This window comes from Anomaloglossus baeobatrachus, chromosome 11, assembly GCF_048569485.1.
Source record: "Anomaloglossus baeobatrachus isolate aAnoBae1 chromosome 11, aAnoBae1.hap1, whole genome shotgun sequence".
Taxonomy (NCBI): Eukaryota; Metazoa; Chordata; class Amphibia; order Anura; family Aromobatidae; genus Anomaloglossus; species Anomaloglossus baeobatrachus.
Genome location: NC_134363.1, coordinates 42,259,040 through 42,331,128, shown reverse-complemented (window position 1 = coordinate 42,331,128; position 72,089 = coordinate 42,259,040). Strand labels below are relative to the sequence as shown.

Sequence of the window (72,089 nt, the reverse complement as noted above, 5' to 3'; positions counted from 1 at the left end):
GAAAAGATGGGTGGAGAGAGGGGAAAGGAAGCTAGGAAAAGATGGGTGGAGAGAGGGGAAAGAAAGCTAGGAAAAGATGGGTGGAAAGAGGGGAAAGGGAGCTACGAAAAGATGGGTGGAGAGAGGGAAAGGGAGCTAGGAAAATATGGGTGGAGAGATGGGAAAGGGAGCTAGGAAAAGATGGGTGGAGAGATGGGAAAGGGAGCTAGGAAAAGATGGGTGGAGAGAGGGAAAGGGAGCTAGGAAAAGATGGGTGGAGAGAGGGAAAGGGAGATAGGAAAAGATGGGTGGAGAGATGGGAAAGGGAGCTAGGAAAAGATGGGTGGAGAGAGGGGAAAGGAAGCTAGGAAAAGATGGGTGTAGAGAGGGGAAAGGAAGCTAGGAAAAGATGGGTGGAGAGAGGGGAAAGGAAGCTAGGAAAAGATGGGTGGAGAGAGGGGAAAGAAAGCTAGGAAAAGATGGGTGGAAAGAGGGGAAAGGGAGCTACGAAAAGATGGGTGGAGAGAGGGAAAGGGAGCTAGGAAAATATGGGTGGAGAGATGGGAAAGGGAGCTAGGAAAAGATGGGTGGAGAGATGGGAAAGGGAGCTAGGAAAAGATGGGTGGAGAGAGGGAAAGGGAGCTAGGAAAAGATGGGTGGAGAGATGGGAAAGGGAGCTAGGAAAAGATGGGTGGAGAGAGGGGAAAGGAAGCTAGGAAAAGATTGGTGTAGAGAGGGGAAAGGAAGCTAGGAAAAGATGGGTGGAGAGAGGGGAAAGGAAGCTAGGAAAAGATGGGTGGAGAGAGGGGAAAGAAAGCTAGGAAAAGATGGGTGGAAAGAGGGGAAAGGGAGCTACGAAAAGATGGGTGGAGAGAGGGAAAGGGAGCTAGGAAAATATGGGTGGAGAGATGGGAAAGGGAGCTAGGAAAAGATGGGTGGAGAGAGGGAAAGGGAGCTAGGAAAATATGGGTGGAGAGATGGGAAAGGGAGCTAGGAAAAGATGGGTGGAGAGAGGGAAAGGGAGCTAGGAAAATATGGGTGGAGAGATGGGAAAGGGAGCTAGGAAAAGATGGGTGGAGAGAGGGAAAGGGAGCTAGGAAAATATGGGTGGAGAGATGGGAAAGGGAGCTAGGAAAAGATGGGTGGAGAGAGGGAAAGGGAGCTAGGAAAAGATGGGTGGAGAGAGGGAAAGGGAGCTAGGAAAATATGGGTGGAGAGATGGGAAAGGGAGCTAGAAAAAGATGGGTGGAGAGAGGGAAAGGGAGCTAGGAAAAGATGGGTGGAGAGAGGGAAAGGGAGCAAGGAAAAGATGGGTGGAGAGAGGGAAAGGGAGCTAGGAAAAGATGGGTGGAGAGAGGGAAAGGGAGCTAGGAAAAGATGGGTGGAGAGAGGAAAAAAGAGCCAAGGAAACTTGGATAAAGAGAAAAAATGGAGAGAGGGAAATAAAAAGCTAGGGACAGATGAGTGGAGAGGGGAAAAGGAGGTAGGGAAAGATGGATAGAGAGAGGGAAAGGGGGAACTAGGGACTGATGGGTGGAGAGGGAAAAGGGAGTCAGGGAAAGTTGGGTGGCAAGAGGGAAAAAGGAGCTAATGACAGATGGGTAAGAAGAGTGTATGCTAGAATTATAAAAGAAAGAACCAAAGGGAATGAACATGAAACATGCAAGGAGAGGGAGCCAAGACAAGATTGGTAGAAGGAAAAAGGAGAAGGAAAGAGGTGATTAAGGGGAGATAAGAAAAAAAGTATAATTATGTAAATTTAAAATTAAGTGCAAATACACAAAAGGCTGAGCCTAAGACCTGAAAAAAAAAACAAATACCAGCATATTATACACAGTAGTGCACAACATATTGCACAGAAATCACAGAATGAGCCAATAGAATTTTCGTTGTGGGTTCATTAATAAGACCGTATGTTTGGCCCGAATGCGATCATCAAAAAATCGGATCGTACTCGGACCATTGTTATTCAGTGTGGCGGTGCATGTCTGATTTTTTTCTTGGGATTCGAGTAAATAATGGTCTACAGTTTGCCTCCTAAAATGGGATGGCACTTGGCCATTCGCATCCATGGCTCCATGAAAAAAATCGGACTGCACTTGGATGACATCTGAGTGCAGTCCATTTTTCAAAAACTAACTGGATGGAGGAGATGGAGAAACTTTTTGCTTCTCGATGTCCGAGAACAAGGAATCCTACTGTGATGAAAGTCTAATTAGCACACAGTTCAAGAATGTTGAGATGTTGAAGGTGTTACCTGTAGTAGTGGGAGAGAAAGATGATGTCCTCTGATACAGAACCCAAACATCAAGAATGATCACATTTCAAAGCGCCTGCATATGGCAGAGACCAGTCTGGCGGTGTGGCGTTGGCTTGGCGTATCTCGCAGAGTGGTGTAGCGCATAATTGTTACACATGGGCTTTTGAGTAACTTATTCCTTGGGTAAGGATCATTCAGTAGGACCTGTTAAAGAGGACCAGCCACCAGGATTTTCCTATATAAACTAAAGCCAGTGCTATTCTGGGGCCATCATGCTGTTTCTATACATGCCTTTAGTTGTGAGATCGGATGTATACTTTCTGAAATACAGGTAAGGAAATAAACTGTTATTTGATTGATACAGTGCCTTGCGAAAGTATTCAGCCCCCTTGAATTTTTCAACCTTTTCCCACATTTCAGGCTTCAAACATAAAGATAAAAAATGTTAATGTTCTGGTGAAGAATCAACAACAAATTTGACACAATTGTGAAGGTGAACGATATTTATTGCTTATTTTAAACTTTTTTAAAAAATAACTGAAAATTGGGGCGTGCAATATTATTCATCCCCTTTACTTTCAGTGCAGCAAACTCACTCCGGAAGTTGATTGAGGATCTCTGAATGATCCAATGTTGTCCTAAATGACTGATGATGATAAATATAATCCCCCTGTGTGTAATCAAGTCTCCGTATAAATGCACCTGCTCTGTGATATCTCAGTATTCTGTATAAAGCACAGAGAGCATCATGAAGACTAAGGAACACAACAGGCAGGTCCGTGATACTGTTGTGGAGAAGTTTAAAGCCAGATTTGATTAGAAAAAGGTTTCCAAAACTTGAAACATCCCAAGAAGCACTGTGCAAGCGATCATATTGAAATGGAAGGAGTATCATACCCCTGCAAATCTACCAAGACCCGGCCGTCCATCCAAACAAGGAGAAGACTGATCAGAGATGCAGCCAAGAGGCCCATGATCACTCTGGATGAACTGCAGAGATCTGCAGCTGAGGTGGGAGAGTCTGTCCATAGGACAACAATCAGTCGTACACGGCACAAATCTGGCCTTTATGGAAGAGTGGCAAGAAGAAAGCCATTTCTCAAAGATATCCATAAAAAGTGTTGTTTACAGTTTGCCACAAGCCCCTGGAGACACCAAACGTGGAAGAAGGTGCTCTGGTCACATGAAACCAAAATCACACTATTTGGGCACAATGCCAAACGATATGTTTGGGGTAAAAGCAACACAGCTCATCACCCTGAACACACCATCCCCACTGTCAAACATGGTGGTGGCAGCATCATGGTTTGGGCCTGCTTCTCTTAAGCAGGGACAGGGAAGATGGTTAAAATTGATGGGAAGATGGATGGAGACAAATACAGGACCATTCTTGAAGAAAACCTGTTGTAGTCTGCAAAAGACCTGAGACTGGGACGGAGATTTGTCTTCCAACAAAACAATGATCCCAAACATAAAGCAAAATCTACAATGGAATGGTTCACAAATAAACGTATCCAGGTGTTAGAATGGCCAAGTCACAGTCCAGACCTGAATCCAATCGAGAATCTGTGGAAAGAGCTGAAAACTGCTGTTCACAAACGCCTCCATCCAACCTCACTCAGCTCCAGCTGTTTGCAAAGGAAGAATGGGCGAGAATTTCAGCCTCTCCATGTGCAAAACTGATAGACACATACCCCAAGCGTCTGCAGCTGTAATCACAGCAAAAGGGGGCGCTACAAAGAATTAACTTAAAGGGGATGAATAATATTGCACGCCACAATTTTCAGTTATTTATTTTTTACAAAAGTTTAAAATAAGCAATAAATTTCGTTCACCTTCACAATTGTGTCCACTTGTTGTTGAATCTTCACCAGAACATTAACATTTTTATCTTTATGTTTGACGCCTGAAATGTGGGAAAAAGTTGAAAAATTCAAGGGGCCAAATACTTTCGCAAGGCAATATCTAATTTGTGGGTCAGATTTTGCTAGTTATTCCCGCCCCTGTTTGCTGCCTGTCCTTACTCCCCCCTGTCCTTCCTCTTCCTGTAGTAAGGCCCCTTTCACACGTCAGTGATTCTGGTACATTTGTGCTTTTTATTTAAACGTACCAGAATCACTGACATACGCAGAGCATTATAATGAATGGGTCTGCTCACACATCAGTGATTTGTCACTGCACGTGTCTCCGTGCGGCGTACCCGCGTGTGCGTGATTGCCGCATGGAGACATGTCCATTTTTTTCTGGCATCACTGATGTTCCACAGACCACGCAGTGGTGTGGTCCGTGAAACACGTGCCAGAAAAAAACGTGCTTTTAAAATAAAAATCATTTTTACTCACCCGGCTCCAGCGACGCTCTCTGCAGCCTGTTCTCCCTGCTGCTTCTGAGCCGGCTCATTATTGTCGCGCATATTCATGATGCACGACAGAGCCGACCCGGAAGCAGCTGCTGCGGGAGTCAGCGCCGGCCGGATGCTGCACCGCGGGAGCGATCAGCACCATGGACAGCGGGAGCGCGCACAGGTGAGTTGTTTTCTAAGTGCAATCACGGGCCACGGAGAACGGAGCCCGGATTGCACTTAGACAACCCACGTGTGCCATGATTCACGACACACGCAGGGACATGTGCGTGTTTTACACGCCAGTGAAAAACATCAGTGTTTTTCACTGATGTGTGAAACGGGCCGACAGGGGGGAGGAAGGACAGGCAGCAAACAGGGGCGGGAATAACTAGCAAAATCTGACCCACAAATTAGATATTCTGTTGCACCTATCAATCAAATATCAGTGCACTCCCTCCCCTGTTTGCTGCCTGTCCGGGCTTTCCCCCCTTGCCACGGTCTGTCCCCCTGCCCGCAACATAACAGCAGTGCCGGAGACAGGTAAGTGTATGCTGTCCGTGTGCTATCCGGATGTGACATACACACACGGACACATATAGGCACCTTCACTATGGACCATGAATGTCGTCCGTGTGCTGTGCAATGTTGATGTTTTCGGGACACATGGTCCGCATAAGAAAGCAAAACAAGGACGTGCGTATCCAGGTCTCTGGTGTGTGGTGTAATGATTCAGCTTCTTCGTGCACTTACCATGACACAATATGATCATCGCTGGCACAATGAAGGTGTGTCTGCACAGGCAGCATGGCTGCTCAGTAAACACGGCCCTTCCTTGTTGATTTTGGATGTCACATCTTCGTGAGGTTTTTTAGCTGAGGCGGAGGCGTGTGCATGACAAATACACAACAAACACATAAAAAACAAAAAAGTGGTTTACCAAGAAAGAGGGAAACAAATGACCTGCAAATTGTATTACATATTACAAAACTATGACTAGATTCAGTTATTATCTTGTATTGACTCCTGCATCCGTGTCCAGCGCATGATCACAGCAGGTTGCGGCTTCTTTGTGGTGTTTTTGGTGCTTTTTTTAGGACCTTTCCCCCCAACACAGCATGATTTATGAGTATTGATAAGCGAACATTACCATATGATTAGCGCTCATCCCAACTGTTCATTACCTAGGGCCCAGTTCAGGATCAGCCAGGGCCAGGGATCCTGCGCATAGGAGCGGAACCGATCTAGAGACATCAGGTGTGCCAGGGGAAGGATTTATCAGGACTCAGCACTTCCTCCTCCCCTAGACACAGGGTTTCCCTCTTCCCTCCCCTCCATTTTCAATGTTTGGTATTTCCCCATACCTAGTGTGACAGTACCTCATTCACTACCATTATACTCAGGTGCTTGAGTCACGCCCATCCGAGCATCCAGCTGCTAGTTACCAGTACAGAGCACCTGAGCATGGTAGTGCCCGCTCATCACTAGCTACGAGTACTGAACACCTGAGCATGGTAGTGCCCGCTCATCACTAGCTACGAGTACTGAACACCTGAGCATGGTAGTGCCCGCTCATCACTAGTTACGAGTACAGAGCACCCGAGCATGGTAGTGCCCGCTCATCACTAGTTACGAGTACTGAGCACATACCTCCCAACTTTTAAAGAAGGAAAAGAGGGACAAAGTTTGTGGCGCGCATAGCGTGCCGCGGCAAATTTTTAGGCCACGCCCCCTAACCACACCCATTTCACAGTCACGCCCATATCCACTCCCCATCCACACCCATTCAGCATGGACACGCAGGCAGCCGGCGGGCCTCCAGCATGGACACGCAGGCAGCCGGCGGGCCTCCAGCATGGACACGCAGGCAGCCGGCGGGCCTCCAGCATGGACACGCAGGCAGCCGGCGGGCCTCCAGCATGGACACGCAGGCAGCCGGCGGGCCTCCAGCATGGACACGCAGGCAGCCGGCGGGCCTCCAGCATGGACACGCAGGCAGCCGGCGGGCCTCCAGCATGGACACGCAGGCAGCCGGCGGGCCTCCAGCATGGACACGCAGGCAGCCGGCGGGCCTCCAGCATGGACACGCAGGCAGCCGGCGGGCCTCCAGCATGGACACGTAGGCAGCCGGCGGGCCTCCAGCATGGACACGCAGGCAGCCGGCGGGCCTCCAGCATGGACACGCAGGCAGCCGGCGGGCCTCCAGCACGGAGAGGCAGGCAGCCGGCAGGCCCCAAGCACGGAGATGCAGGCAGCCGGCGGGCTTCCAGCACGGAGACGCAGGCAGCCGGCGGGCCTCCAGCACGGAGACGCAGGCAGCCACAGTGAGGCGGCCGGTCGCCCGCACAGTGAGGCGGCCGGTCGCCTTCACAGACAGGCAGCCGGCCGCCCGCCTTCACAGACAGGCGGCGGGCCGCCGCACAGAGAGGCGGCCGTCCGCCCGCAGAGACAGGCGGCCGTCCGCCCGCAGAGACAGGTGGCCGTCCGCCCGCAGAGAGAGGCGGCCGGCCGACCGCACAGAGAGGCTCCGGCCGGGGGGGGGGGGGGGAGGGAGGGGAATCAGCGCTGGGGAGATTATGTTTACATACCTTAGCAGCAGCACAGAGCAGACAGAGACTAGTTTCGGGCAGCGCGCTCCTCTGTGTTATGCCACGTCACGTGTTAGGATGGTAGGAGGGAAAAGCAGGGAGGCGGGGAGAGAGTGGGTGGGCGGAGCCCGGAAGACGGCCGTCCCGCCCGTGGCAACGGGACAAACAATGCAAAGCGTGATAGTCCCGCTGTATCCGGGACGGTTGGGAGGTATGCCTGAGCATGGTAGTGCCCGCTCATCACTAGTTACGAGTACTGAGCATCCGAGCATAGTAGTGCCCGCTCATCACTAGTTACGAGTACTGAGCATCCGAGCGTGGTAGTGCCCGCTCATCACTAGTTACGAGTACCGAGCACCTGAGCATGGTAGTGCCCGCTCATCACTAGTTACGAGTACCGAGCACCCGAGTATGGTAGTGCTCACTCATCACTAGTTACCAGTACTGAGCACCCGAGCATGGTAGTGCTCATGTGCCGCCCCCGTGCCAGCAGCCGACGCTGCTCGGGTCCGGGCCTTCAGGGGTGGTGGCTCGAGAGTCTCCGGACCCGGGGGTCTCGCGGACACGCCAAATAAATGGGGGGGGACATAGATGTACAGACTGGGTCGTAACGAGTTTGTGACGCCACCCACAGTGTGTGGTGAAGTGGGACACCACCGCTGCTGTTATGGGGCACCCGGAGGAGATGTTGTGCAGCAAGTTGTTAACCCCTCCGTGGGCAGGGATGGTGGCCCTGGGACCCAGTGGTTCGGTGCAGGGGGATGGCGATCACAGGGGTGCTGGAGTACTCACGATTAGGAACACACACGTCTCTGGTAAACCAAGATGGTGGTGGCCGGTGCTGCGTCCGGTTGCGTTCGGGATCCCTCACCCGACTGGTGGTCTCTATCCTATTCCTGCACCTTTTTGTGTTCAGTGGACTTCCCCGGTATGAAACTCGGGAGTCCGCTCCCGCCTGGATGTGGCCTAAGGAGCCGTGCCCGCAGACGCTGGCCCGTGGGATCTCTGGGCCTTGGCGGTGACCGCTTATCCCTATTCGGTGGGCTGTTGTCTTCTATGAGGGACTTTGGGTGGGACAGGACCTCTAGTCCTGGCCTCAATTGGTTAATTAACCAGTTCCAGTAGGTTCTGGTCCTGGCTTCAGGGTCCGAGTACCCCCCTTTGTGCACGGTTTCCGGTCAGGTCCCCGGTGTAGGTACCAGCGGGCTACAACCCTGTCCCGGTCCACCGCGGTTCTGCCGAGTCGTCTTCCCGTCTTCTGTTGATGAAGACCACCGTCTGCCTCCTAGCCAGTGGCACCAGGGCTCCAACCCTGGCACTGTTCAACTTGAACTTGACTGCTGGTGTGGTGCCCTGGACAAGCCAGGTCGTCACAGGTACTACACCAACACACCCTACACCCCGGCTAGGCACACCGAAGTCAAACACAAATCCTTGTTGCCTTCCTCCAGGGGCTGATGTCCACACCAGGGGGTGGGCCAGGCGGTTGGTCCCGCCCACCGAGGAGTTCACAGTCCTGGAGGCGGGAAAAGGAGTGAGTTTAGAGTTCAGTTTTGGAGAGGGAAGTGGTAGTAGAGGAGACTGACCGTGTCCGGGTGTGTGGCCCGGGCACACAGCAAGGTTGGCAGACGGTGGTGACCGTCTGCAGGAGAGGCTGATTGGAGTGAACCGTAAGGACCGGGGACGGGCGGTGGCCCGCCGGTACCGGATCGGGGAGTGAAGAGAAGCCAGCACCATCCGGCAGGGCCTACGGACCCCGACCAGGCTAGGAGTCGCCGTAAAACTGGTCAAATCCGTTAGCGAAGGGAACCTCCGGGGTTTCCCAGCAGCCAAGACCCGATTGAAGGCAACAGCTCACACCGTAGAGGGAAACACAGTCACCGCCAAGGCTACAGTTCCCAGGGCCAGAGCCTGTGGGCAAAAGGGGCTCCATCAGCATCCATTCAAGCTGGGGAGCGGGTTACCGGTGGGAAGCCATTGGAACCGTACACACAACACAGGTGCAGGGAAAGGCAGTAACCATCAACCTACCGGGAGGAGAACAACCGCAGCCGTCTGTGGGACCCGTCCATCCAGCCGTTTGTTTGACCAGAGACTCTGTGTGAATTACTGGCTGAGTGAGTACCACCGTGCCGTACGGCACAGCGCTGCCCCTGCGACCCTGCACCTCACCAGGCCCCGTAACCCGCCTGCCATCCCTAAAACCCTCACCGGGGCCCCGGGACAACCGACCCTCTACCCACGGAGGGGAGAACCAACATCCAAGCTGCTCCCTGTCATCGCTCCCGGGATCCCCGTCCAGAGCAGCGGTGGTGTCACAACTTCACCACAACCGTGGGTGGCGTCACGGACAACATCCCCCAAACCACACACCAACCCCCCCTTTCACTCACGGGCGAGGAACGCCGCTCGAGACTCCGGGATCCGGCCCACCGCTCGAGCCACCACCGAGCAGCAGCAGCCGGACCCGAGCAGTGGGTGAGCGCAGCATCCCCTCCTCCGCCCGCGACACTGGAGCTACACTTAGCTCCAACCCACACTCCTCTCCAAACTGAACTACAAACTAGACTGCTTGTTTTCCTGCCCCGGGCTGTCTAGACCCTGGGTGGGCGTGTTCCAACCGCCTGGTCACGCCCACTGGTGTGTCTATCTGTCCCTGGGGGTGACTAGGGTTTCTGGTCGGCTGTGTGTTTCCTAGTGAGGGAAGGTGTTATGCAGGGGCCTAACTGTGACTACCTGGCCCTGCCAGGGCGTCACACTCACTCATCACTAGTTACAAGTACAGAGCACCCGAGCATGGTAGTGCCCGCTCATCACTAGTTACCAGTACAGAGCACCCGAGCATGGTAGTGTCCGCTCATCACTAGTTACCAGTACAGAGCACCTGAGCATGGTAGTGCCCGCTCATCACTAGTTACCAGTACAGAGCACCCGAGCATGGTAGTGTCCGCTCATCACTAGTTACCAGTACTGAGCACCCGAGCATGGTAGTGTCCGCTCATCACTAGTTACCAGTACAGAGCACCCGAGCATGGTAGTGCCCACTCATCACTAGTTACCAGTACAGAGCACCCGAGCATGGTAGTGTCCGCTCATCACTAGTTACGAGTACTGAGCACCCGAGCATGGTAGTGTCCGCTCATCACTAGCTACGAGTACTGAGCACCCGAGCATGGTAGTGCCCGCTCATCACTAGTTACGAGTACTGAGCACCCGAGCATGGTAGTGCCCGCTCATCACTAGTTACGAGTACTGAGCACCCGAGCATGGTAGTGCCCGCTCATCACTAGTTACGAGTACTGAGCACCTGAGCATGGTAGTGCTGGCTCATTACTAGTTACGAGTACTGAGCACTCGAGCATGGTAGTGCCCGCTCATCACTAGTTACGAGTACTGAGCACCCGAGCATGGTAGTGTCCACTCATCACTAGTTACGAGTACTGAGCACCTGAGCATGGTAGTGCCCGCTCATCACTAGTTACGAGTACTGAGCACCCGAGCATGGTAGTGCCTGCTCATCACTAGTTACGAGTACTGAGCACCTGAGCATGGTAGTGCCCGCTCATCACTAGTTACGAGTACTGAGCACCCGAGCATGGTAGTGCCCGCTCATCACTAGTTACGAGTACTGAGCACCCGAGCATGGTAGTGTCCACTCATCACTAGTTACGAGTACTGAGCACCCGAGCATGGTAGTGCCCGCTGATCACTAGCTACAAGTACTGATCACCCGAGCATGGTAGTGCCCGCTCATCACTAGTTACAAGTACTGAGCACCCAAGCATGGTAGTGCCCGCTCATCACTAGTTACGAGTACTGAGTACCCGAGCATGGTAGTGCCCGCTCATCACTAGTTACGAGTACCGAGCACCCGAGCATGGTAGTGCCCGCTCATCACTAGTTACCAGTACTGAGCACCTGAGCATGGGAGTTCCCGCTCATCACTAGTTACGAGTACTGAGCACCCGAGCATGGTAGTGCCCGCTCATCACTAGTTACCAGTACTGAGCACCCGAGCATGGTAGTGCCCGCTCATCACTAGTTACCAGTACTGAGCACCCAAGCATGGTAGTGCCCGCTCATCACTAGTTACAAGTACTGAGCACCCGAGCATGGTAGTGCCCGCTCATCACTAGTTACAAGTGATGATTTTTCATGTGCTTTCCCATAGACTTTTCTATTCGGGAAAACAGCATGTGTTTGAGAAAAAAAACAACACATTTTTACAGGGTTAGGTCTGCAGCAGATCCACAAAAATAATCTGTACAATTTGGTGTTTTTGATAAATCCTCTGTGCACATCTGCTGCTTCCAGAGACTGATTCTAATTTTCTCAAAAGTTGACAAAAAAAGGTTTTGTGCACATAACTTATGGAAAATAATCAGAATAGAAAAAAACGACTCTGTCTACACAAGTGCTACAAAACTATAACTTCCCGCGTGCCCTGACAGCCGGCGCTTGGAGGCCACGGCCTCCGTGGATAGTCACAGTATCATGTGACGCAGTGGGGCTAATTTCCTTAATCGGCCCTTCTCACCACACCTTTCCCACAATTACAGCCCAAGAACGGTCTAAATGCAGTAAATCAGCATATTGTAAACGGATTATAGGATAATTGCGTCTGGGATACGAGGTTGTGATCTGTTAACTGCTCATTACGGGATCCCTTGTACGGGCACGGGATATAATAAGTGGAGTTGGGATGATTATGTGCATTAGATCTCTTTCTTTCTTTATCAATCTTCCCAGATAAGAAAATGGGGTTAAAGAGTTGTTTAAATGGTTAGGCTGAACTTAGAGGTTCATCTTTTATAGTCCCTGTACAGACTACAAGGCCCAGACTGACTGTGGGTGTCCCAACTGTAAGTAAATGCATTGTCACAAGTGTGGCACAGAGGACATACAGTCCTGTGGTATCCGGCTATAGAAGGTCGCAGTGTTTGGCTGCACAACCTGCTCCCTGATCTTCTATTATTCCTACTTGCTGTATATGGTATCTTATGTATCTCCTCTGCTTGAAGTTCATCCCTTTCCCTTTAGGACCCTGCAGAGTTCCTCACCCCTTCAGCTATTTTCATCAGCACTTCCCTTTGTGTCCTTAAATTCCCTCATTCACTTCTGCTCTGTGCTGATGATAGCTCTAACTCCCTACGGATCCTGAGTGCGAGCAGTCAGCTTGCATTCATCTAGAGTAACTTTGTTGTGTGTTGCAGTCCCTTTCCTTGAATGTTCTTGGAGATAATTTGTTCATTATCTTCCCTTGTTTGTTATCCCTGTGTGTCCTTTAGCTCCTAGTGGGGTTGATGAAGAGCTCATCCGATGTTCTTCCTAACTAGAACCCAGATCAGGGTCAGCCTAAGGCCAGGTATCCTGCTCGGCCCATAGGCACCTGACTTATCTAGGGCGGTGATGGAAGTCAGGGCTCAGTGGTAGGCTTGATCAGGGGTCACCAGCTCCTCCTTCCCTAGACACATGGTCTCCCTTCCCTTTCACCATTCACTGGGCACTTCCCTGTACCTAGCATGACATGTATATATCAAGCAGTTTGTGTGACAAGGCCCACTTTGGTATTGGCATTGCAGTTCATAAATACCTTAATTCAGCCTGTAATTATATTCAGATTTCTACTGAAATTTCTTGTCCCAGAAGAAGCTGAAATTATGGGCGAAACCCTATTTCACGTTTATTGATCAGTGTTACGAAAAGATGACTCCATATGGAGTTTGGGAGGACTCCCCTTTTTTGTGGTCTCATACTGACAGGTATCTGCCAGTAATTGGTCTCATCACTTTGTCTACACCTTTACCTGGAATGGAAGCCATTGACGTGGAGTGTTTTTTCAATGTTTTTGCTTGCCAGTTGTTTGGGGGTTTTTGAGGGTTTATTTTCTTTAACTCCATTCAACAATGAAGAAAGTAAAAACACTGAGAAAACACTTTTTATTTTGTTCCCAGTAGTGTGCAGGCATTTTCTCCATGGGCAGCTGTGGGCTGCTATTTTTTAGGCTGGGAGCGGCCAAACAACCTTGGGCCTTCCCAGCCTGATTATACCAGCCCCCAGCTGTCATTATTTTTTTATTTTTTTCCCAGTAGCGTGCAGGCATCTTACCCAGTCCAAAAATCTTGTTGCACTGCAACCTTTCGACAAACTTTATTCAGCATCTGATGTCCGGACTTGACCACAGACTTCCATAGATGACATCCCCGTGCTGTCCGTATTTATTGTTTAATAGGTAGGAGTAATTAGGATTTTATTTTCTTTCTTATACGTGAAAAACAGAAGCAACAAGGATTGGAAAAATGGACCAAAAATAGGTGCAGCACAGATTATTTTTTACATATGTGGAAAAAAAAGGAAGTGTTAAACCGGCCTTAGATAGAAATGTGCTCACCGGGTGTTTAATATATTTGCTGTAGTCCGGAGCAATTAATATCCCATTTTTTCAGTGCAGGACTGGTAGCACACAGCCATTCCGCGCTGCACTTGTCACCCAGAACAAAGAGGTGTCCAGGAAGCCGTCTGTTTCTGCAGTTACCAGCGAGAATCCCATTCATTCCAATGCGGTGCAGCCCAATGAATAGCACGGAGGATGAGGCCGCTGGAACTTATTAGATTAGCTCCACTTTTGTACTACTGTTTGCCAGTGATATTATGTGTCTTTACCAAAGGAAAACTGACATTTAATGATCTGATTAGCCAATTACCCACCAGTGTGGTCCCATATATCTCCGGACCCATTATTTCAAGGGGGATTTCACCGGGCAGGAAAAGTTTGAAGTTTTCCAAACATTATTTTGTTCAAGAGCATTTCCCTTGAAATACAAAAAATACATTAGTTGTCCTCTTCTATTGTTTTTGAAAAAATTGGTTCGCCACCAAAATGCATATGCAGAAATCCGGGGACCCCAAGGAGAAGGACAGTATTCATCACGGGGTCCAAATAGAGGTCACAGAGGCCCCCTTCCCATCTTATCACTTAGATGCCATCTAAGGGGATAAGCTGCTGCGATCAGAACTACCATAGCCACAATTGCAGCAGTTATTGGCGGGCGTCTGCTGGGTAAAACAGCCTGCACCTGCCAGGATTGGGAAAAGCTAAGTAAGAATCCACTGCACAGGTGTAACTATCGCTGTCACGACTGCAACCAGGCACAGGGGTGCACCGCCGCTGACCCCAAGGCCTTCTTCAGCTAGATGTGAGTCAGAGGGCGCACATCCAGCTGAAATGCATTGCAGTGCAGAGACCCATTGGGCTCCTGTGTTGCAAAACAAGCTACTGGCTGGATGCAGAGTGAAGGTGTCACGGGCGGCGGGGCGCTGCGCTCACCACACTCGGGTCCGACGCTGCTGCTGCTGCTGCTCGGTGGCTCGAGCGGTGGGCCGGATCCGGGGACTCGAGTGGCGCTCCTCGCCCGTGAGTGAAAGGGGGGGGGGTAGTTCGGTTTGGGGATTTGGTCCGTGACGCCACCCACGGGTTGTGGTGAGGTTGGGCACCACCGCTTCTATTGATGGGGATCCCGAGAGCGATGGCAGGGAGCAGCTGGGATGTTTCTCTCCCCTCCGTGGGTAGGGGTTGGTGGTCCCGGGGCCCGGTGAGGTGACGGGGAGGCAGGGTTGGCAAGGTGCAGGGTCGCGGGGACTGTGCAGCGCGGTGCCGGATGGCACGGTGGTACTCACTCAGCCACAAATGGATGCAAAGTCTCTGGTAAAACAAACGGCTGGATGGACGGGTCCCGCAGCCGGCTGCTGTGGTTTCTCCCAGACGGGTGGTGGTGGCTGCCTTTCCCTGCACCTTTTGTGTATGTTCGGTCCCGATGGCTTCCCACTTGTAACCCGCTCCCCAGCCGGAGGAGCCCTTTTGCCCGCAGGCTCTGGCCCTGGGAACCCTAGCTGTGGCGGTAGCTGTATTTCCCTTTTGCTGGTTGGACGGTTGCCTTCAATCGGGTCTGGGCTGTTAGGAAACCCCTGGGGTTCCGGTCACTAACGGATTTGACCTGTTTAACGGCGACTCCAAGCCTGGTCGGGGTCCGCAGGCCCTGCCGGTTTGTGCTGGCTTTACTTCGCTCCCCGGTTCGGTACCGGCGGGCCACCACCCGTTCCCGGTCCTACGGTTCCGCGTTGATCTGCCTCTCCTGCAGACGGCCACCACCGTCTGCCAACCTTGCTCTTGGTGCCCGGGCCACGTACCCGGACACAGTCAGTTTGCTCCTCCACTACCACTTCCCTAACTGCACTCGAGCTCTGCCCGAGCTGAACTCATGTCGCGGGCGGGGAGGAGGGTGTCAGCACACCGCGCTCACCCCTTCTGCTCGGGTCCGGCCGCTCAGTGGTGGCTCGAGCCGTAGGCCGGATCCCGGGGGTTTCTCGAGCGGCGCTCCTCGCCCGTGAGTGAAAGGGGGGTTGTTTGGGGTGTTGGGATAATGTCCGTGACGCCACCCACGGTTGTGGTGATTGGTAGCACCACCGCTGCTTAATACGGGGATCCCGGGGATGGTGATGTGGAGCAGCCAGGTGTTGTGTTGCCCCTCCGTGGGTAGGGGTTGGTGATCCCGGGGCCCGGTGATGGTTGGTGAGGTGCAGGGCCTGGTGGGCGCAGGGACGCGGGGGCAGCGCTGTGCCTTGCGGCACGGTGGTACTCACTCAGCCTGAGACACGGACACAGTTTGTACGGTAAACCAACGGCTGGTAGGACGGTCCCACAGACGGCTGCTTTGCTTTCCCGGTAGGTGACGGTGATGTCCCTCTTCCTTGCACCTGTTTGTTCGGTTGGTTGCGATGGGTCCCCACCGGTAACCCGCTCCCCGGCTTCAAGCTGGGCCAGAGGAGCACTACACTTTGCCCGCAGGCGCTGGCCCTCAGAGACTGGTGCCCTGGCGGTGGCGGTGCCTCTGTTGTACGGGTTGGGCTGTTGCCTTCAATCGGGACTTGGTTGTTGGGGGAATCTACGTCCCCGTCACTGACGGATTTGGCAAATTTGGCGACTCCTAGCCTTGCCGGGGTCCGAGAGGCCCCTGCCCTGGTGCTGACTGTCCTTCGGAACACTGCTCCAGACCGCCGGGCACACAGCCAACGGGGTCCTTCCAGGAACTTCCGAACTGTCCCACTCCGGACAGTCACCGCCGTCGCTGGCCTTGCTGTTCTGGCCCTACACAAAGCTGGGCTCACAGGCTTGCACACTCTCTGCTCTGTCACCACCTCTTGCTTTCCTCCTTTTCCACTTTTCTGTTGTTTACTCTAGCCCTTCACTGGACTTCACTCTTCCCCTGCCCGGGGCTATCTGCCTGGTTTTCCCGCCTCCAGAGTTGCGAGCTCCTCGGTGGGCGGAGCCAACCGCCTGGCCCACCCCCTGGTGTGCATCATCAGACTCCTGGAGGACGGCAACAAGGATTTCTGGTTCAGCTTAGGTGTGCCTACCTGGGATGTGGGGTGTGGTGGTGTGTGACCTGTGTCCCCTGGCTTGCCCAGGGCGACACATTCCCCCTTAGCAAAATGCAGACCGTCCGCGGGCTGCCGTCCTACACCGGTTTTATTTTTCTGTAAAAAGGGGATAACAGGTTAAACATATATACATTTTCAATACTCTTCCCAAGATGGGAGGCACATTACACTTCAACGTTACAACGGTTTACGGTTACGGTTTCCGCTCTCTCCCACCCAAGTAACCTGGCCCTGATGCTGCCCCTAAAGCCCAGGCAGCACCCCTTGACCCACAGTCCAGCACACGGTACCCGAGCGGGATCTGTCCTTGTCCTCCAGAGGGTAGCCACCGGTTCCTTTGGTGGCTGGGCCCTAGCCTGCTCTGCTCAGGGCCCTCCCTCCAACCTGCCTCTCCGGAGGCGGCCTGCGGAAACGGTAACGGTACCCAACATATTTACAAGCCACTAACGTCTGTGGTTGCCCTGCAAGTTCACGGGCTTGTCCATGGATAGTCCTCCATGCAAAACTTTAAACGGTCCCCACGGGGACAACGGTGCCGGCTCCAGCCGGTTGCAAATCACAAAGCAATCAGATGAGGTACTCGGTAATCATCATTTTCATTTTCAACTTTTAAACTTTTTCAACACAAACAAGCAGGTGGTCCCAACGGGGACGGTGCTACGGGCATTCATTGCCCTACTCCGGTTCTTCAAGCGCTGGGGCTGCTGGCAAGGGGTAGAGGTCTGCGCTCGCTCGGGCCTCCGGGCCCCTCCTGAGGTTAACGTCCAGCGCAAACCACCCTCGCTCCCCAAAGTGCCGGGTATACTGCACAATGTCTCCCGGCATCAGGTTACGGCCGGGATGTTCTTCGGGCAGGTGAGCATGTACATCCCGCCGGGCTACAAACACTTCGGCCTCCAGGCCCGTCTCGTAGATGAACCCGTAGCCCCGGCGGACATCAAACCGCCTCACCTGTCCCTCGTACAGCGGTCCCCGGTCACGGAACATCGCTTGCCGGAGATTCTCTTTCTCCCGGATCGCTCTGGCCACCATCTCAGCCTTCTTCCTCTCCCTCTCGGCGATCTCCAGGCCCAGCGGTACCGGCTCCCTATCCCAGTACGGCGCTGCCGCCAGCGCCGGCGCACGGGTCGGGCCCCGCGGGACATCCTGGACATTGCCCACTGTCACGAATCTGGGTGGCATGTCCCGCGGTGTCTTGGCCTTGGGCGCTGCTTTACAACAACAACCCGGCGCAACCTCAGCCGAGGTGTGGGGGATGGGCCTAGGGGCTTTCCGCTGCTGGGCCTTCGGCCTGGAGCGGGTCATCGGCTCCGGCTCGGGGAGTTTCTCAGGGGATGCCTCCGGTTCGGTCTTCGGAGTCTTCCACGGCAACACCGCTGACTTGCTGCAGGCTCCGGCTACAGGTTGGCCCGCTTGGGCGGGGACGCTGGGTACTGCTACCGGTTGCGGTGGTAGCAGGCCTAGTGGCGGGGTCACGGCCTCCGGGACGGGTGGCGAGGGAGGCAGCGAAGGGAGAGGGCTTGGACCGGGCCCCGCAGCCGCAATGACCGGCCCTTCCTGGGCATCGGGACGTGGGTCACTCACCCTCCCTTTCTCCGCTTCCTCCTCGCGTCTCCGCACGGTGGCTACAACGTCCGCCATGTCGGCCTCCCACTCCTCCATGAGGAGCTGCATCTTTACCTGCAGCCGTTGGTAGAGCTGCGCGGTCCGGATCTCTACCCACGCCGCGGTTCCAGGCGCGGGGGGTACGGTGTCACGGGACGGCATCCACATGATGGCTGGTTCGTTTGTTTCCAGGAACGGTATCTTCGCAGAGTCCTGGCGTCCCTGCTTTTATAGCCGCAGCTACATGCGGCCAGCCGCCATCGCGTCCCCCTTAGCTCTTCCCGGCCCCTCCTCTCTCGGGGCGGGGTTTTGGCCTTCGCGCCTCTACTGCTCGAGAAGACGCTCGAGCGGGAACTTTTCGCGCCAAAGATGGCGGCTTCTGAAATTTTTCTGCCGGATACCTCCGGCGGTAACAAGGCGCACCTCTACCAGACGGCAGAGCGGTAAGATCCTGTTCGTGACGCCAAGTTGTCGCGGGCGGGGAGGAGGGTGTCAGCACACCGCGCTCACCCCTTCTGCTCGGGTCCGGCCGCTCAGTGGTGGCTCGAGCCGTAGGCCGGATCCCGGGGGTTTCTCGAGCGGCGCTCCTCGCCCGTGAATGAAAGGGGGGTTGTTTGGGGTGTTGGGATAATGTCCGTGACGCCACCCACGGTTGTGGTGATTGGTAGCACCACCGCTGCTTAATACGGGGATCCCGGGGATGGTGATGTGGAGCAGCCAGGTGTTGTGTTGCCCCTCCGTGGGTAGGGGTTGGTGATCCCGGGGCCCGGTGATGGTTGGTGAGGTGCAGGGCCTGGTGGGCGCAGGGACGCGGGGGCAGCGCTGTGCCTTGCGGCACGGTGGTACTCACTCAGCCTGAGACACGGACACAGTTTGTACGGTAAACCAACGGCTGGTAGGACGGTCCCACAGACGGCTGCTTTGCTTTCCCGGTAGGTGACGGTGATGTCCCTCTTCCTTGCACCTGTTTGTTCGGTTGGTTGCGATGGGTCCCCACCGGTAACCCGCTCCCCGGCTTCAAGCTGGGCCAGAGGAGCACTACACTTTGCCCGCAGGCGCTGGCCCTCAGAGACTGGTGCCCTGGCGGTGGCGGTGCCTCTGTTGTACGGGTTGGGCTGTTGCCTTCAATCGGGACTTGGTTGTTGGGGGAATCTACGTCCCCGTCACTGACGGATTTGGCAAATTTGGCGACTCCTAGCCTTGCCGGGATCCGAGAGGCCCCTGCCCTGGTGCTGACTGTCCTTCGGAACACTGCTCCAGACCGCCGGGCACACAGCCAACGGGGTCCTTCCAGGAACTTCCGAACTGTCCCACTCCGGACAGTCACCGCCGTCGCTGACCTTGCTGTTCTGGCCCTACACAAAGCTGGGCTCACAGGCTTGCACACTCTCTGCTCTGTCACCACCTCTTGCTTTCCTCCTTTTCCACTTTTCTGTTGTTTACTCTAGCCCTTCACTGGACTTCACTCTTCCCCTGCCCGGGGCTATCTGCCTGGTTTTCCCGCCTCCAGAGTTGCGAGCTCCTCGGTGGGCGGAGCCAACCGCCTGGCCCACCCCCTGGTGTGCATCATCAGACTCCTGGAGGACGGCAACAAGGATTTCTGGTTCAGCTTAGGTGTGCCTACCTGGGATGTGGGGTGTGGTGGTGTGTGACCTGTGTCCCCTGGCTTGCCCAGGGCGACACACTCACTTCCTTTCCCGCCTTCAGGACTGTGAACTCCTCAGTGGGTGGGGTCAACCGCCTGGCTCCACCCCACCTGGTGTGGACATCAGCCCCTGGAGGGGGGCAACAAGGATTTGTGTCTGACTGATGTGCCTATCTCGGGGTGGGGGTGTCGTGTTGTAGTCCCTGTGACGACCTGGCTAGTCCAGGGTGCCACAAAGGCAAACCAGCCAACAAGTGCTCAATCAGCACCTCTTGAGCCTTCTTCAAGACTATTGGAAACCATCCCAGGTGATGAAATGATGAAGCTGCTTTCTGAGAATGCAAAGGGGGAGTAAGAAGGGGGTACATTGAGGAATCTAAGATGCAACACATATTCTGGTTTGTTTCTTACATTGTTTTTCTTTTTAGGCTTTGCTCATTCATGGTTTTGCTGGTTTCAGTCTGAATCTATAATGTGCACGTTCCAACAAGAACAAGGAAACGTTCTGCATGAACAGAGGTGTCAAAACTTTAGGCTTATACTGTAGTCTCTCCAAAAATGGGAAATGGCTAAAAGGAATTTTGGCAACTATGACAAGCCCATATGTGATGCCCAGGCCAGGGTTATGGGGTACTCAGTCCCGGGCAGTATATATATTGGGAATGTCACTTTGGTGGCCATTGCCCGGTTCCGTGCCCTGGGCCCTTTTTGAAAAGGGGATATATTTACAGGGGATTAGTTTAGTGTTCACACGTGACGCCACTTGCGGTGTTGTGGCTATGTGGATGGAGCCTCTGCTGCACAATGTCTGCTGCTGGGGCTGGTGTTAATGGCAGCCTGGATGTTAGACCCTCCGCAAGCAGGGCCGGGCCCCAGAGGATAGGTGTAATGACGGGTGACAGACGAAGGTAGTTCACACCAGGGGTTTCAGTGCAACTGGTTCTTTACTCACTTTCTGGTGGTAACTGGTCACCCGAGGCCGGCTGGTTTCACCTTCAGTTCCCCTTTGTCCCAGTGCCAGTTTAGTAATCTAGTATCTTCTTCCCCTGCACCTGTCTCTGGTTGGTGGATCCCCGTGGCCTGGAACAACTGGGGGTCTCCGTCCGGTGGTTTTCCACTGCTGTCGGTATGATGGTAGCGTGAACCCTGTGGGGTTGGAGTCTCTGGTCCTGTCCCCGGCTCTTTCTTTGCTATGGAGTCTCGGATTTTTAGGGTCAGTGAGGTCCTTAATGGTCCCCTCGCTGTGCAGGTGTTATCAGGCCTGCCTGGAGCTTTATGCCTGACCTAGGGTCCTGTACCCTGTTGGTGCGTAGTTCCGGGAGTACTCCACCGTACTCCACCGGCAACTACACTCCTGGGCACCAGGTTACTGTCAACTCCTAGTCAGTGCGTCTCCTCACGTCCACCTTCACTGCTCTCCTCCGACTCACTACTCTACTGACTGTCCGCAGTCCCACCTGGTCAACTAGTGGACTGGACTGGCTCCACCTCTAGGCGGCCATCCATTGGTCCGACCCTAGCCCTGTACCATTCTATGGGGGATTGTTGGGGAAAAACTGTGATTTGGTGAAGTGTTTGTGTGTGACCAGCACTGGTCTTCCGGGGCCCTAGGGGGATGCAGAATCTTGTAGCTCCCTGATGGCTTCATGGGCGCTACACGTACTTTTCCTTACTAGAGATCCCCCCAAAAAATTACACTCCGAAAAGTCCTAAAAGCCACTTTGAGCCGGTGATCAACTAAGTAGGATTTATACAAATTTCCAAACCGGTCTAACTTGTCCGTCCACTATTGCCCAATATCATTTCTCCTTTTTTGCTCAGCCTCGGACTAGTTTTTTTTTTACATGATAGCTTAGCAAAAAAAAATATGCAAAGTGGGGGCACGGAGGCCCCTCCATTGTGCTTGTATTTGCATGCTACAGTTGCACATTATCCATCGGTTCCTTTATGTAGAAATGATGAAGTGTTCATGTGAATTCAAGCTTTACATCGGCCACAATGCAGCCAGGACGGGTTCTGCTCCGACCAATATGGTCCCTACAGTCTGCTCCGTCCGGAACAGAAGGGTAGGGTGGGACCGTGTGCATCCGATCAGCTCTGTTTTCTTCCTCGAGAGGAGAAGGGCTCACATTTATAATGATAAATGAACCGTGCTTGGAAAAATAGCTGCACACATTGGAAGGCACCATGTATCAGTCTGGTGCTGGCACTCCGAACAAAGCCCGGGGACCACCTTCATTAAAACAATTAGGCTAGAAGTCTTTGCAAAAGGCGGAACTCCAGCTGTTATTTTCTGGGGCCCTCAATGCCTCCTTAGCAACAGGAGACCTAAGGGCACAGCAGGGTGGGGAACAGGGACACTAATTACATAGGTCAAGGGTCTCGTGTGCGAAGATAAGAAAGAACACACACTAGTTAGTAATTTTCAGCAGAAATGGAATAATCACAATGCACGCTTTAATGGAGGCTTTATTCGGTAATCACACTACTGATGATGAATGGGGTACAGGAGGAGCGTTGTCTCTGTGACCGACACATCGTAGCTTTCTGGAATGGCTGCTTTATTTCGTAGACTACTAGGCTAATAATTTAGTAAAGTGTCTCCAGTGTGCAGCAATGATCAATGAATAGTTGCACGCTTCGATAAAGCATGACATTTGGTGGCTCCTTGCTTCCTCAGGTCTGCTGACTTGCCCCAAATTTTAGCCAGTTCTTGGCTTACAAGGTTAGATGAAGGGCAGGATTGATCGTTGGAGGGCAGGATTGATCGTTGGAGGGCAGGATTGATCGTTGGAGGGCAGGATTGATCGTTGGAGGGCAGGATTGATCGTTGGAGGGCAGGATTGCTTGGTGAAGGGCAGGATTGATCGTTGGAGGGCAGGATTGATCGGTGGAGGGCAGGATTGATCGGTGGAGGGCAGGAGTGATCAGTGGAGGGCAAGATTGAATGGTTGAGGGCAGGATTGATCAGTGGAGGGCAAGATTGATCGGTGGAGGACAGGATTGATCGATGTAGAGCAGAATTGATCGGCGGAGGGCAGGATTGATCGGTGGAGGGCAGCATTGATCGGTGGAGGGCAGCATTGATCGGTGGAGGGCAGCATTGATCGGTGGAGGGCAGCATTGATCGGTGGAGGGCAGGATTGATTGGTAGAGAAAAGGATTGATCTGTGGAGGGCAGGATTGATTGGTAGAGAAAAGGATTGATCTGTGGAGGGCAGGATTGAATGGTGGAGGGCAGGATTGATTGGTAGAGAAAAGGATTGATCAGTGGAGGGAAGGATTGATCGGTGGAGGGCAGAATTGATCACTGGAGAGCAATATTGATCACTGGAGAGCAAAATTGATCGGTGGAGGGCAGGATTGATCAGTGAAGGGCAGGATTGATCGGTGGAGGGCAGCATTGATCGGTGGAGGGCAGCATTGATCGGTGGAGGGCAGCATTGATCGGTGGAGGGCAGGATTGATCGGTGGAGGGCAGCATTGATCGGTGGAGGGCAGGATTGATCTGTGGAGGGCAGGATTGATTGGTAGAGAAAAGGATTGATCTGTGGAGGGCAGGATTGATTGGTAGAGAAAAGGATTGATCTGTGGAGGGCAGGATTGAATGGTGGAGGGCAGGATTGATTGGTAGAGAAAAGGATTGATCAGTGGAGGGAAGGATTGATCGGTGGAGGGCAGAATTGATCACTGGAGAGCAATATTGATCACTGGAGAGCAATATTGATCACTGGAGAGCAAAATTGATCGGTGGAGGGCAGGATTGATCAGTGAAGGGCAGGATTGATCGGTGGAGGGCAGGATTGATCAGTGGAGGGAAGGATTGATCGGTGGAGGGCAGGATTGATCGGTGGAGGGCAGGATTGATTGGTAGAGAAAAGGATTGATCAGTGGAGGGAAGGATTGATCGGTGGAGGGCAGAATTGATCAGTGGAGGGCAATATTGATCACTGGAGAGCAAAATTGATTGGTGGAGGGAAGGATTGATCAGTGGAGGGAAGGATTGATCGTTGGAGGGCAGGATTGATCGTTGGAGTGCAGGATTGATCGGTGGAGGGAAGGATTGATCGGTGGAGGGCAGGATTGATCGGTGGAGGGCAGGACTGATTGGTGGAGGAAAGGATTGATTGGTGGAGGGCAGGATTGATCTGTGGAGGACAGGATTGATCGGTGGAGGGCAGGATTGATCGGTGGAGGGCAAGATTGATCGATGGAAAGCAAGATTGATCGGTGGAGGGCAGGATTGAACGGTGGAGGGAAGGATTGATCGGTGGAGGGAAGGATTGATCGGTGGAGGGAAGGATTGATTAGTGGAAGGCAGGATTGATCGTGGAGGGCAGGATTGATCGGTGCAGTGCAGGACTGATCGGTGGAAGTCAGTGATTGATCAGTGGAGGGCAGGATTGATCGGTGGAGGGCAGGATTGATCGGTGGAGAGCAGGATTGATCGGTGGAGAGCAGGATTGATCGGTTGGGGGCAGGATTGATCGGTGGAGGGAAGGATTGATCGGTGGAGGGCAGGATTGATCGGTGGAGGGCAGGACTGATTGGTGGAGGAAAGGATTGATTGGTGGAGGGCAGGATTGATCGGTGGAGGGCAGGATTGATCGGTGGAGGGCAGGACTGATTGGTGGAGGAAAGGATTGATTGGTGGAGGGCAGGATTGATCTGTGGAGGACAGGATTGATCGGTGGAGGGCAGGATTGATCGGTGGAGGGCAAGATTGATCGATGGAAAGCAAGATTGATCGGTGGAGGGCAGGATTGAACGGTGGAGGGAAGGATTGATCGGTGGAGGGAAGGATTGATTAGTGGAAGGCAGGATTGATCGTGGAGGGCAGGATTGATCGGTGCAGTGCAGGACTGATCGGTGGAGAGCAGGATTGATCGGTGGAGGGCAAGATTGATCAGTGGAGGGCAAGATTGATCGGTGGAAGTCAGTGATTAATCAGTGGAGGGCAGGATTGATCGGTGGAGGGCAGGATTGATCGGTGGAGGGCAGGATTGATCGGTGGAGAACAGGATTGATTGGTGGAGGGCAGGATTGATCGGTGGAGGGCAGGATTGATCGGTGGAGGGCAGGATTGATCGGTGGAGGGCAGGATTGATTGGTGGAGGGCAGGATTGATCGGTGGAGGGCAGGAGTGATCGGTGGAGAACAGGATTGATTGGTGGAGGGCAGGATTGATCGGTGGAGGGCAGGATTGATCGGTGGAGGGCAGGATTGATTGGTGGAGGGCAGGATTGATCGGTGGAGGGCAGGAGTGATCGGTTTAGAGCAGGATTAATCGGTGGAGAGCAGGATTGATTGGTGGGGGCAAGATTGATCGGTGGAGGGCAGGAGTGATCGGTGGAGAACAGGATTGATTGGTGGAGGGCAGGATTGATCGGTGGAGGGCAGGATTGATCGGTGGAGGGCAGGATTGATCGGTGGAGGGCAGGATTGATTGGTGGAGGGCAGGATTGATCGGTGGAGGGCAGGAGTGATCGGTTTAGAGCAGGATTAATCGGTGGAGAGCAGGATTGATTGGTGGGGGCAAGATTGATCGGTGGAAGGCAGGATAGAATGGTGGAGAGCAGGATTGATCGTGGGGGGCAAGATTGATTGGTGGAGGGCAAGATTGATCGGTGGAGGGCAATATTGATTGGTGGAAGTCAGGATTGATCAGTGGAGGGCAAGATTGATCGGTGGAGGGCAAGATTGATCGGTGGAGGACAGGATTGATCAGTGGAGAGAAGGATTGATCGGTGGAGAGCAGGATTGATCGGTGAAAGACAGGATTGATCCCTACAGTCTGCTCCGTCCGGAACAGAAGGGTAGGGTGGGACCGTGTGCATCCGATCAGCTCTGTTTTCTTCCTCGAGAGGAGAAGGGCTCACATTTATAATGATAAATGAACCGTGCTTGGAAAAATAGCTGCACACATTGGAAGGCACCATGTATCAGTCTGGTGCTGGCACTCCGAACAAAGCCCGGGGACCACCTTCATTAAAACAATTAGGCTAGAAGTCTTTGCAAAAGGCGGAACTCCAGCTGTTATTTTCTGGGGCCCTCAATGCCTCCTTAGCAACAGGAGACCTAAGGGCACAGCAGGGTGGGGAACAGGGACACTAATTACATAGGTCAAGGGTCTCGTGTGCGAAGATAAGAAAGAACACACACTAGTTAGTAATTTTCAGCAGAAATGGAATAATCACAATGCACGCTTTAATGGAGGCTTTATTCGGTAATCACACTACTGATGATGAATGGGGTACAGGAGGAGCGTTGTCTCTGTGACCGACACATCGTAGCTTTCTGGAATGGCTGCTTTATTTCGTAGACTACTAGGCTAATAATTTAGTAAAGTGTCTCCAGTGTGCAGCAATGATCAATGAATAGTTGCACGCTTCGATAAAGCATGACATTTGGTGGCTCCTTGCTTCCTCAGGTCTGCTGACTTGCCCCAAATTTTAGCCAGTTCTTGGCTTACAAGGTTAGATGAAGGGCAGGATTGATCGTTGGAGGGCAGGATTGATCGTTGGAGGGCAGGATTGATCGTTGGAGGGCAGGATTGATCGTTGGAGGGCAGGATTGATCGTTGGAGGGCAGGATTGCTTGGTGAAGGGCAGGATTGATCGTTGGAGGGCAGGATTGATCGGTGGAGGGCAGGATTGATCGGTGGAGGGCAGGAGTGATCAGTGGAGGGCAAGATTGAATGGTTGAGGGCAGGATTGATCAGTGGAGGGCAAGATTGATCGGTGGAGGACAGGATTGATCGATGTAGAGCAGAATTGATCGGCGGAGGGCAGGATTGATCGGTGGAGGGCAGCATTGATCGGTGGAGGGCAGCATTGATCGGTGGAGGGCAGCATTGATCGGTGGAGGGCAGCATTGATCGGTGGAGGGCAGGATTGATTGGTAGAGAAAAGGATTGATCTGTGGAGGGCAGGATTGATTGGTAGAGAAAAGGATTGATCTGTGGAGGGCAGGATTGAATGGTGGAGGGCAGGATTGATTGGTAGAGAAAAGGATTGATCAGTGGAGGGAAGGATTGATCGGTGGAGGGCAGAATTGATCACTGGAGAGCAATATTGATCACTGGAGAGCAAAATTGATCGGTGGAGGGCAGGATTGATCAGTGAAGGGCAGGATTGATCGGTGGAGGGCAGCATTGATCGGTGGAGGGCAGCATTGATCGGTGGAGGGCAGCATTGATCGGTGGAGGGCAGGATTGATCGGTGGAGGGCAGCATTGATCGGTGGAGGGCAGGATTGATCTGTGGAGGGCAGGATTGATTGGTAGAGAAAAGGATTGATCTGTGGAGGGCAGGATTGATTGGTAGAGAAAAGGATTGATCTGTGGAGGGCAGGATTGAATGGTGGAGGGCAGGATTGATTGGTAGAGAAAAGGATTGATCAGTGGAGGGAAGGATTGATCGGTGGAGGGCAGAATTGATCACTGGAGAGCAATATTGATCACTGGAGAGCAATATTGATCACTGGAGAGCAAAATTGATCGGTGGAGGGCAGGATTGATCAGTGAAGGGCAGGATTGATCGGTGGAGGGCAGGATTGATCAGTGGAGGGAAGGATTGATCGGTGGAGGGCAGGATTGATCGGTGGAGGGCAGGATTGATTGGTAGAGAAAAGGATTGATCAGTGGAGGGAAGGATTGATCGGTGGAGGGCAGAATTGATCAGTGGAGGGCAATATTGATCACTGGAGAGCAAAATTGATTGGTGGAGGGAAGGATTGATCAGTGGAGGGAAGGATTGATCGTTGGAGGGCAGGATTGATCGTTGGAGTGCAGGATTGATCGGTGGAGGGAAGGATTGATCGGTGGAGGGCAGGATTGATCGGTGGAGGGCAGGACTGATTGGTGGAGGAAAGGATTGATTGGTGGAGGGCAGGATTGATCTGTGGAGGACAGGATTGATCGGTGGAGGGCAGGATTGATCGGTGGAGGGCAAGATTGATCGATGGAAAGCAAGATTGATCGGTGGAGGGCAGGATTGAACGGTGGAGGGAAGGATTGATCGGTGGAGGGAAGGATTGATCGGTGGAGGGAAGGATTGATTAGTGGAAGGCAGGATTGATCGTGGAGGGCAGGATTGATCGGTGCAGTGCAGGACTGATCGGTGGAAGTCAGTGATTGATCAGTGGAGGGCAGGATTGATCGGTGGAGGGCAGGATTGATCGGTGGAGAGCAGGATTGATCGGTGGAGAGCAGGATTGATCGGTTGGGGGCAGGATTGATCGGTGGAGGGAAGGATTGATCGGTGGAGGGCAGGATTGATCGGTGGAGGGCAGGACTGATTGGTGGAGGAAAGGATTGATTGGTGGAGGGCAGGATTGATCGGTGGAGGGCAGGATTGATCGGTGGAGGGCAGGACTGATTGGTGGAGGAAAGGATTGATTGGTGGAGGGCAGGATTGATCTGTGGAGGACAGGATTGATCGGTGGAGGGCAGGATTGATCGGTGGAGGGCAAGATTGATCGATGGAAAGCAAGATTGATCGGTGGAGGGCAGGATTGAACGGTGGAGGGAAGGATTGATCGGTGGAGGGAAGGATTGATTAGTGGAAGGCAGGATTGATCGTGGAGGGCAGGATTGATCGGTGCAGTGCAGGACTGATCGGTGGAGAGCAGGATTGATCGGTGGAGGGCAAGATTGATCAGTGGAGGGCAAGATTGATCGGTGGAAGTCAGTGATTAATCAGTGGAGGGCAGGATTGATCGGTGGAGGGCAGGATTGATCGGTGGAGGGCAGGATTGATCGGTGGAGAACAGGATTGATTGGTGGAGGGCAGGATTGATCGGTGGAGGGCAGGATTGATCGGTGGAGGGCAGGATTGATCGGTGGAGGGCAGGATTGATTGGTGGAGGGCAGGATTGATCGGTGGAGGGCAGGAGTGATCGGTGGAGAACAGGATTGATTGGTGGAGGGCAGGATTGATCGGTGGAGGGCAGGATTGATCGGTGGAGGGCAGGATTGATTGGTGGAGGGCAGGATTGATCGGTGGAGGGCAGGAGTGATCGGTTTAGAGCAGGATTAATCGGTGGAGAGCAGGATTGATTGGTGGGGGCAAGATTGATCGGTGGAGGGCAGGAGTGATCGGTGGAGAACAGGATTGATTGGTGGAGGGCAGGATTGATCGGTGGAGGGCAGGATTGATCGGTGGAGGGCAGGATTGATCGGTGGAGGGCAGGATTGATTGGTGGAGGGCAGGATTGATCGGTGGAGGGCAGGAGTGATCGGTTTAGAGCAGGATTAATCGGTGGAGAGCAGGATTGATTGGTGGGGGCAAGATTGATCGGTGGAAGGCAGGATAGAATGGTGGAGAGCAGGATTGATCGTGGGGGGCAAGATTGATTGGTGGAGGGCAAGATTGATCGGTGGAGGGCAATATTGATTGGTGGAAGTCAGGATTGATCAGTGGAGGGCAAGATTGATCGGTGGAGGGCAAGATTGATCGGTGGAGGACAGGATTGATCAGTGGAGAGAAGGATTGATCGGTGGAGAGCAGGATTGATCGGTGAAAGACAGGATTGATCGTGGGGGGCAAGATTGATCGGTGGAGAGCAGGATTGATCGTGGGGGGCAAGATTGATCGGTGGAGGGCAAGATTGAACAGTGGAGAGCAGGATTGATCAATGGAGGGCAGGATTGATCGGTGGAGGGCAGGATTGATCGGTGGAGGGCAGTATTGATCGGTGGAGGGCCAACCATTGGGATCCGCACCGATCTGCAGAAGAGTGCACTTTTATCTTTGTCGGAATGGAGCAACACTGTGCATGCTTGACCACTTCTCCACTCATTCCTTATAGAGCTGGCGATTGCCACTCTCAACGTTTTCGAGTAGTCCCATGGAGAATGAATTGAGTGGCAGTTGAGTATGAGCACTGACCATCTAGGATAAAAGTTCCCCGTTTTGGGTGTGGGTTTGGAAATAGTCAGGCGTGCACGTCCTTCAATGCGGTGCTCATATCATAGGGCAGCAACCCCGATATCCACGGCACTCATAAAGATCTTCAATTTTCATTTCTTCTACTCCGTTTCCCAATAATACTTGTACAAGTGACACGTTTCGGGTCACATATTCAAGCCTTTCTCAAACAATGTAAATATAACTGTGAGCAACGTGGGTTTAAATTGTCAACGCGTTTCAGCTCCTTTCTCAAATAATGTATATACAGCTGTGAACATCATGGGTATGTAAATAGTTGATATGTTTTGGCTCCTTTCTCAAACAATGTATGTAACTGTGAACACCGTGGGTTTAAATGTTGACGCGTTTTGAGTCCTTTCTCAAATAATGTATATACAACTTTGAACACCGTGGGTTTAAATAGTTGACGCATTTTGGCTCCTTTCTCAAATAATGTATATACAACTGTGAACACAGAGGGTTTTAATAGTCGACGCGTTTCGGCTTACATATTCAAGCCTTTCTCTAACAAGGTATATACAACTGTGAACATTGTGGGTTTAAATAGTCGACGCATTTCGGCATACATATTCAAGCCTTTATAAAACGATATATAGCTGTGAAGACTATGGGTTTAATTAGTCGACGCATTTCGGCTTACATATTCAAGCCTTTATAAAAGGATATATAGCTGTGAAGACCATGGGTTTAAATAGTCGACGCATTTCGGCTTGCATATTCAAGCCTTTCTCAAACAACATATATAGAAATGTGAATACAGAGGGTTTAATTAGTCGACGCATTTTGGCTTACATATTCAAGCCTTTCTAAAACGATTTATAACTGCTAACACCATGAGTTTAAATAGTCAACGCGTTTCAGCTTACATAGTCAAGCCTTTGTCAGATAATGTATAGACAACTTTGAACATCGTGGGTTTAAATAGTTGATGCGTTTTGGCTCCTTTCTCAAATAATATATATACAACTGTGAACACCGTGGGTTTAAATAGTCAACGCATTTCGGCTTACATATTGAAGCCTTTCTAAAACTATATATAACTGTGTAAACTATATATAACTTAAAACTGTGGGTTTAAATAGTCAACGCGTTTCGGCTTACATATTCAAGCCTTTCTCAAACAATGTACTGTATATTCAACTGTGAACATCATGATTAGATATATTGGACGTTGTATGAGAACCCAATATCTACAGTAGTTGTAAAATGTAGAATTCTCTCCTGGGGGCTCATAAGTGGTCATGGAGGGTCTTATTGTCATATTAGCTGCACACAGGATGTATCCTGCTGTCATGTCAATCATATACTTCTTGTTCGCTCTTGTGTCTCCGCACAGCATGGTGGTCTTGCCTTTCCATGTGCATTCAAGCAGTATGGCCTCCTGCATTCAGTATGGCAGTGTCACAGAGGATGAGATGTAGATTGATGGTCTGGTCAGATTCCATCGTTTAGGATGGTTCACCCATTTATTAATTTATTTTACTTACATCACTGTCCCCATCGGGGCTCACAATCTAAATTCCCTATCACTATGTCTTTGGAGTATGGGAGGAAACCGGAAAACACGGGGAGACTGCAGTGCTAACCACTGAGCCACTGTGCTGCCCCGTTTGTTTGTGAGGCCAGACACTGTTGTTGGAGGAGGTACCGGGGTTACAAGCTCTATTCCTGTGGTGTTGGATGGGGTTGAGGACCAGGCTCTGCATAGCCGGTCATATTTTTTCCTCCAAATTCCCCCCTCCATGTCTTTATGGATCGTGTGCACTGGGTACAGTCATGGGGAACAGAAAAGGCCCTTCCCGAAACTGTTCCCACAAAGCTGGAAGCCACAATTGTCCACAATGTCTCCCCATCACCAGAACAAAGACCTCTGAAAAAAATAGCCCATAGCAGTATCCCTCCCACACCAAACTGTACAGCGGGCACAATGCAGTCAGGGGGTAACGTCCTCCATTCACCAAACCCAGACTCCTCCATCAGAGGCAGATAGAGCAGTGCGGACCATCTCTGCACAGAACACGTATCCTCCAGAGTCCAGTGATGGCAGCTTTACACCGCTCCATCAGACACTCAGCATTGTGCTTGGTGATGTACAGCTCAGCATTGTGCTTCGTGATGTACGGCTCGGCATTGTGCTTGGTGATGTACGGCTCGGCATTGTGCTTGCTAATGTAAGGCTTGGCATTGTGCTTGGTGATGTATGGCTCAGCATTGTGCTTGGTGATGTACGGCTCGGCAATGTGCTTGGTGATGTATGGCTCGGCATTGTGCTTGGTGATGTATGGCTTGGCATTGTGCTTGGTGATGTACGGCTCGGCATTGTGCTTGGTGATGTATTGCTCGGCATTGTGCTTGGTGATGTACGGCTCGGCATTGTGCTTGGTGATGTACGGCTCAGCATTGTGCTTGGTGATGTATTGCTCGGCATTGTGCTTGGTGATGTACGGCTCAGCATTGTGCTTGGTGATGTACGGCTCGGCATTGTGCTTGGTGATGTATGGCTCGGCATTGTGCTTGGTGATTTATGGCTCAGCATTGTGCTTGGTGATGTACGGCTCAGCATTGTGCTTGGTGATGTACGGCTCGGAATTGTGCTTGGTGATATATGGCTTGGCATTGTGCTTGGTGATGTACGGCTCGGCATTGTGCTTGGTGATGTACGGCTCGGCATTGTGCTTGGTGATGTATGGCTCGGCATTGTGCTTGGTGATGTATGGCTTGGCATTGTGCTTGGTGATGTACGGCTCGGCATTGTGCTTGGTGATGTATGGCTCGGCATTGTGCTTGGTGATGTACGGCTCTGCATTGTGCTTGGTGATGTATGGCTCGGCATTGTGCTTGGTGATGTACGGCACGGCATTGTGCTTGGTGATGTACGGCTCGGCATTGTGCTTGGTGATGTACGGCTCGGCATTGTGCTTGGTGATGTATGGCTCGGCATTGTGCTTGGTGATGTACGGCTCGGCACTGTGCTTGGTGATGTACGGCTCGGCATTGTGCTTGGTGATGTACGGCTCGGCATTGTGCTTGGTGATGTACGGCTCGGCATTGTGCTTGGTGACGTACGGCTCGGCATTGTGCTTGGTGATGTATGGCTCAGTATTGTGCTTGGTGATGTACGGCTCGGCATTGTGCTTGGTGATGTACGGCTCGGCATTGTGCTTGGTGATGTACGGCTCTGCATTGTGCTTGGTGATGTATGGCTCTGCATTGTGCTTGGTGATGTACGGCTCAGCATTGTGCTTGGTGATGTATGGCTCTGCATTGTGCTTGGTGATGTACGGCTCAGCATTGTGCTTGGTGATGTATGGCTCAGTATTGTGCTTGGTGATGTACGGCTCTGCATTATGCTTGGTGATGTATGACTCGGCATTGTGCTTGGTGATGTATGACTCGGCATTGTGCTTGGTGATGTACGGCTCGGCATTGTGCTTGGTGATGTACGGCTCGGCATTGTGCTTGGTGATGTATGACTCGGCATTGTGCTTGGTGATGTACGGCTCGGCATTGTGCTTGGTGATGTATGGCTCGGCATTGTGCTTGGTGATGTACAGCTCGGCATTGTGCTTGGTGATGTATGGCTCAGTATTGTGCTTGGTGATGTATGGCTTGGCATTGTGCTTGTTGATGTACGGCTCTGCATTGTGCTTGGTGATGTACGGCTCAGCATTGTGCTTGGTGATGTACGGCTCTGCATTGTGCTTGGTGATGTATGGCTCGGCATTGTGCTTGGTGATGTATGGCTCAGTATTGTGCTTGGTGATGTATGGCTCTGCATTGTGCTTGGTGATGTACGGCTCGGCATTGTGCTTGGTGATGTACAGCTCGGCATTGTGCTTGGTGATGTATGGCTCGGCATTGTGCTTGGTGATGTATGGCTCGGCATTGTGCTTGGTGATGTACGGCTCAGCATTGTGCTTGGTGATGTATGGCTCGGCATTGTGCTTGGTGATATACGGCTCGGCATTGTGCTTGGTGATGTATGGCTCAGTATTGTGCTTGGTGATGTACGGCTCTGCATTGTGCTTGCTGATGTATGGCTCTGCATTGTGCTTGGTCATGTATGGCTCTGCATTGTGCTTGGTGATGTACGGCTCTGCATTGTGCTTGGTGATGTACGGCTCTGCATTGTGCTTGGTGATGTATGGCTCGGCATTGTGCTTGGTGATGTATGGCTCAGTATTGTGCTTGGTGATGTATGGCTCTGCATTGTGCTTGGTGATGTACGGCTCGGCATTGTGCTTGGTGATGTATGGCTTGGCATTGTGCTTGGTGATGTACGGCTCAGCATTGTGCTTGGTGATGTATGGCTCGGCATTGTGCTTGGTGATGTATGGCTCGGCATTGTGCTTGGTGATGTATGGCTTGGCATTGTGCTTGGTGATGTACGGCTCAGCATTGTGCTTGGTGATGTATGGCTCGGCATTGTGCTTGGTGATGTACGGCTCAGCATTGTGCTTGGTGATATACGGCTCAGCATTGTGCTTGGTGATGTACGGCTCGGCATTGTGCTTGGTGATGTATGGCTCGGCATTGTGCTTGGTGATGTATGGCTCGGCATTGTGCTTGGTGATGTATGGCTCGGCATTGTGCTTGGTGATGTATGGCTCGGCATTGTGCTTGGTGATGTACGGCTCGGCATTGTGCTTGGTGATGTATGGCTCGGCATTGTGCTTGGTGATGTATGGCTCGGCATTGTGCTTGGTGATGTATGGCTTGGCATTGTGCTTGGTGATGTATGGCTCGGCATTGTGCTTGGTGATATACGGCTCGGCATTGTGCTTGGTGATGTACGGCTCGGCATTGTGCTTGGTGATGTATGGCTCGGCATTGTGCTTGGTGATGTATGGCTCGGCATTGTGCTTGGTGATGTATGGCTTGGCATTGTGCTTGGTGATGTATGGCTCGGCATTGTGCTTGGTGATATACGGCTCGGCATTGTGCTTGGTGATATACGGCTCGGCATTGTGCTTGGTGATGTACGGCTCAGCATTGTGCTTGGTGATATACGGCTCGGCATTGTGCTTGGTGATGTATGGCTCGGCATTGTGCTTGGTGATGTACGGCTCAGCATTGTGCTTGGTGATGTACGGCTCGGCATTGTGCTTGGTGATGTACGGCTCAGCATTGTGCTTGGTGATGTACGGCTCGGCATTGTGCTTGGTGATGTACGGCTCAGCATTGTGCTTGGTGATGTACGGCTCGGCATTGTGCTTGGTGATGTACGGCTCAGCATTGTGCTTGGTGATATACGGCTCGGCATTGTGCTTGGTGATGTATGGCTCAGCATTGTGCTTGGTGATGTATGGCTCGGCATTGTGCTTGGTGATGTATGGCTCGGCATTGTGCTTGGTGATGTACGGCTCAGCATTGTGCTTGGTGATGTACGGCTCGGCATTGTGCTTGGTGATGTACGGCTCAGCATTGTGCTTGGTGATGTACGGCTCGGCATTGTGCTTGGTGATGTACGGCTCAGCATTGTGCTTGGTGATGTACGGCTCGGCATTGTGCTTGGTGATGTACGGCTCGGCATTGTGAACTACTTAGGAGAAAAGAAATGTCATAAACTGACTCCAAGTATAAGACAGATTTATTGAGAATAAAATATAAAATAGCACACATTTTGGCTCAATAGTTCACCTGCCCTTCCTTACCAGGGGTACAATCCGTTTCTGACATTGCCACAGTCCCAAATACCAAATTTATTATACATTATTAGATAGATTTTTTTTTTATTTTTTTTTTTAGACCTGATGAGGCTGGTGCGTTTACCCTGAAAATCCACATAAACACGGTTGAGTGATCCTTTTCGAAAACTTTTTCTGCCTGATATTAAAATTAACATTCTATGAGTCCGGCTCTATGTCATTGCATACAACCATTGTAATGTAGTAAGTACACCAAGCTCATCAGGTCTAACAGATCTATGTAATAATGTATGTAGTTTGTATTGTGAATTTTGCTGCTGTTTTCTTATGGAAGAGGGACCTTTAGGCCCCCACTAAGCGACTGCTTCGCCCCTGTGGGATTTTTTTTTGTCTGTGGGTAAGGAACAATTCTCAATTTATCAGTTACATAGGAATTCTAGCATGCATACAAATGTTCATTCTACAAATGTTCATTCTACAGCGGTCCCTGAAATTTCAGTATGCCGGAGGGCATTATTCACCAGGTAACATGAGACCCCCCAGGGGAGACCCTCTTACTCAATTCATACTCAGGGGGTGCTCCAAGTTGTCCAAAACTTGCTAACCCTTTCCATTCTGCGCGTAGCCTGCTATCATCAGGGTTATATACACCGGCTAATGTCATATGCACAAATCTATATCTTGAGAATGGAGACTCTCACAATTGCGCATGGCATGATGGGGCTTGTAGTGCATGGGAGAATACCTTAAAGCACCTGCTCCTCTGTTTCCTCCCTTTCTCCCTTTGATGAGCTATAATGCCTTGGAGACATATGAAGCAGAAGAATTACTGATTTGTTTCATGCAATTGCACTAATCATATGTTTATAGAACTGGCAATCAGCAAGTGCTGTGGCCCACTGCGCTTATAGGCCCACTTTGCGTATTTTTTCATTTGAAATATCCACCGTGCATACAATGTCGTGCATAGGAACTGCGTCCACACTATACAGCGCAGGTGCCGACTGTGTCATACAGCTGGAACCCAAGTCTGGATCAGATTGCAGCATCTTAAAGGGGTATTCCCATCTCCAAGATCCTATCCCAATATGTAGTAGGTGTAATCATAATAATATTAGCAAATCTCTCCAATTAGAAATGTAGTATAGTTCTCCTGATTAACTATCACTTACCTCATGTTCAGGGCATTGCAGGATGTTAGGTATCCATAGTTAAAGGGCTGTTCCCATCTCCAAGATCGTATCCCAATATGTAGTAGGTATAATAATAATAATAATATTAGCAAATTTCTCCAATTAGAAATGTAGTATAGTTCTCCTGATTAACTATCACTTACCTCATGTTCAGGGCATTGCAGGATGTTAGGTATCCATAGTTAAAGGGCTGTTCCCATCTCCAAGATCGTATCCCAATATGTAGTAGGTGTAATAATAATAATAATATTAGGAAATTTCTCCAATTAGAAATGTAGTATAGTTCTCCTGATTAACTATTACTTACCTCATGTTCAGGGCATTGCAGGATGTTAGGTATCCATAGTTAAAGGGCTGTTCCCATCTCCAAGATCGTATCCCAATATGTAGTAGGTGTAATAATAATAATAATTAGCAAATCTCTCCAATTAGAAATGTACAGTAGTATAGTTCTCCTGATTCACTGTCACTTACCTCATGTTCAGGGCATTGCAGGACAATAGGTACTCATAGTTAAAGAAGTGTTCCCATCTCCAAGATCGTATCCCAATATGTAGTAGGTGTAATGATATTAATATTAGAAACATAGTATAGTTCTCCTAATATAGCCATGTCTCTTACCTCATATGCAGGGCATTGCAGGACGATAGGTATTCATGGTCAAAGAAGTGATCCTATCTCCAAGATCGTATCCCAATATGTAGTAGGTGTAATAATATTAATATTAGAAATATAGTATAGTTCTCCTAATATAGCAATGTCTCTTACCTCATGTGGAGGGCATTGCAGGAGTTTACGTATCCAAGGTTATGACCACAAGCTACTGATTAAAGGTATATTCCCATCTCCAAGATCCTATCCCAATATGTAGTAGGTGTAAAAATAATAATATTAGCAAATACCTCCAATTAGAAATGTAGTATAGTTCTGATTCACTATGCCTCTTACCTCATGTACAGGGCATTGCAGGACCTTAGGTATCCATGATTATGACCACGAGCAACTGATTAAAGAGGTATTCCCATCTCCAAGATCATATCTCAATATGTAGTAGGTATAATAATAATAATAATATTAGCAAATCTCTCCAATTAGAAATGTACAGTAGTATAGTTCTCCTGATTCACTGTCACTTACCTCATGTTCAGGGCATTGCAGGACAATAGGTACTCATAAATAAAGAAGTGTTCCCATCTCCAAGATCGTATCCCAATATGTATTAGGTGTAATGATATTAATATTAGAAACATAGTATAGTTTTCCTAATATAGCCATGTCTCTTACCTCATGTGGAGGGCATTGCAGGAGTTTACGTATTCAAGGTTATGACCACAAGCAACTTATTAAAGGTATATTCTCATCTCCAAGATCCTATCCTAATATGTAGTAGGGGTAAAAATAATAATATTAGCAAATACCTCCAATTAGAAATGTAGTATAGTTCTCCTGATTAGCCATGTGCAGGGCATTGCAGGACCTTAGGTATCCATGCTTATGACCACGCATATAAGTACAGTTACGGTAGTTAAATTGGTCTTCCCATCTCCAAGATCGTATCCTAATATGTAGTAGGTGTAATAATAATATTATAGTTCTCCTAATATAAGCAATTCTCTTACCTCATATGCAGGGCATTGTAGGACCTTAGGTGTCCATGGTTATGACCCCGCTTATAGGGACAGCTAGTTAAAGGGGTGTTCCCATCTCCAAGATCGTATCCTAATATGTAGTAGGTTTAATAATATTAATATTAGAAATGTAGCATAGTTCTCCTGATTCACTATGTCACTTACCTCATGTTAAGGGCATTGCAGGACATTAGGTATCCATAATTAAAGAAGTGTTCCCATCTCCAAGATCGTATCCCAATATGTAGTAGGTTTAATAATATTAATATTAGAAATGTAGCATAGTTCTCCTGATTCACTATGTCACTTACCTCATGTTAAGGGCATTGCAGGACATTAGGTATCCATAATTAAAGAAGTGTTCCCATCTCCAAGATCGTATCCCAATATGTAATAGGTGTAATAATATTAATATTCAAAAAAATAGTATAGTTCTCCTAAAATAGCCATGTCTCTTACCTCATATGCAGGGCATTGCAGGACCTTAGGTATCCATGATTATGACCACGAGCAACTGATTAAAGAAGTATTCCCATCTCCAAGATCCTACCCCAATACGTAGTAGGTGTAATAATAATATTATTAGCAAATATCTCCAATTAGAAATGTAGTATAGTTCTCCTGATATAGCCATATCTCTTACCTTATGTGCAGGGCATTACAGCTGAAGCATCTATTGTTACGACCACGAGCAGCTGTCACTATATGAGTGGTTGTAACCATGGATACCTAAGCAGCAATGCCCTGCACATGAGGTAAGAGACATGGATATATCAGTAGAATTATACTTCATTTCTAAGTGGAGGTATTTGCTATAATTAATTATTATTATTATTATTATTATTATTATTATTATTATTACACCTACTACATATTGGGATAGGGTCATGGAGATAGGAATACCCCTTTAATCAGTTGCTCATGGTCATAACTATGGATACCTAAGGTCCTGCAATGCCCTGCACATGAGGTAAGCAACATAGTGAATCAGGAGAACTATACTACATTTCCAACTGGAGGTATTTGCTAATATTATTTGTATTATTATTACATTACTACATAGTGGGATAGGATCTTGGAGGAGGGAATCCCACTTTTATTAGTTGCTCGTGGTTGTAACCATGGATACCAAAGGTCCTGCAATGCCCTCCACATGAGGTAAGAGACATAGTGAATCAGAAGAACTATACTACATTTCTAATTGGAGGTATTATTACACCTACTACCTATTGGAATAGGATCTTGGAGATGGGACTACCCCTCTAAGTTCTTAGATCTCTCTGATACCACTTTCAGTTGAAGAAGAAATAAGGTGAGGTGTCCCCTCCATCCCCCAAAGAGAGATAAACTCACTGCAGCGATGCACATAGTTTCTATTATGAGATACAATTTAAAGGGATTTTCCAGTTTTGGAAAACCACTGTAACTATGGCTACAGTTTATTAAAAAAAAAACAACTAAATAAAAGTGTGCTTTACTCACCCTCCATGGGTCCCTGCACTGAGTATACGCTGCTGCTTCCGGTGTCCGTAATTGCCTAAATTGCTGACATCACGGTCTGAATCCAATGAATGAGCTCAACATGACGTCAGTCCTACAGACAATAACAGACATGGGTGCAGCAGTGGAGATTCAGCGCTGGACCTGGGGAGGGTGTGTAAAGCGCAAGTAGTTTTAAAATGGGGGGGGGTTCATCCAGAAAAAATCCTTTAAGGGCAGCTAACTTTACTTCAAGGGTAACTTGTAAAAAAAAGATATGAACGCCAGGCATTTTTTATGGGTTTTTGTTTTTGTTCACACAATTTTTGACATGGAATAAACACCTAAAAAAAAACAAAAAAAAACCCTTCAAATCAATAAAAACTGCACAAACATCACAGAAACCTCATTGTTTTGCATTTCATAATTTTTAGGGTTCAAGAAACATCAGAAAACAAAGTACAGAAAAAACAGCAGCTATCTTTGTTGCCCCTGGCAACCAATCACAGCGCAGCTTTCATTTAACCAGAGCTGTTTATGAAGTAAAAGCTGAGCTCTGATTGGTTGCTATGGGCAACACAAACAATTTTCCTTTTAGACTGCTTTGATAAATTTATACCGGTGTTTGTAGGCCCAAACTCTTGGCTGAGGTAGTAGAACTACAAGTTCCAGAAAGAATAAAGCCAAATAGCATACACATCAATGATACATGTTAAGGCACTGAAAAGATACATATTTGTCATGTATAGTCGCCCTTATCCACTGAAACCAATATTATGGCCCTCATACATCTAAGATGGCCACTGCACTGGCTAGTGGATCACAATGGTAAATCTGAACCACATCTCTTCAAGTTTTCCTGTGCCACGAAGGCGTGTTTCATACTTACCATTGCTCCCTATACCACTGTGGCGGCCATGTTGGATGTCGAAGGGCTTGAATGCTGGTCTCAGTGTATGAGGAAGTGAGAGGCAAATGGAAGGCACCAAAAAACATGACTACACATGAGAAATGTATAGCCAATACTCAGTGCCAGGCCGAAAACATATCTTACAATATAACGGTCCACCTTTAACATCAATTATCACCCATCCTGAAAGTCTTGTCTCGACTTATGTATTGTTCAGCATTCTAGGAACGTTTCGCACAGTGGAAGCTTCAGCAGAGGCTCAATTGTAGGGCATATGAATTGTCGTAGCTATGGTGATGTTCACATTTCATTTTGTACATTCCGTTTATCTATACCATTTAAAGGATTTGTGTTCAATGTCATATTGGACACCTTCAACATCAATTATCACCCATCCTGAAAGTCACGTTTCTACCTATACACTGCAGTTATATATTGTTCAGCATTCTAGGAATATTTCGCACACTGGAAGCTTCAGCAGAGGCTCAATTGTTGGCCATATGAATTGTCATACCTATGGCGATGTACACATTTCAATTTGCACATTCCATTTAAAGGGACAGAATATATGTTCACTGTCATATTGTACACCTTCAACATCAATTATCACCCATCCTGAAAGTCACGTTTCAACTTATACACTATAATATATTGGTCTGCATTCTAGGAAAGTTTCGCACTGTGAAAGCTTCAGCAGAGGCTCAATTGTTGGCCATATGAATTGTCGTAGCTATGGCGATATTCACATTTCAGTTTGCACATTCCGTTTGTCTATTCAATTTAAAGGAACAGACAAACAGAAATCATGTTCAATATCATATTGTACACCTTCAACATCAATTATCACCCATCCTGAAAGTCACGTCTCAACTTATACACCGCATTGTAGGAATGTTTCGCACAGTTGAAGCTTCAGCAGAGCCTTAATAGTTGGCCATATGAATTGTTGTAGCTATGGCGATGTTCACATTTCAGTTTGTACAGTCGTTTGTCCATTCAATTTAAAAGAACAGACAAACAGAATTCCTGTTCAATATAGATCTGTTGCAATACTGATTATTATGGAGGTTCTTTTACTTTAAAAAATATGCAGAACTTATTCCTTTCACATAATGAACCCCATAATAATCCATGTTCAATGTCATATTGTACACATTCAATATCAATTATCAACCTCGCGTCTCGATTTATACACTGTGCTAATAGATTGTTGCGCATAGTAGGAACGTTTCACACAGTTGAAGCTTCAGCAGAGGCTCAATTGTTATCTATATGAATTGTCGTAGCAATGGCGATGTGCACATTTCAGTTTGCACATTCCGTATGTCTATTCTATTTAAAGGAATAAACATACATAATTCCTGTTGTTTCAATACTGATTATTATGAAGGTTCTTTTAATTTAAAAAAAAATATGCAGATCTTATTCCTTACACATAATGGACCCCATAATAATCCATGATCAATGTGATATTGTACATATTCAACATCAATAATCACCCACCCTGAATGTCACGTTCCGATTTATATACTGTGCTTATATATTGTTCAGCATTCTAGGAACGTTTCGCACAGTGGAAGCTTCAGCAGAGGCTCAATTGTTGTCCATATGAATTGTCGTAGCTGTGGCGATGTTCAAATTTCAGTTTGCACATTCCGTTTGTCTATTCTATTTAAAGGAATAAACATACATAATTCCTGTTGTTTCAATACTGATTATTATGAAGGTTCTTTTAATTTAAAAAAAAATATGCAGAACTTATTCCTTTCACATCATGGACCCCATAATAATCCATGATCAATGTCATATTGTACACATTCAACATCAATTATCACCCACCCTGAATGTCACGTCCCGATTTATATACTGTGCTTATATATTGTTCAGCATTCTAGGAACGTTTCACACAGTGGAAGCTTCAGCAGAGGCTCATTTGTTGGCCATATGAATTGTCTTAGCTATGGCAATGTTCACATTTCAGTTTGCACATTCCGTTTGTCTATTCCATTTAAAGGAACAGACAAACAGAAGTCATGTGCAATGTCATATTGTACACTTTCAACATCAATTATCACCCATCCTGAAAGTCACATCTCGACTTATACACTGCGCTTATATATTGTTCCGCATTGTAGGAACGTTTCGCACAGTGGAAGCTTCAGCAGATGCTCAATTGTTGTCCATATGGATTGTCGTAGCTGTGGCGATGTTCAAATTTCAGTTTGCACATTCCGTTTGTCTATTCCATTTAAAGGAACAGACAAACAGAAGTCATGTGCAATGTCATATTGTACACCTTCAACATCAATTATCACCCATCCTGAAAGTCACATCTCGACTTATACACTGTGCTCATATATTGTTCCGCATTATAGGAACGTTTCGCACAGTGGAAGCTTCAGCAGAGGCTCAATTGTTGTCCATATGAATTGTCGTAACTGTGGCGATGTTGTTCACATTTCAGTTTGCACATTCAGTTTGTCTATCCCATTTAAAGGAACAGACAAAAATAATTCATGTTCAATGTAGATCCGTTGCTTCTTCTAAAAGGAAGAGGCAAACGGAGAAGAAGGAAAACCAGAAAAGGAAGGACCGTTAATGGAATAATGGCGATTTCTTCCTGCAGTCCTGGGGTAGAATATTTTATGATCACAATGTATATATATATATATATATATATATATATATTCTTCGGTCCTGCAGATGTTTCACCATATAACTGATATTGATATCGTAGAGTGTACCGCACATATCTGCAAACACGCTGTCCATCACTAACAGGCGGGACTTTGTGCCTTTTTTTCCTCATCTATCCCCCCACCCCCTCCTGGGATTTCTTGAGAAAGTTTAAAGGAAGGAGGGATCAGTCAATGAAAAGAAATCTCTAGTGAAAGTGGTGTAAGGTGATTGGTGGGAGGGGGTGTTATTGAGCCGGGAGTGGGATATACACTGCGGTGCACAAGGAAGTGCATGAGATAAATGAGCAGGGACATGCCGTGACCGGCTGACAGGGGTGTTACCACTTTTCGGCAGATCCTGGCTTATTGCAGGATACGAAATCAGCTCAGGTAGCAGAGCGACAAATCAGATCATTTCAAGGGACGCAGCCAGGGGGTCTCATTCCCTTTGTGTTACTCTCCTTGAAGAACACCTGTTCTACCTCACGTCTATGGAGACCCCGGAAGAGCAGAGAAGCCCAGAGAGGCAACCGAGGACTATACGCAAAAATGGCGCACGTTCGGGATCTCCGCATAGACTCAGGTGTCAACGACGAAGCGGTTCCTGCTCCACCAAGAGCGTCATCTCTTCCACCTCGGAAAGACGGAACGAGAGGGAGAGGAATAGGGTCAAGTTGGTCAATCTTGGTTTTGCGAAGCTGAGACAACATGTACCCCAAGCTCAGGGTCCCAATAAGAAGATGAGTAAAGTGGAGACCCTCCGGTCTGCCGTCGAGTATATACGTGCCCTACAAAGCCTTCTTTTGGATAGGCAAACAGGAGTGGAGGCGCAAGGAGGACCAAGCTCTGATGGACTCTCACCGTGTGGAAGCACCTGCTCAGTAGACTCGGGGTCCATGCCTTTGTCACCGGGGTCTTGTTCCCCATGTACATCTGAAGAGTGCTCTCGGGAGGACAGCAGTGTGTCAGATGCAGACTTCTTCTTGACATTGCATGGTTGGGGATAGCATCACTACGAGGTAGGTGCACCTGTAAAGACATCATTTAGCAAACGGGCAAACTGGGCATCCATTTCCTGGCTACTTAGGGTAGGATGTGCGATATGGGTACATGAGGTTGTTTAGGCGGATTTAAGAAAAAAATATTATGGTTCCGACAACCCATGCTTGAACTCTATCATATTTCCTATCATGTACATGGATTTGGAAATTCGCAATGCAAACAAGTCCAAGATCTCCAGTAGTCCGAATCTCCAAAATCTGCCTATGGGGATCAAATCAGGGTTGCCAACATCTGTATTTTCTTGGACAATCATTTCACATTTTTTCCCAGTATCCCCCCCCCCCCACCCAAAAAAAAATGGACAATTCCTTTAATTTTTATTTACAGTTGGAAACATTTTTACAAGTCAGTGTGGTTGTAATTCTTGTCATCTGCTAATATCAGAAACCTGAGCTCCTAGTCAATTTTAGGATTATGGTTTCTCAGTATGTCTGTTAAAAAAAAAACCATGAGCTCTTCAGAAATAAATTGTCACATCAGCAAATTGACACATAGAGTATATCACAGCGTGCGAGATCCTTTAATACTTTAATATTAACTTTTGTAAGCCTCCATTGATAGTCACAAAAAATATTAATTGGTCACATACAGGGAGATCTGATCTGTACAAGGAGTGATTGCAAGGACAGAAATGTCATTGGATGGCTTTTGATTAGTTTTCCCAAATTGTGGTTCACCAGATGTTGTTAAGGTCCCGTCACACAAAGAGATAAATCTTTGGCAGATCTGTGGTTGCAGTGAAATCATGGACATATTGTTCCATTTGTACACAGCCACAAACCTGGCACTAATTGTCCACAATTTCACTGCAACCACAGATCTGCCACAGATCTGCCACAGATCTGCCACAGATCTGCCACAGATCTATCTCTGTGTGTGACAGGGCCTTAAGACTACTAGTCCCATCAAGAAAATTGTGAAAAAAAAGACCATGCAATAGACCCAAAGCAAAAAAAGAGAGAAAGCAACAGAGAAAGACAGAGAGAAAGACAGAGAGAGAGAAAGAAATAGAGAGAGAAAGAGAAAAAGAGAGAGAAAGAGAGAAAAAGAGAGAGAGAAAAAGAGAGAGAGAGAGAGAGAGAAAGAAAAAGAGAGAGGGAGAGAAAAAGAGAGAGACAGAGAGAGCGAGAGAAAGAAAGAGAGAAAGCAAGAGAGAAAGAGAGGGAAAGAGAGAAAGAAATAGAGAGAGAAAGAGAAAAAGAGAGAGAAAGAGAGAAAAAGAGAGAGAGAAAAAGAGAGAGAGAAAAAGAGAGAGAGAAAGAAAAAGAGAGAGGGAGAGAAAAAGAGAGAGACAGAGAGAGCGAGAGAAAGAAAGAGAGAAAGCAAGAGAGAAAGAGAGGGAAAGAGAGAAAGAAATAGAGAGAGAAAGAGAAAAAGAGAGAGAAAGAGAGAAAAAGAGAGAGAGAAAAAGAGAGAGAGAGAGAGAAAGAAAAAGAGAGAGGGAGAGAAAAAGAGAGAGACAGAGAGAGTGAGAGAAAGAAAGAGAGAAAGCAAGAGAGAAAGAGAGGGAAAGAGAGAAAGAAATAGAGAGAGAAAGAGAAAAAGAGAGAAAGAGAGAAAAAGAGAGAGAGAAAAAGAGAGAGAGAAAAGAGAGAGAGAAAGAAAGAAAAAGAGAGAGGGAGAGAAAAAGAGAGAGACAGAGAAAGAAAGAGAGAAAGCAAGAGAGAAAGAGAGGGAAAGAGAGAAAGAAATAGAGAGAGAAAGAGAGAAAGAGAAAAAGAGAGAGAAAGAGAGAAAAAGAGAGAGAGAAAAAGAGAGAGAGAAAGAAAGAAAGAAAAAGAGAGAGGGAGAGAAAAAGAGACAGAGAGAGCGAGAGAAAGAAAGAGAGAAAGATGGAGAGAAAGAGAGGGAAAGAGAGAGAAAGCAAGAGAGAGAAAGAGAAAGAGAGAAAGCAAGAGAGAAAAAGAAAGAGAAAGCAAGAGAGAAAAAGAGAAAGAAAGAAATACAGAGAGAAAGCAAGAGAAAGACAGAGAAAGAAAGAGAAAAAGCAAGAGAGAAAGAAAGAGAAAGAAAGAAAAAGAGACAGAAGAAAGAAAGAAAAGAAAGAGAGAAAAAGAGAGAAACAAAAAGAGAGAAAGAAAGAGAGAGAGAAAGAGAGAGAAAGTAAGAGAGAAGAAAAAATGATAGAAAGAGAAAGACAGAGAGAAAGCAAGAGAGAAAAAAAGAGAGAGTGACGGAGGGAAAGAAAGAGAGAAAGAAAGTAAAAGAGACAGAAGAAAGAAAGAGAGAAGAAAGAGAGAAGAAAGAAAGAGAGAAGAAAGAAATATAGAAAGAGAGGAAGAGAAAGAGAGAAAGAGAGAGAAAGAGAGAGAGAGAAGAAAGAAAGAGAGAGAGAGAGAAGAAAGAGAAAGAAAGAGAAAGAAAGAAAGAAAGAAAGAAAGAAAGAAAGAAAGAAAGAAAGAAAGAAAGAAAGAAAGAAAGAAAAAGAAATAAAGAAGTCATGATTATGTGTCTACTCTGGTGTCTGGTTCTTTCCTCCTATACTTTGCATTTTGTCACTTTGCATTCCACCATCACCTTCTCCTATAAGCACAATTAGTCTTTACCTCCGTTCACAGATGCCTTGGCTTTTCCAGCAGAAGTTACTTGATTGTCAGCAGTCAGCAATAATACTAGATACAGTTCAAAAGCAGATATAAATGATGACTTGCCAATCAATATGAGACTATAACTCCCATCATGCTGTAACACAATATATCTTGACCCTTCTAAAAAAAAATAGGTGAGACGTAAATGGACTGCGTTGGTTGTGAGCCCCCTTTTCTACAGTCCTAAATAGCAATGACATTGTACCACATTCACTGCAGTTGGGATTGAGCTGTGAGCACATGTGGCGGAATGGACTCTGGTGTCTCAATGTCATCACCGGCATCCGGTCACTGTTTCATGAGGAACATAACACTCCGTTGAGATCAATAGGCATATGAGTAAGGTGCAGATGTCAATGGTCAACAATAGGCATAAAAAGAAGACAGCTGCACTCTGTAGTGATAAGATATGTGTAACAATGAATATGGGAATATAGACATGCATTACTGCTATCTAAAACATGTAAACACTTAGATACTTAGCACACAAAAGTGGCCAGTTTTATGTGAGCCCAACAGCCACGGCAAGGTGACCTCAACAATAGGCAGAGTTGTTCTTGCAGTTCCTCTCTTCTTTGGTTATTAAAAAAAAGTACAGGAGATGGGGTTCCCATTAGGGTGACCATCTTACTACTAGCACCTTTATGTTTTTAAAATTGGGGGTCCACTTTAGTGTTTACTACTTTAACCACAATAAAAGCTCCCAAGTGTTAGTGGGTGCACTTTTTTTTTTTTACAAAGAGCATAGAAGAACATGGCAGCCCACGTCTAATTACTGACACTCTGTTCCTATCATTAGGAGTCGTCTGCTTCTGTTTACTGATCCTCTTTCGTCTCACAGTCTAATGCACCAGGTCTTCATTCTTAAGAGTCTCATTATTTGCTGACTTTATCCCTCAAGACTTTGAGAATCTCAGTGTTTTCTTTATCCGCCTTTGTGAATCACAGGTTCTTTTCTATCACTGATGGTTTTGGAGTGGTTTATCATCCAGACCTAGGCGATCAAATAAACCCAAGTCAATTTTTTTATATTTCAATATATCACGTCACTTTTCTTGAAGGGGTTGTCTCATCGCTGATGGCAACTTTGTTTCTGCAATCAGCTGATTGCCAAAAGTCCTGGTCCTGGCACCCCAGGCAAATAACTGATTTTACCAGGAAAAGTCGCGAGAGATGATTAATCGTCTACGTAACGTCCAAATCTGGATCATAACTGATTTTACCAGGAGAAGTCGCAAATACTTATTAATCGTCTACGTAACTTCCAAATCTGGATCATAACTGATTTTACCAGGAGAAATCGTGAGAGATGATTAATCATTTACGTAACTTCCAAATCTGGATCATAACTGATTTTACCAGGAGAAGTTGCGAAAGATGATTAATCGTCTACGTAACTTCCAAATCTGGATCATAACTGATTTTACCAGGAGAAATCGCGAGAGATGGTTAATCGTCTATGTAACTTCCAAATCTGGATCATAACTGATTTTACCAGGAGAAGTTGCGAAAGATGATTAATCGTCTACGTAACTTCCAAATCTGGATCATAACTGATTTTACCAGGAGAAGTTGCGAAAGATGATTAATCATCTACGTAACTTCCAAATGTTGATCATAACTGATTTTACCAGGAGAAGTCGCGAGAGATGATTAATCGTCTACGTAACTTCCAAACCTGCATCATAGATGAGGATCCCAAGGAGACCCTTTTCTTTTTCTTTCATATGCCCTAATAGATCCTGATTAGAGTCCTACATCTCTCCACGTCACACTAAGCAACATCGCTAGCAACATCGCTGCTAACGAACAACTTTTGTGACGTAGCAGTGATGTTGCTAGTGATGTTGCTGTGTGTGACATCCAGCAACAACCTGGCCCCTGCTGTGAGGTCGTTGGTTGTTGCTGAATGTCCTGGGCCATTTTTTAGTTGTTGCCGTCCCGCTGTGAAGCGCACATCGCTGTGTGTGACAGCGAGACAGCAACAACTAAATGTGCAGGCAGCAGGAGCCGGCTTCTGCGGAGGCTGGTAACCAATGTAAACATCGGGTAACCAAGAAGCCCTGTCCTTGGTTACCCGATATTTACCTTTGTTACCAGCCTCCGCCGCTCTCACTGTCAGTGCCGGCTCCTGCTCTGTGCACATGTAGCTGCAGCACACATCGGGTTAATTAACCCGATGTGTGCTGTAACTAGGAGAGCAAGGAGCCAGCGCTAAGCATTGTGCGCTGCTCCCTGCTCTGTGCACATTTAGCTGCAGCACACATCGGGTAATTAACCCGATGTGTGCTGTAACTAGGAGAGCAAGGAGCCAGCGCTCAGTGTGCGCTGCTCCCTGCTCTGTGCACATTTAGCTGCAGCACACATCGGGTAATTAACCCGATGTGTGCTGTAACTAGGAGAGCAGGGAGCCAGCGCTCAGTGTGCGCTGCTCCCTGCTCTCTGCACGTGTAGCTCCGTGCGGTGGTAACCAAGGTAAATATCGGGTTGGTTACCCGATATTTACCTTAGTTACCAAGCGCAGCATCTTCCACGCGGCGCTGGGGGCTTGTCACTGGTTGCTGGTGAGCTCACCAGCAACTTGTGTAGCGACGCTCCAGCGATCCCTGCCAGGTCAGGTTGCTGGTGGGATCGCTGGAGCGTCGCAGTGTGACATCTCACCAGCAACCTCCTAGCAACTTACCAGCGATCCCTATCGTTGTTGGGATCGCTGGTAAGTTGCTTAGTGTGACTGGACCTTAACATCTCTACATTGGATCATACATGATGACATTGTTGGCCACCTTTGGTTATATTTTTCTTTTTTACCTAAATGCATATATTTGAGTCTAAAAACATTTTTGCCATTGAGTTTTTTCATTCTTCTATAGTTCCTCTGTTTGCTGGTTGCAGAATGAGATAACTAAGAATCTATCAGTGAGCTCTTTCTAACGGTTTTGTAACTTTTTTATCTCTCCTCTTACAGTACGTGCACACGATCGGCACCCGAAGCGTCCTGGACGCAGAGGGTCTTGAACTGCGGGGCTGCGGGTCTCCTTCACAGGAGACCGCAGTGGCCCGTACCCACAATCAGGGTTCAGTGTGCTGCGGTCTCTCTTGTGGATGCTTGCAACTCCGCAGCAAAGAATTGACATGTTTACAGCTCAGAAAGCCACACCGCAGGCCAGTTTTCGCTGTGGGCCGTAGACGCACAGTGGGCATAGGATTTCTAGAAATCCCATCCACTGTCCTTATACTGTAGAACGCAGCATTTTGGACGCTGCAAACACTGATCGTGAGCACATACCCTTACAGCTCATCTCATTTTAGCACCACTGACCACATCAAAGTTGAATGTGCAGCAAAACAAAAAGCCTATAAAAGATAAAATGCAACATTTTTAATGAAACACAAATGTGTGTTCGCTGGTTGCAGACTGAGATAACTAAGAATCTATCAGTGAGCTCATTCTAACGGTCTTGTAACTTTTTTATCTCACCTCTTTTAGCTATTCTCAGTTGATTTATAACCACATCAAAGTTGAATGTGCAGCAAAACAAAGAGTCTATAAAAGATAAAATGCAACATTTTTAATGAAACACAATTGTGTGTTTGCTGCTTGTAGAATGAGATAACTAAGACCTTATCAGTGAGCTCTTTTTAACAGTTTTGTAACTTTTTTCTCTCTCCTCTTTTAGCTCCTCTGAGTTGATTTATGACCACTGACCACATCAAAGTTAGATGTGCAGCAAAAAGATAAAATGCAACATTTTATCAATTACAGAATGAGATAACTAAGAATCTATCAGTGAGCTCATTTTTGTAACTTTTTTTTATCTCTCTTCTTTTAGCTATTCTCAGTTGGTTTATGACCACATCAAAGTTGAATGTGCAGCAAAGCAAAAAGCCTATAAAAGATAAAATACAACATTTTTAACCAAACATAATTGTGTGGCTGTTGAATGAGATATCTAAGAATCTATCAGCAAGCTTTTAGCTCCTCTCAGCTGATTTATGACCACTGACCACATCAAAGTTGAATATGCAGCAAAAAGATAAAATGCAACATTTTTAATTAAACATAATTGTGTGTTTACGTGTTGCAGAATGAGAAAACTAAGAATCTATCAGTGAGCTCATTTTTTAACTTTTTTATCTCTACTCTTTTAGTTTTTTCTAGTTGATTTATGACCACATCAAAGTTGAATGTGCAGCAAAACAAAAAGCCTATAAAATGCAACATTTTTAATGAAACATAATTGTGTGTTTGCTTGTTGCTGAATGAGAAAACTAAGAATCTATCAGTGAGCTCGTTCTAACGGTTTTGCAACTTTTGTATTTCTCCTCTTTTGGCTATTCTCAGTTGATTTATGACCACATCAAAGTTGAATGTGCAGCAAAACAAAGAGCCTATAAAAGATAAAATGCAACTTTTTTAATGAAACCCAATTGCAAAATAAACAATTTTTATCCCCAAGTACATACATATGGGTAAAACACTTAATTTTGCATTATTAGAAATAAACAGTCTCTTTTGTTGAAAAACAGCGCCACCACTGTCTTCAGGTTGGGTGCGGTATTGCAGCTTAACCATATTAATTTCAATGGATTTTTTTATTTTAGAGCCAGATTATTGAATATATTTTGCTATTTGCATATGTATATTGATTTTTTTTTTTTTTTTGTCCTTTAGGTCGATGGTGGGATCAGATTTGCAACAATATTTCTCATCAGGACTGGACTCTAAAAATGTTAATATATAAAGACATTATTTATATGTGAAGATGTATATATATATTTGCTGGCAGTGGACTACCATTTGTATTTAGGAGGGTCATATGTTTGGTAAATCAGTATTTTCGGTATGTTGAGGGGCGGGCAGTAAACCCCCTTTTATGCGTCTTTGTATTTACTATGTACTTTTTGATAATTAGTCAGAGGGACCACAAATCCAGCTCTTGAGAAGGGCTTTTAAGTGAGACCTATTGTATCCCGAAATCCCCATCCCTTTCTATGGATCAGAAAAGGCACTGTTTACCGAGAGCTTTCTCTCGCTCCGGGCTACATAAAGGACTGAATCTCGCAGCCGATATTCATTCTGCTAATGGATCCGAGAGTAAACAGAGCCAGACAGACCCTGCGTACTGCAAAAATAATATATACATCAAAAAGCCTTTTTTTTATGGCTTAGTACCTCAGTGACAAAGATGGGCCATTGCATTGGTTGTCAGATTATACTAAGTGCCCTGTGACCTATTAACCTTTTCATTCAGGCATCATCACTACCCGCCATGTCAGCACCACTCACTCAACCCAATTTTATTTTTAACGCAATTATTGCCATGTACAACTACTAGTAGACCTTCCAATGGACCAAGGTAGACCCACCAGCTGGTTATCATAATTGGTCATTTATAACTACTTGTAGACCTTCCAATGGATCAAGGTAGACCCACCAGCTGGTTATCATAATTGGTCATTTACAACTACTAGTAGACCTTCCAATGGACCAAGGTAGACCCACCAGCTGGTTATCATAATTGGTCATTTACAAGTACTAGTAAACCTTCCAATGGATCAAGGTAGACCCACCAGCTGGTTATAATAATTGGTCATTTACAACTACTAGTAGACCTTCCAATGGATCAAGGTAAACCCACCAGCTGGTTTGTCATAATTGGTCATTTACATCTACTAGTAGACCTTCCAATGGATCAAGGTAGACCCACCAGCTGGTTATCTTAATTGGTCATTTACAACTACTAGTAGTCGACCTCCAAATGGACCAAGGTAGACCCACCAGCTGGATATCATAATTGGTCATTTACAACTACTAGTAGACCTTCCAATGGACCAAGGTAGACCCACCAGCTGGTTATCATAATTGGTCATTTACAACTACTAGTAGACCTTCCAATTGACCAAGGTAGACCCACCAGCTGGTTATCATAATTAGGAAACATCCAAAGACCCCATACCTCCCATGTAGTCACTCCACACACACCAGATTCAAATATCTTACTTAAAGAGGTCTTGTCACCCCATATTTTATCTTAAACTGAGCACCCCTTCCAATTGCCCCCATTTTACTGATTCAGGAACAGTTTTTCTTTTTCGTCTGTGCCCCTCCATTCCAAAGTTATGCCCCCCAGAAAAATATCCAAATGTTCCCTTTAATCAAGTGCGCGTGTAGCACAGAACTTCTCTAGCCAATCAAGACACAGCCATGCCCACATACAAGTTCTATGGTACACGCCCAGTTAGTTGAGTGGTGAATTTATGTTTTTTTTCCGGAGTGCATAACTTTGGAATGGAGGGGCACAGAAGAAAAAGAAAAACTGTTCCAAAATCAGTAGAACATCAGAAATTGAAGGATTAACTCAGTTTAAACTAAAAATTCAGAGAAATATTCCCTTTAATACTCTATAACCCATCTATTACAGCTAGTTCTCTCAACATGCACTGGGTTAGAGACATCCATACAATTAAAAAAGTAACCAATTGGGACATTATTAGGGGCTGCAATCCCCTATACTGCAGTCATGCCAATAGATATTGATGTAGACTAAGGACCTGCACTGCCGACCATTGGGAGATATTAGTGTCCTGTCATTAAAGGGATAAAAAGGACCAGTGTTGGCTGCTTATGGCTCTTTCAGTCACTCCGATGTCTCATTGTCTAAATATTTGACTCTACTGGGTCTGGGTAGTCCACCAGTGTTGGCTACTTATGGCTCATTCAGTCACGTCGGTGATGCATTGTCTAAATGCTTCACTCTACTGAGTCTGGGTAGTCCAAAGGCCCTGGTGACACATTGTCTAAATGCTTCACTCTACTGGGTCTGGGTGGTCCAGAGGCCCTGGTGACGCATTGTCCAAATGCTTCACTCTACTGGGTCTGGGTGGCCCAAAGGCCCTGGTGACGCATTGTCTAAATGCTTCACTCTACTGGGTCTGGGTGGTCCAAAGGCTAAATGCTTCACTCTACTGTATCTGGGTAGTCCATCGGCCTCCTTATGCATTAGATGAAAGTTGGCTCAACCCAATGGACCGGTGGTCATCTAATGTGCAAAATTATGGGAAAAAATGATGAGTCAGTTGGAACTTCAACACTCGATACTTTCATTATGGTAGATACGCCTCTGCCCATGGTGTTTGCCAGCTGCTTTCTCCTGTCTTGCCGTTGAAGGTTTTCATCTCTATGGGAGAGTCGGAAGAGATAGCTTCTTGCCGAATTTAAGCTACTTCATGTGTATAACCAGTTTAGCCCAATCACTAACAACAACTTTGCTATTAGGACCTTTATGACCATCCATGATGGGTTGAACTTGATGGACTTAAGTCTACCTTCAACCTTAAACACTATGAAACTATGATTCTTTACTACAGTTACACAATAATCCAATGCCTCTCCCGGTCCTGCCCAATCCATGTCTTACCAATGAGAATAACCTGTGCCTTCATGCACTACCAACTAGAACCCCACCAGACTGGTCAATATGGCTAAAAAGACCAATGGTTGCCCACCAATGGCCCATACAGTCACCCCAATAATGCAATATTGATACGTATCTACCTCCAATTGCTAGTACTAGTTATATTTAAGACGGAGTCGACTGAGACTACCTTTGTAATTTGTTAGTCAAAGCACTGATACTTGGGATCCCTCGTGAAATATATATATTTGCATTGAAACGTGTATGTTATTTGTTCAGTCACCTACTCCAAAGCCACAATGCACAGACGGGAGAATGTAGAAGAACCCATGAATCATGGCGACTGTCTGAAATTGGAGCCAATGCTCTATGTAAATAGAAGATGTACCGAGGACCCTCGCTTACCCAGCTTCTGCCCTGACCTGTAAAGACTTGTGCCTATAAAGTGTCCGACATCCAAGAAATCACCATCGAGAGTCTCCAAGTGCACAATGGGATTGCACTTTAACCATACTGCCTATAACGACCGACACTCGACAAGTGACCGCTGATTCCCGAACTCTTAACTTATTTATTTGTAGATAATTTCTTTTTACTTACAGATTTTCTAACCCGCACATTAAGCTATTTTTCTAATTAAAAAAACTGAAAATGTTTTTTTTATTGTATTATAACTTGTGTTCTTTTTTGTATTAATTGAGAAAAAAATGGAAAAAAACCCATATGGAATAGTTGCCTTCTAGTAGAACCTGTGCAAATACCACTCATGTTTGTGATCTTTAAAGGGGTCGTCAATATCCTTAACTGGAACCTGTCACCAGATTTGGGGCCTATAAGCTGTGGCCACCACCAGTAGGCTCTTATATACACATTCTAACATGCCGTATATAAAAGCCGAGGCCGCTGTGTACAACATAGAGATCCCTTTATAATACTCACCTAAAGGGTGGTGCGGTGCAGACTGGTCGGATGGGTGTCTCCGTTCTCCGGTATCAGCACCTCCTCTTTCGGCCATCTTTGTCCTCCTTCTTCTGAAGCCTGGGTGCATGACGCGTGATACGGTCAACCACACTAGCCGGCATTGAGGTCCTGTGCAGGCACACTTTGTTCTGCCCTGAGCAGAGCAGATCAAAAGTATTATAGTGCGCTTGCTCAGGACCTCACTGCCGGCTAGCGTGGATGACGTAGGATGCGTCATGCACCCAGGCTTCAAAAGAAGGAAAACAAAGATGGCCAAAGAGGAGGTGCCGGTACCAAAGAATGGAGACACCCATCCAACCAGTTTGTACCGCACCGCCATTTAGGTGAGTATTATAAAGGGATTTTTATGTTCTTCACAGCGGCCTGGGGTCTTATATACAGTACTAGAAGGTGGCCCAATTCTAACGTATCGGGTAGTCTAGAATGTGTATGTAGGTTAGCAGATTAAATAATAATGTAATAAATGGATTGGATGGGTTAGGTTTAATTTAGTATGCTTATAATTGTTTATTGGTTTAAAAACGACAAATAGAAGAAACAGTTTTATTTTCAATAATTTATTACATAATGAATTGGCTTCAAAAATGCTTTGCTTATTTACCCAATGTGTACCATAGTTACCAGCGTACGGCGACTCCCAGACACGTGTGTCGTGAGCCGGGGTAAACTGGTAAGCATGGTACACATTGGATAACAAACCAAAGCCCTTTCCATAGTTACAGGATTGTGTACCATTGTTACCAGTGTACGTCGTTAAGCTGATAACCATGGTGCACATTGGGTAACTATGCAAAGCGACAGTGCTGGTTCATTTTTTGCTTGTTGATCTCCTGCTGTGCAGCATGCATCGGCGTGTTTGACAGCGGGAGACCAACGATCTGAATGGGCAGGTAGCCGTTGTACGCTGGTAACCATGGTAAACAATTGGGTAAGTAAGCAAAGCGCTTTCCATAGTTACCCGATTGTATACCATGGCTACCAGCGTACACCGGCTCCAGCACACGTGTGCTGGGAGCCGGGGTAAGCTGGTAACCATGGTACACATTCGGGTAAGTAAGCAAAGCGCTTTCCATAGTTACAGGATTGTGTACCATGGCTACCAGCGTACGTCGGTAAGCTGGTAACTATGGTACACATCAGGTAACTATGCAAAGCAACAGTGCTGGTTAATTTTGTGCTTCTTGGTCTCCTGGTGTGCAGCACGCATCAGCGTGTTTGACAGCGGGAGACCAACGATCTGATTGGGCAGGGAGCCGTTGTACGCTGGTAACCATGGTACATATTCGAGTAAGTAAGCAAAGCGCTTTCCATAGTTACAGGATTGTGTACCATGGCTACCAGCGTACGTCGGTAAGCTGGTAACTATGGTACACATCAGGTAACTATGCAAAGCAACAGTGCTGGTTAATTTTGTGCTTCTTGGTCTCCTGGTGTGCAACACGCATCAGCGTGTTTGACAGCGGGAGACCAACGATCTGAATGGGCAGGGAGCCGGGGTAAGCTAGAAACCAGGGTACACATCGGGTAACTATGCAAAGCGGTTTCTATAGTTACCTAATGTGTACACTGGTTAACAGTGTACACCGGCTCCGGCACACGTGTGCCCGGAGTCGGGGTAAGCTAGTAACCATGGTACACATTGGGTAACTATTCAAAGTGACAGTGCTGGTTCATTTTTTGTTTGTTGGTCTCCTGCTGTGCAGCACGCATCGGCGTGCTTAACAGCGGGAGAGCAACGATCTTAATGGGCAGGGAGCCGGCATACGCTGGTAACCATGGTACACAATCGGGTAAGTAAGCCAAGTGGTTTCCATGGTTACCCGATGTGTACCATGTTTACCAGCGTACGCTGGTTCCGACACGATCCCAGCAACGCAACGGTATGTCTCGGCTGGCTTGCCGGTGTGGGCTTCCGGGGGGTGCAGAAGTCACCTGGGAGTCTTCGGGGAATACGTGCGGGGGTGGGGCCAGGCCGAGCGTCCAATGTGTGAGGGGGGCGGGGTCAGGCCGAACGTTTAATGCATGCGGGGGGCGGGGTCTGGCTGAACGGCCAATGTGTGTAGGGGGCGGGGCCTGGCCGAGTTGCTAATCCGTGCGGGGGCGTGGCTCGGGTAACTATGCAAAGCGGTTTCCATAGTTACCCGATGTGTACCATGGTTACCAGCATACCCCGGCTCCAGCACACGTGTGCTGGAAGCCAGGGTAAGCTAGTTACATCAGGTAACTAAGGAAAGCGGTTTCTATAGTTACCCGATGTGTACTATAGTTACCAGCCTATGCCGGCTCTGGCACATGTGTGCTGGGAGCCGGGGTAAGCTAGTGATTTCACACATCCGGCCCGCTCCCGTACACTGTGTACAGTACACTGGCAGCGCCACAACTTCCTGGTCACATGACAACACGTGATCGGAGGTTGTTGCGCGGCCACTGTAGTGTACACAGTGCACGGGATCGCGCCAGATCTGACAAAGTGGAGAAAAGGTAAGTATTAAAAGCGACAGTGCTGACGTGTGCCGGGGCCGGGGTAAGCTAGTTACATTGGGTAACTAAGGAAAGCGGTTTCTATAGTTACCTGATGTGTACTCTAGTTACCAGCCTACGCCGGCTCTGGCACACGTGTCCCGGGAGCCGGTGTAAGCTAGTGGTTTAACACATTCGGCCTTTTTTCCACTTTGTCCTGCCGATGTGGGCTTCCGGGGCTGCAGCAGTCACCTGGGAGTCGGGGCTCTGTGTGGGTTCTAGGAATGCGTGGGGGGGGGCGGGGCCAGGGCGAGCGTCCAATGCGTGAGGGGGCGGGGCCTGGCCGAGCGGCCAATCCGTGGGGGGGCGGGGCCAGGCCGAGCCCAGCGGCCAATCCGCTGGTTGTCACTGTAACGACACAATTGTCACTGTAACGACACAATTTTGGAGCAAGAAAGACAGACAGACAGAATAAGGCAATTATATATATAGATGTTAGAATGCTGTATATAAGAGACCACTGGTGGTGGCCGCAGCTTATAGGCCCCAAATCTGGTGGCAGGTTCCCTTTAATTTTTTTCCTTAAACCTTAGAACGGAATAAAATACGAAAGTTAATACTTAGCTTAGTTCATCCACTACATCCAGGTTCCCCATCAGTCTCTATCCTGCCTTCAGTGTCAAATGTTTTACTTGGACATGGGACTGCTGCAGCCAATTAATGGCTGCAGGGGACATCACTGAGCTCACTACTTTAGCCAGAAATTGGTTGTAACAAGTCAAATACATCTGTGTTGGTATGTTAATGCTAGACATCAGGATACAGAGACCAATGGGGAGCTTGAGAAACTGCGACATTGTTGTCAATAAGATACTCTTTTCTATCTACCATTCTAAGGCCACTTTCACATTGCATTCTGATCTCCATTCAGTGATCCCGTGTCGGAGCTTCTGTCCAAACCCCATGCAAAATGCGTTTTGGTTGTATGCACCAACGGACGGGGCCATTGACTATAGTGGTGCAGACAGAGTCACCGTGCTCTCTATCGTGCACCATTTTTGGCAGTATATGCCTGTTGGGGGTGAACACCAAGACGTAGTAGGGGAGTCCTCCTCCAGGAATGGTATACTCCTGAAAAATGGTGCACAATAGAGCACACGTTGACTCCTTCTGCACCATTATAGTCAGTGGCCCCGTCCGAAACCCATTTTGTGCGGGGTTTGGACGAAAACCCGATGGGACCACTGAAAGGAGATCAGAACTCAATGTGAAAGGAGTCTAAAGGTTACTTTACACACAACGATATCGTTAACGATATATCGTCAGGGTCACTGTGTTCGTGACGCACATCTGGCGCCGTTACCGATATCGTTGTGTGTGACTAAAAGGAGCGACGGTCAACGATTGGAAAAACGTCAAAAATTGTTGATCATTGACACGTCGCTCCTTTTCATAATATCGTTGGTGGTGCATGCCGCTGGTTGTTCATCGTTTCTGCGGCATCACACATCGCTATGTGTGACACCGCAGGGACGACGACCATCTCCTTACCTGCGTCCACCGGCAATGAGGAAGGAAGGAGGTGGGCGGCATGTTCCGGCCGCACACCTCCTTCACTCCTCTGCTATTTGGCGGCTGCTTAGTGATGCCGCTGTGACGCCAAACGAACCTCCCCCTTAAAGGAGAGATTGTTCGGTGTCTCCAGCGACATCGCTAAGCAGGTATGTGCATGTGACGCTGCCGTAGCGATATTGTTCGCTACGGCAGCGATCAGCTCCATGACGAAACAGCGACGTGGGCGGGTGCTATCGCACACGACATTGCTAGCGATGTCGCAGCGTGTAAAGCACCCTTAAGGCTTTGGTGAAGATAAGGTTCTATACTGCCCATAAAAGGGTTAATCATTTTTCATTGCAACGATTCCCTGATGAAAAGTTGATCACTAGGTAAAGTGTGGGGGAACCAGGCAGCAAGTGTTCAGTTCACCTACCGTATCACCACAGGAGAAATTAAGCATTACACTTTAGCCATTATAATCAACCATATGTTAGTGAACTACATAGATGTAATGAATACTATATCCGCTTTCCATCTTAGATATCAGATAAGGATTCCAACATGTGTTTTTTTTAACTATCCCACCTCTTTAGTAGAGATGATCGAACCGGTCCCGGTTCCAAGGTGTCCAAAAGGTGACAAACAACTCACAACACAACACAAACACATGGGAAAGTGACAAGGACATATACTCATGAGAAAACAAAAGAGCATGACAAGGAAAAAGAGGAGGAGACACAGATATAGGCATGGCACGCCCTTCTAAAATCATGTAAAACACCGCAAGGTTACTCCAAGCGGAGTCTCCCTTTTTTCCAAAAATTGTGCCCCACACACACCCACCCCTTCAGTGGCAGCAGTTGTGCCCCAGTTGTACACTTCACAGCTACATTTGCATCAAGCACATTCAAAAATACGCCATTCTTAACCGTCCCCAGGATGACACCGGGGTAGGTAGCAAAGTCTTTCCTGAACCATGACTTGTTCATCTTGGCTCCTTTTAAAAAACAATGTAAGCAAGGGTTACTCCAATCGGAGTCTCCCTTTTTTCCAAAAATTGAGCCACACAGACACCCACCCCATCAGTGGCAGCACTTGTGCCCTAGTTGCAAACATGATGTTTTGATTTGCATGAAGCACATTCCAAATCCACAAGCATTTACTCTCCCCAGGATGACACAGGGGTAGTAAATTCCTTCTGGATCCATGACTTGTTCTTTTTGATGAACGTCAGTGTGTCCACATTGTCACTGGACAGACGCATGCGCTTATCTGTCAGCACACACCCAGCAGCACTGAATACACGTTCAGAGACAACGCTGGCAGCTGGACACGACAAAATCTCCAAGGCGTAAGTGGAGAGCTCTGGCCATTTTTCTAGATTTGAAGCCCAAAATGAGCAAGGCTCCATTTGCAAAGTCATGGCATCGATGTTCATTTGGAGATACTCCTGTATCATCCTCTCCAGCCGTTGACTATGTGTCAGACTTGTTGTCTCTGGTGGCCTTGCAAAGGAGGGTCTAAAAAAATTATGAAAAGATTCCATAAAATTGCTGTTACCAGCACCAGATACGGTCCTACTGGTACGGGTAGACTGTTGAAGATGACGAGACCGTTCCATGTTTGTCAAGTTACAACTGAGAGAATCACTCCCTGCACCTGCACGGTTGTTTGGTGGAAAAGCCGAGCTAAGATCGAGTAACAGCTTCTGCTGATACTCCTGCATACGTGCGTCCCTTTCTATGGCTGGAATTATGTCACAAAATTTGGACTTGTACCGGGGATCTAATAGTGTGGCAAGCCAGTAGTCATCGTCACTTCTAATTTTGACAATACGAGGGTCATGTTGGAGGTAGTGCAACAAGAAGGCACTCATGTGTCTTGCGCAGCCATGCGGACCAAGTCCACGCTGTGTTTGTGGCATAGAGGTGCTAACCGTTCTTTCTTCCTCTGACATCTCCCCCCAACCTCTTTCAACAGAAATTTGACCAAGGTCTCCCTCATCCGCTGAGTCTTCCATGTCCATGGACAGTTCGTCCTCCATTTCTTCATGTTCTCCTGCACCTTCCTCAACATTTCGCCTGCTACCATGCGCCCTTGTTGATCCCTGCCCCCATGGTCCCATGCCTGCCGCGTTGGTGATGATGAACGTCTGGACCTTGGTGATGTTGTTGTGTCTTGCGCATATGAATCCTCCTGTAGTTCCTCCCCTTCCTGTTGTCCCACCCCCTGACTCCGAATAGTGTTTAGCGTGTGCTCCAGCATGTAAATGACTGGAATCGTCATGCTGATAATGGCATTGTCAGCGCTAAACATATTCGTCGCCATGTCGAAACTGTGCAGAAGGGTGCATAGGTCCTTAATCTGAGACCACTCCATCAGGGTGATCTGCCCCACCTCTGCATCTCGTTGGCCCAGGCTATACGTCATGACGTATTGCACCAGGGCTTGGCGGTGCTGCCACAGTCGCTGTAACATGTGGAGAGTTGAATTCCAGCGTGTCGCCACATCGCATTTCAGGCGATGAACCGGCAGGCCGAAAGACTTCTGGAGCGATGCAAGTCGCTCAGCTGCGGCGCTTGAACGGCGGAAGTGAGCAGACAGTTTTCGTGCCCTGTTCAGAAGGCCATCTAGGCCGGGATAGTGTGTTAAAAATTGCTGGACGACAAGGTTCAACACGTGAGCCATACAAGGTACGTGTGTCACCTTGCCCAGGCGAAGGGCCGCACCCAGGTTTGCAGCATTGTCGCACACGGCCTTACCAGGCTGCAGGTTGAGTGGAGACAACCATTTATTAAACTCGGACCGCAGAGCTGACCACAACTCCTCAGCTGTGTGACTCTTATTCCCAAGACATGTCAAGCTAAAGACCGCCTGATGCCGTTGCGCTCTGCTGCCAGCATAGTAATGAGGGGTGCGTGATTCCTTCTGCGCAGTGAGAACGCTGGTGGCCTGACCAGGCAGGCTTGGGGCGGAGGTGGAGGACCCAGATGAGGTGGAGGAGGCAGAAGCAGTGGCGGAACTTGGACAGACAGAGGATTGACACACAAGTCGTGGGGACGGCAAGACTTGTGCAGCAGACCCTTCACCATCTATCACCATAGTTACCCAGTGCCCAGTCAGCGACATGTAACGTCCCTGTCCATGATTACTGGTCCAAGTATCGGTGGTGAAATGCACCCGTTCACACACAGAGTTTCTCAAGGAAGCGGTGATGTTGTGTGCGACATGCTGGTGTAGCGCGGGCACACCTTTCTTAGAGAAGTAGTGGCGACTAGGCATCTGGTACTGGGGCACAGCGACAGACATAAGGTCTCTAAAATCCTGTGTGTCCACTAGACGGAAAGGCAGCATTTCGGTAGCCAAGAACTTACAGAGGGATAGAGTCAGCCTCTTAGCTTTGTCATGGGTCGCAGGAAGTGGCCTTTTATTTGACCACATCTGAGGGACAGAGATCTGGCTGCTGTGTGTAGACGGTGTTGAGTAGGGTGTCCCTGGAAAAATGCAGGTTTGTGAGGAAAGTGCAGGCGGAGACATGATGTTGCCTTCATCCAACGTTGGTGCTATCGATGTCTGAGAGAGCTGTACACACTCACTTGTTTCCCCTTCCAAACCAACTGACGACCTACCAAGCAAACTGCCTGTTGCGGTTACAGTGGTGGAAGTTGTGCGTGGAAAAACAGGTGTGACAGCTGTCCCCACAGTCCTAGAAGATGAAGAGCGCGCGGATGCACTGGAAGGGGCAGGCAGTGGATGGTTCGCTCCGCTAGGCCGCATTGCAGCACGGTGAGCTTCCCACCGGGACATATGATATTTATTCATGTGACGAGTCATGGAAGAAGTTGTCAAACTGCTGAGGTTTTGACCTCTACTAAGAGAACCATGACAAATTTTACAGATCACATAATTTGGGCGATCTTTTGCTATGTCAAAAAAGGACCAGGCTAGGCAAGGCTTAGAGGGCATGCGACCTGTTGATCCACCCCGACTAGTGCTCAGAGGCAGAGTGGTGGCTGAGGATGCAGTTGTAGACGTGCTACCAGTACTCCGACTCTGTCCAGGAAGGCGCAAGGTAACTTCGTCATCAGTTGCATCCTCCTCCACCACCTCTGTTGACCTCCTCGAGTGCCTGACTGTGGGTTGACAGTAGGTGGGATCTACAACTTCATCATCAATTGTTGTGTTTGCACTCCCCTCCCCCTCAGACCGAGCCTCTTCTTGCCCTGACCGAATATTTAAGTTGTCATCCCAATCGGGTATCTGCGTCTCATCTTCATCAGTATGTTCCTCATTGTCTATAACCACAGGTGTTACAGTTTGTGACAAAGGGTCAACATTATGCTCAGAAACTTGGTCCTCACGGCCTGAATCAGAGTCACAAAGGTTCTGGGCATCACTGCAGACCATTTCCTGTTCTGTACTCACTGTAGCTTGGGAGCAGACCTCTGATTCCCAGGCTATAGTGTGACTGAACAGCTCTGCAGACTCAGCCATCTCAGTTCCACCATACTGTGCAGGGCTGATAGAGACTTCAGAGCTGGGAGAAAGCAAGTTTGATTGGGATGACAACTCAGAGGACTGGTGTTTTTTGGATGCGGTACTTGAAGTGGCTGAGAGGGCACTTGTTGGACCACTTGAGATCCATTCAAGCATTTTCCTTTTTTGGCCATCATCTACCTTTGTTCCTGTTGTTCGTGTCCGTAGAAAAGGGAGCACATCGGATTGTCCACGGTAAGTAGTAGACATCTTACTTTTGCTGGTAGATGGTCTATCTTCAGCAGATGATAATGGAGCTTTGCCACCTTCCCCACGGACAAACCCTTTTTTTCCTTTTCCACCACGCCTCTTCCCCTTTCCACCAGCATCTGTCATTTTGCCACTCATGTTGATTGCGACAAGATTGTGCACTTAAAATGTGGTAGTAAAAATTGAGAGGTGGTGTAGATTGCAGCGGTGGTCTAGCTTTATTAACAGCAGAATAATAAAGAATAAATATCCCTGACAATGCAACTACGGCCCTTAAACTGGCAGCATAAATTGCTAGTATAATGGATTAGTAAATATCAGTTTGAGTGTGCAATGCAGGCAGACGTGCTGCAAATGTCTTTGCACTAGTGGGACTATACAGAAGTCCAATAGCCACGTTTAGGATGCCACTAGGTACACTGAGTGTTTGCTGGTATAATGGCTTAGTAACAATGAGTTTGAGTGTGCAATGCAGGCAGAGGTGCTCTGCAAATATCTTTGCACTAGTGGGACTATACAGAAGTCCAATAGTCATGTTTAGGATGACACTAGGTAAACTCAGTGTTTGCTAGTATAATGGCTTAGTTATAATGAGTTGGAGTGTGCAATGCAGGCAGACGTGCTGCAAATATCTTTGCACTAGTGGGACTATACAGAAGTCCAATAGTCATGTTTAGGATGACACTAGGTACACTCAGTGTTTGCTAGTATAATGGCTTAGTTATAATGAGTTGGAGTGTGCAGAGGGCAGGAGGGTACAGTGCCAGGATTGTGGGGCTCTGGGTAGAGGAATGGAAGCCTGCCTTTCTATTCCCTCCTAATGGGGAAATGCAGCGAGGAAATCCCTGACCTTAGCTACACAGACGCTGTCTCTGTTTTCAGGACCTGTCACCTATGGCTCTGACCCTGCCGGTATGAGCCCTTAAAAGGACTGATAGAAAGTGCTATCCCTAAGCTGTCCAGCGCTGTGTATGGAGCGTATACAGCAGTATCGGAGATAGGACTCAGGACGGAGCTGCGCCAGTGATGTCTGACACCAAGGACGCAGAAGAGATAATGGCGTCCGGACGGGCAGATACTCGTTTTTATAATGCATGGACATGTGACATGGACATCCTATCACACATGCCGTTGCTTCTCTGGCTAAAAGTCCACTTAGCTGTGTGTGTGTCTGGGATTGGCTGACATAATGGCCCGCCCCACTACACGCGCGCGCTTAGGGAAGGAAGACAAGGAAAAAAAAAAAAATGGCGATCGCCATTATCCATACAGCAGTGATCTGAATGCGCTGTTCCCGCACACTATACACTGAAATTTCATAATAGTGTGAGTCACAGAGTGACTTACACTATTACAGCGGAAAGCCAGCTAGGAATTAGCTGTTTTTTTGCTGCTAGAACCGTTCTCGAATGTTTCTAGAACTATCGAGCTTTTGCAAAAAGCTCGAGTTCTAGTTCGATCTAGAACAGGCCCCAAAATCACTCGAGCCTAGAACTGGAGAACCTCGAACCGCGCTCAACTCTACTCTTTAGTATTCGTAACAAGGCCAAAAACTAGTACTCTAGCAGGATACAGCCAAACCCCCACTAAAGTGGAAGTGTCACAGGTGCAGGAGGAACAAATCACACACACACCTCCATGGAATGGAGGAGGGCGATTGCTAGATGATAAAATTACACACTAGTGGCTTGCATAGAGCGCTGTTCACACATGCAGATTACACAGTCACAAACCCACAGCCTATTAGGTGACGCCCATACTATTAGATCAGGCGGGCTGCCAAGCCGTACCCCACTGTGTATCATGCACGGACAGACACTCTACAGTGCAAGGCCCAACAGAAAGGGGCCTGGCTGTATCCTGTCCAAAAAAATAAATATGAGCCTGTGCTGTATCCCGCTAGAGTACTAGTTTTTGGCCAGGGCGATGTACACACTGCAGCCCATCTTGCTGTAAGTAATACTTAATTTTTGGAGGATATTTTCCTCTTTTTGGTGCTATGTTTATATTCATAACAAGGATAAGAAAATTTACAGTAAAACTGAAACATTTATGCAGTAATCTGTTTAATAATTTTAGGTACCGCAATGAGGTCCTACGCTTCCCCTTAAATTAAATAATGAATAGAACAAAAAATAAATCTACCAAATCCTATAAAATAAATAATATTCTTTTAGAAAATGAGGTAAATAAATCTATCAATGTTTTGGTGATGTTGGTCAGGACTTAGGGGTACTTTGCACGCTGCGACATCGCTAGCCGATGCTTGCAATGCCGAGCGCGATAGTACCGGTCCCCGTCGCACATGCGATATCTTGTGATAGCTGCTGTAGTGAACATTATCGCTACACCAGCTTCACATGCACTCACCTGCCCTGCGACGTCGCTCTGGCCGGCGATCCACCTCCTTCCTAAGGGGGCGGGTCGTGCGGCATCACAGCGACGTCACACGGCAGGCGGCCAATAGAAGCGGAGGGGCGGAGATGAGCGGGACATAAATGTGACGCCCTGGACTAGCCAGGTAGTCACAGACATAACACCACACACACCCCCTCCCCTGGATAGTTACACCAGTCAACCAAAAACCCTTGTTGCCACCCTCGAGGGGCTGATGTCCACACCAGATGGGGTGGAGCCAGGCGGTTGGCCCCACCCACCAAGGAATTCACAGGCCTGGAGGCGGGAAAAGTAGTGAGATGAGTTCTGGGTGGGTGTCGTGGGGGCGTCATGAACTATCTCCCCAAACAAACCATCCCTTTTCACTCACGGGTGAGAAGCGCTGCTCGAGTCCCCGGGTCCGGCCCACCGCTCGAGCCACCGAGCAGCAGCAGCAGAAGCCCTGGACCCGAGCGTGGCAAGCGCGTCCCCTCCGCCCGCGACAACTTGGCGTCACGAACAGGATTAGAACCAATCTCCCTACTGGTAGAAGTGCGCCTTGCAGTCCCCGCCGGCGGCGTCCGGCTGAAAAATTTTAAGTTCCTCCATCTTTGGCGCGAAAATTTCCCGCTCGAGCGTCTTCCCCGAGCAGGGAAGGCGCGAAAGCGAAGCCCCGCCCCCTGAAGAGGGAAGTGTTAGAAAGAACCAAGGAGGGGCGGGTGAGGGCCTGCCTTATGTAACCGAGGGTATAAAGAGCAGGGACGTCAGGACTCTGCGACACATCCGGTTCCTGGAAGCACAAGCGCTGACATGTCCATCCCGTCTGGCCACGCAGAGATCCCGGAGCCCACGCCAGGAACAGCGGCGTGGGTGGAGGCCCGGATGGAGCGGTGGGTGGCCGAAGTGGAGGAGGTGGCGTCGGCCGTGCGGAGATGCGAGGTGGAGGCAGTGTTGGAGGAGCGGGTAAGCGACCCACGCCCCTGTGTCCCTGAAGGACCGGTCACTGCGGCTGAGGGGCCCGGTCTGCGCCCACTCACCCTGCTGCCTCCCCCGCCACCCGCACCGGCTGTTGCCGCCTCGCCACTAGGCTCGCTGTCCCCGACACCAGCAGCGGAATCCAGTCCGTCCGCCCTGGAGGACCAGCCTGTAGGCGTTGTCCGTGAACGGCCCGCGTCCCTCCCGCTGCCATGGAAGATCCCGCTGGAGGTGCCCGTCCGCGAAAAGAAGCCGTCGGCCCGGAAGCGGCCGCACCAGAGACCGTCCCGGCCCCGGCAGTCCGTCCGGCTGTTGGAGAGGTGGAAGCCGTGAACCGGAAGGCCCAGCGGGTGAGGCCTGCTGTCCCTGCACCCCACGCCTCGGCTGAGGCTGCGCCAGGTCGTCGCTGCAAAGCAGCAGCCCAGGCCACATCACTGCAGGACCCCCACAAGAGATTACCGGTCGTGGCCGGTGTGGGCGAAGTCCAGCGGGGCCCGACCCGCGCGCAGGGGCATGCAAACGCCCCTTACTGGGACAGGGAGCCGAGCCAGCTGGACCATGAAATTGCCGCTAGGGAGCAGCAGAAGGCCGAAGTGCTGGCACGCGTCATGAAGGAGAAGTACAATCTCCGCAACGCCACCTTTCGGGTGCGGGGCCCGGTGTATGAAGGCCAGGTGAGGCGGTTTGATCCTCAGCGGGGATACGGCTTCGTGTACGAACCGGGCCTGGAGGCCGAGATATTCGTGGCCCGCCGAGATGTGAACTCTCACCTGCCAACCGGTCATCCTGGTCGTGATCTACAATCGGGCGACTTAGTGACTTACACCCGACATTGCGGGGAGAGGGGCTGGTTTGCCCTGGATGTCAAGCAGAGTGTAGGCCATAGTGCCTAGAGGCGGTCCCAGTCCCCTCCCCCACCGTGCCGTCCGGAGTTGAGTTGGAGGAGGCCTATGTGGAGGGTGACCTCAAATAATGGCAGCGGTCCACCGTTGCAACCAAGTTGTCCCCGTTGGGACCCTCAGGACCTTGTTTTCCGTTGAATGAATGAATACTAATCAATCCGAAGTCTCACCTGATTGCCGTCCGTCGTAAGACAACTTGTCCCCGTTGGGACCATCAGTGTGTCTACCCAAAACAGCCCACATGAGGAACTACTCATGAAGATGGCTAAAAACTTGCAGGCCACCCACGAACTTGTGGGGTTGTAAATAGTTTGTGGGCCTTTTCCGTGCTGCCTCCAGAGAGGCAGATTGGAGGAGGGACCCGCAGCGGAGCAGGCTGGGGTCCGGCCACCACCAGAACCGGTGGCCATCCTCCGGGTGTTAGGGGCCCCCCCTGGACGTGGGGTCCCCTGAAGTGACAGCCGGGTGCGAGACACCGTACCCGTTCCCGCTTGGGTGACCTGGAACCGAGTTCCTGCTTCCGGACTGGGGTAGAGGGGTGCTGCCCATTTCTTAGGGGCAGCACCAAGGTTTAGGTTGCTTGGGTGGGGAAGCGGAGGAACATGAACCCGTCCGTTTTAATAAAAAATTTGACCGTTTGCAACGTTAAAGTACCGAGCCTCCCGTGAGGGAAGAATGAAAATATGCTTATATTGAATGTTTAAATGTTAATTTATATTTTGCAGAAACAAAAATAAAACCGGTGATGGACGGGCAGCCCGCGGATGGTCTGCATTTCACCAAGGGGGAATGGGACGCCCTGGACTAGCCAGGTAGTCACAGACATAACACCACACACCCCCTCCCCTGGATAGTTACACCAGTCAACCAAAAACCCTTGTTGCCTCCCTCCAGGGGCTGATGTCCACACCAGGTGGGGTGGAGCCAGGCGGTTGGCCCCACACACCAAGGAGTTCACAGGCCTGGAGGCGAGAAAAGTAGTGAGATGAGTTCTGGAGGTGAAAGTGAGAGGAGTAAAGCGTCTGCGTGTGTCTGGGTAGGAGCCCAGGCACTGACAGCAAGGTCTGCAGACGGTGGTGGCCGTCTGCAGGAGTTAGCGGATCTCTGCAGAACCATAGGACCGGGGTTGGGCAGTGGCCCACCGGTACCGAACTGGGGAGCAGAGTGAAGTTAAGCACACAGGCAGGGCCATCGGACCTTGACTAGGCTTGGAGCCGCCGACAACGGTCAAATCCGAGAGTGACCGGAACCCCAGGGATTTCCTAACACCCAAGTCCCGCTAGAAGGCAACAGTCCACACCATGAGGATACACAGCCACCGCCACAGGGTAGAGATCCAAGGGCCAGCGCCTGCAGGCAAAAGGTCTCCTACGGTACCAATACGCCGGGGAGCGGACTACCGTTGGGAAACCATCGGAGTCGACACATTCTACACAGGTGCAGGGAAAGACAGCCACCATCACCTGTCCGGGGAGAGCAAAGACATTGCAGCCGGCTGAGGGAGCCGTCCATCCGGCCGTTTGGTTTACCAGAGACTTTGTGACTTTCTGTCTGAGTGAGTACAACAGTGCCATCCGGCACCGCGCCGCACTACCCCTGCAACCCTGCATCACAGCTATCCAGCCTCCCCGTATCATCACCGGGCCACGGGAACACAAACCCCTACCCACGGAGGGGACAACACCCTAGCTGCTCCCTACCATCGCTCCCGGGATCCCCGTCATCAGCAGCGGTGGTGCCATCATCACCACGTCCCGTGGGTGGCATCACGAACTATCTCCCCAAACAAACCATCCCTTTTCACTCACGGGTGAGGAGCGCTGCTCGAGTCCCCGGGTCCGGCCCACCGCTCGAGCCACCGAGCAGCAGCAGAAGCCCCGGACACGAGCGTGGCGAGCGCATCCCCTCCGCCCGCGAAATAAACATCCCACCCACCTCCTTCCTTCCGCATAGCCAGTGAAGGCAGGTAAGGAGATGTTCCTCGCTCCTGCGGCTTGACACACAGCGATGTGTGCTGCAGCAGGAACGAGGAACAACATCATATCTCCTATTGGTGCGAAATTATGAAAATGACCGACACCCAACAGATCACCGATTTACGACGCTTTTGCGATCGTTTATCGGCGCATCTAGGCTTTACACGTTGCGATGTCGTTAAATAGTCTGTCTGTTTTGTACAATCCCTTTTTGTTTAAAAGGAACCTGATAATAAAGTACATATAAAATATCTTAAATTAAACAAAAAAAATTGAGGACCACAGACACTAAAAAAACATATAATTTATTGAAAAATTCTATTAAAATGGAATATATCAAATAAGAGTACAACGGTCAAAGTATAAGGAGGAATGTTGTAGACATAAGTCCCACTAGTAGGGGAGGAGCCCCAAGAAAATCCAATTACATTGAATAGGAGTAACGTTGACTACATAAAATCAGTCTCAGAGTGGGATGGAACAGTGAGTATTTACAGCTCTGGCAAAAATTAAGAGACCACTGCAAAATTTTCAGGTTTTTTTATTTTTCTGTTTCTATTTTTGAGTGAAATGTAAATTGTTCTTTTATTCTATAGACTACTGACAACGTCTCCGAATTTCCAAGCAATACATTTTGGGTTTTTTTCTGAAAATGAGAAATGGTCAAAATAACAAAAAAAATGCAGATAATGCAAAGAAAACAAGTTCATGATCATCTAGAAACAACAATACTAATAATGTTTTACCTCAGGAGGAGATCAGAAATCAATATTGTGTGGAATAACCATGATGTTTAATCCCAGCTTTCATGCGTCTTGGTTGCTTTCCACCAGTCTGTCACTCTGCTTTTGGGTGACCTTATGCCACTCCTGCTGTAAAAATGTAAGCAGCTCTTCTTTGTTTGATGGCTTGGGACTATCCATCTTCCTCTTGATTACATTCCAGAGGTTTTCAATAGGGGTCAGGTCTGGAGATTGGGCTGACCATGACAGTGTTTTGATGTGGTGGTCCTTCATCCACACATTGATTGACCTAGCTGTGTGACATGGCGCATTGTTCTGCTGGGAAAACCAGTCCTCAGAGTTGGGGACCATTGCCTGAGCAGAAGGAAGCAACTGTTTTTCCAGGATAACCTTGTTTGCGGCTTGAGTCATACGTCCTTCGCAAAGTTTAATCTGCCATTGGGGATCTACCCACATGAAAAACCAACAAGTAGGATATATCAATATTGAAATGTCAGCTTACCCATATTGAATGAGAAGGACCTCCGAGGAGCCACGGCCGACCCAACGCGCGTTTCGCCTATAAAAAACGCAATAACAATATTTTGCATTACTTCTGAATGTTTCTGACCCTTAAAACAATGCCTGATTAATTATTTGTTGTTACTATAAAATATCTTGTTGCTGATACCCCTGGAAAATTAGCTAAACAAGTAAAAAGGGTTCACTTTCTCTGCAGTGCCTCCAGAGGAATACTGAAGCATTACACTCTTTTCATTGAAATTATTATATTGTATATGTAATCCACTAACATGCATGGTCCTGCCAGGAAAAGAAACACTTTTTGTAGCTGCTCTGTATTATCTTGATAGTATTAGGATTATGGGACCCCTTATTATCAACTCAGAATTTCCCTATAAGATGTCTGAAAATTAGTTTTCTGAACCAGGCAATGCCTCTAAGTAAAAAAATTCAACAAAATGTTAGAAGGGGGGTTAAATAATGA

At 48.4% G+C, this 72,089-nt stretch overlaps 1 protein-coding gene across 1 annotated transcript; it reads left to right on the top strand.

Annotated features, from left to right (window-relative positions):
* The first annotated feature begins 43,636 nt into the window (after positions 1-43,636).
* On the top strand, positions 43,637-55,056 carry LOC142257142 (achaete-scute homolog 1-like). The gene is made up of 2 exons (XM_075329253.1): positions 43,637-44,342; positions 51,646-55,056. The coding sequence occupies exon 1, from the start codon at positions 43,815-43,817 to the stop codon at positions 44,328-44,330; it is 516 nt and encodes a 171-aa protein (XP_075185368.1). The 5' UTR covers positions 43,637-43,814; the 3' UTR covers positions 44,331-44,342; positions 51,646-55,056.
* The last annotated feature ends 17,033 nt before the right edge of the window (positions 55,057-72,089 follow it).

Bases quoted from the DNA above. Each gene is read 5' to 3' on its own strand.
- LOC142257142 (XM_075329253.1), top strand. From the start codon at position 43,815: ATGGAGACCCCGGAAGAGCAGAGAAGCCCAGAGAGGCAACCGAGGACT.